This window comes from Arctopsyche grandis, chromosome 12, assembly GCF_051622035.1.
Source record: "Arctopsyche grandis isolate Sample6627 chromosome 12, ASM5162203v2, whole genome shotgun sequence".
Classification (NCBI taxonomy): domain Eukaryota; kingdom Metazoa; phylum Arthropoda; class Insecta; order Trichoptera; family Hydropsychidae; genus Arctopsyche; species Arctopsyche grandis.
In genome coordinates, this window is record NC_135366.1 from 27,000,493 (window position 1) to 27,072,581 (window position 72,089).

Below are 72,089 nucleotides of genomic sequence, written 5' to 3' on the forward strand. Positions count from 1 at the left end.
AACTAAAATATGGGAGGATTCAAGAACTGATATATGTACATACAGATCTGGCACTCCAGTAGAAATAAGTCTGAAGAGAATGATTCTCATCACTAAAGGGCGGCGGTCGAGTTTCCGCCATAAAATAATAATATACCTTTCCATTGTCCGAGAAAGAAGGAGAGCAAAAAAAAATGGTTAACAATAGAAATTGACAATAGTGAACCATTTTTTTAGCAGTCTCTATTCATCATCCGAAATCGGCGGCCAGGATTCTTTTCAGCACAAAAAAATGGTTCACTATTTTCGATTACTATTGTCAACCTGTTTTTTTTTGCCATCTTGATTTGTAGGACAATAGTAATTGACAATAGTGAACCATTTTTTGTGCTGAAAAGAATCTGACGTTGATCTTTGCTCATCAGTCAGCGTGTGAGAGTGAAGCGTGCTTTTTCCAGGAATCAGGGCGTTATGGGTCTATTTACAAAGCTAGAGTGCAAAAAAAAGGTCCTTCATAAAATTGAACAAAGCACAGCGAACAATTAACAATGAACGGCACGCTTCCGGTCCTACCTCTACTCATCACAGTGACGGGAAGTAAAAGATTGAAATGAGCTGAGAATGACATTTATTATTAATCTAGAACTCTAGTAGAAGACGGTTCTAATAACAACCAAAAATTGGCAAAGACGTGTCAAGAAGATGGTTCTCTATACACTAATGGAAAATCGGAGGATTCAAAAGAAGCTGATTGAAGCAGATGAGCTCGGTTTAGGACTCTGGAACTATATAGGGTGTCTTCTGAAGATTCCCCACCTCCAGCGCAGCGAAACAAAATACTCTGGAAGTAGAAGTAGATTGCAATAAGAACCAAAGACAGATTCTATTAAAAAAAAAAAAGATTTCTCCACAGCATCAGTGAACACAGAAAGGACAGATAGATACGCTCAAGAAGTTGGCTTTAGTAGCAACTGAAGATATTCATAGGATCTACTAGAAAAATCTAATACAAACACTGTCACAAAATCTAAGGAAAGTCAAAGAAAAAGACACTTTTCAAAATTTGACTCCAAAACTGCTCTAGCTGATAATTATCAGTACGTACTGTATCACGATTGTTGTCAAAAAGCTAACTAGTTGTGGATATAATAGCTACATACGTATACATGATAGATAGGCACATAGATAGTTACCCAAGTGAAGAGTCCATAAAATGATGTATGGCGAAGCGTGGAGGAGAGGCAGAGGCGTCCACATTCGGCCGTAACTCAAACAATCCCCGTGGGGGCCATCAAGAGAATGTTAATTCCTGACTGGAAGTGTACCCCTGAGGAACGTGAGGATACTTTAATTAATCCCATTACTCCCCGATACCGCTCTAATAATTACGACACACGCTGATCGCATGATTAAAACTAAAAGGTCAGTCATGAATTTTAATTAAACCCTTCCAACCCCCCCCCCCACCCCCCCACCCCTACCCATCCTCATTCACTCTCGGAACAAATGTCTCATTCAAAATGGTCAGAATACATCTAGTGCTTTGTTGTGAGATTTGTTCAGTTTGAGTGTATTTCAAAATTTCGATTGTTATTTTGAATCAATGCGACTGGGTTGTGAAGTGTTAACAGAGCGGCTGGACAGTAATCGGCACCTAAATCTCCAATACATTTTTATTTTATCTATAATACATATATAGGAGGTAGAAGAAGAAATAAAGAGACGTATGAAATTAGGGTGGGGTGCATTTGGACGAATAAATGTTGTTTTTAAATCAAAAATGAGACTCTGCTTGAAGAAAAACATATTTGAGCAATACGTTTTGCCAGTGATGACTAGTCTTTGGCGGTGGAGCGTGCTTTTTTCAGGAAATATGGTGTTTTGGGGCTATTTTCCAGGAAACGGGATAAACTACAATGCTAGAAAGCAAAAAAAAAGGTTCACCATAAAAATGAACAATGGTGCGCAGGGTCGCGCCGGCCTATGGTGATGACGTATTGGTGTAAAACTTGGACATTGAACGCCAAGATGCTACACAAAGTCCAATGCGCTCAAAGTATGGAATGATGTATGTTTGGCATAACGAGGAATGGTAGGAAGCGGAATACGTGGGTGAGAAGTACGACAAGGGTAGTGGATATGGTGGATAGAGTAAAGATATTGAAATGGCAATGGGTGGGCCATGTGACTAAAAGAATGGACGAAAGGTGGACAAAATAAGTTCTAGAGTGGTAACTGAGAGAATGCAAAAGGGTAAAAGGAAGAACGCAGGGAAGATGGGTAGATGAAATTAAGAAAATGTGTGGGGTGAGATGGATGAGAGTTGTGCACAACAGAGGCGAGTGGAAGCGTGTTGGAGAGGCCTTCGTCATTCAGGATGGTGAGTGGCTGTAGATGATGATGATGATGATATACGAGGTATCAATAGATGACGTTTTGTTGTCGATAGTGAGATTTTAATTGATTTTTACTCAATATCAATCATTGATCGTTTTTATAATTGTTTGTATGTATGTTTGTATATACATATATATGTACATGCATACATAGGTCTCCTATTTTTATAAGTAAAGAGCGGACCCAGAGCGCGCTGTTCATTGTTCACATGTTGTAAATGCATTTTTAAAGGTTTGCCGAACCTTTTTTTACAAAGCATTTACAATAATGGAACAATAGACGGCGCGCTTCCGGTCCTACCTCTATTTATAAGTCATAGATTCAGCTTTTCTCGTAAACCACTCAAAGGAATGGGCTAAAATATTTTTAAAAGTTATAGGCTAGATAAATTACATTTTTTTTATTTTTACCTCAACCGAAAGTAGTACTTTTACTTTAGAGAATAATTTTTTGTAATGTTTTTCTCCGAAACCTATCGTCATATTGAATTGAAATTCGATATATATTAATTTTAGTTTAATGTTTTTAAGTAATATTATACATTTGATGAAGACCAAAGACTTGCTCACATTTTCTTCAAGTATTTTTTAAAGCCTTATAATGTGCGCTTTCAACAAAAAAATTCCAATACAAACATTGTACCAATGTTATGTAATTTAAAAACAAATCGAGAAATATGGTAAACCGGAAGTGGGATATTTTCCTCTTAGAAAAGTGAAAAATATTGCGCCCGCACAATTTTTTTCATATTACTGAAAGCATCGAGCTGAAAATTTAAATTCGTATTTTTTATGTACGATCTCAGAGTTGATGAGGATCATTTTTTTAAAACAATATTTCATTTTGACCTTTTAAATTATCTGCATCTTCTTGATACGTTGTGATTATAATATTAATAATGATATTCAGTAATGAAAGAATTATGAACAAAATCCAACAACCGGAAGTAGGACTTTAGTCTAATTAAAAATCCAAAATGTGTGAGCTCCCCTACATTAGCTTTCAAATGTGTATTGAGAAAGTTCTCATAGTGTATGTTTGCGTCATTATCGAACTTTGTTTTTGGTACTTCTTATATTCCTCAAATACTTAGACATAATCATAGGTGAACTTTTTTTAATTACAGTACAGTACTGCCAAAATTTTCAACCCATCATTACTTATTTATTGAGTACATATAGGAATAATATACGTACAAATGTATGCACTTATCCATTAATTAACCTCAAAACGCACATTCACACAGACAAAGGGTTAAAAAGCTTCTCACGATACGGTTTTAAACGGGGGCCAGAAACCATTTCGAGCAAATATTTGTACGAACGGGTGTCCCTGTTATCTGTTATGGCGGTTAAAAGGTATACACGAGCGACAATAATAAACCGGCGATTTTAATAACCGCATGTTTGGTATGTGTATGTGTGTGTGTATGTTTTCACCTCTCGCATTATCTAAATTAAATATATGATGATATTAAATCCCATTATTGCCATTATCGCCGCACACGGTAGCCGCCGACAGTTTATCTATCGTTTAAAAGTGTCTCCCTTATCCGTCCATCCGAAAGCTTTATCTCTAAATGGTGGCACTCAAAGGGTTACGCGATGCTAAACGGTAGTGGAAATTGTATAGCAGTCTGGAGAATTGATGGCGTTAAGTGTCGCCGTATGTTGAAATGTCTTCTTATCCTTAATTCTCGAATTACTTTTGATCGTTTTGACATGAAGTCTGAAGATGTTTAAGGTCACAGTACCAATCATCGTCCGAGGCCCAATCCCCGGCAGCTTATTCATTTGTAAATACAACTTAATAGGTTGTTTTAGATTTCTATTTAAAGTAGGTACATACCTACTTCAAATATGTAGGCCCCAACTTCTTCATTTCCAAATTAGCCATACAACCATACTAACACACTTGTGAAGAGTCTGGGTGATTACAACAAAATGTCTATACCCTTCAGGTATAACACACAGATTACCTAAACACAATCTGCTTTCGGTCATCGACTTTAGAGAGTCTTTAATTAATATTATGTATTAGATGTATTATGAGCATTTATAAGAATTGTAAATAGGTTTTTGAGCTCTTTTTCCTATTATGCTGTACATTTTTTTTTTTTTTTTTTTTTTTTTTTTTTTTTTTTTTTTTTTTTTTTTGGTGCCATCTTATCGATTTCCGATAAATCATCACCAGCGATATCGTTGCTCTTCAGATCATGTACGGGCACTACGGAATCATCACTCCGTCCCCAAAATTGTGAATTGGGCTTCTGAATCTCTCACATTCAGAACACCAATTCGTGAGGCTTTTTTCGCTTTAAACGCCTCTGCTGGTGAGTTGTGTCTAATAGCTGCAACGCTTCTATGTTAGGGTGACGGTGCAGTCTCAACTCGTGCCTCCCGGCGCATTCTCGGATGACTTCTTTTACTTTTTTGATTTTAAGGTCCTTGTGGATCTCTTCATTTGTGACGAAGCGATATGCATCGGTGATAATCCTCAAAAACTGGTTTTGACATCTTTGCATTTTTTCGATATTGGATGGCTTACTGCATCCCCACAGTTGTATGCCATATGTCCATATTGGCTTCACGATTGCCTGGTATATCAGTTTTTTGCATTGTAGGTCTAATTTGGAGTGTCTTCCTATTAGCCAATGCATTTCTCTTTGTTTAATTCGAATCTGTTCTATTTTTTTTTTAATGTGATGCCTCCACGTAAGCCTTGAGTCAAGATGCAGTCCTAAATATTTAGCTGACAAAGCTTGTGGAACTTGGATTCCGTTTATGAAAGTCTGAGTGCTGACACTATTTCGTCGCAGTGCAAATGTGACCTGCATTGATTTTAGCTCGTTGAGTTTCATTTTCCAGTCCTTGGTCCATTTGCTGATCTTGTCCAGTGCACGCTGCAGGCGTTCGAATGCTTCCTCCTGTGACTCGCTCGATGACATAATGACTGTGTCATCTGCAAATGTTCCAATGAATGTCTCTTCGCTTGTCGGGATGTCAGCAGTGTATATCAGGTACAGTATAGGCCCTATTACGCTTCCCTGTGGTACTCCTGCAGAGGCTGTGAAAAAGTTAGAGAATGCCTCCTCATGAGCAACTCTGAATTTGCGTCCGGATAAGTATGATTCCAGTAATTTGACATAATTTCCAGGTAATGACTTGCTGATTTTGTGGATAAGTCCTTCGTGCCATACCCTGTCGAAGGCCTGTGAGACATCAAGAAATACAGCCGGACAATACTTTTTTTCCTCTAGCGATTGCTCTATTTTTGAAATAACACGGTGCACTTGATCGATGGTAGAATGTTTCGACCTAAATCCAAATTGGAAGTCGGGAACATCGATTAAGGGCTTGAGTCTTTTTAATAATAGTTTTTCGAATAGCTTAGAGATTGCAGGCAACAAGGATATTGGTCTGTATGATGTTACTTGTTCGGGTGACTTTTCTGGTTTCTTCAACATTATGATTTGAGCAGTTTTGAAGCACTCTGGCACATGCTTGAGCCGGAAACATGCATTGTATAAGTATGTTAGCATGATAATAGCCTTTTTCGAAAGTTCCTTGAATAGTCCCGGTGAGATTTCGTCAATTCCAGGTGCCTTTTTAGGATTTATGTTGTCATCTATTTCTTTAGCTACTTCCATAGGGGTGACAGTTTTGATTAGTTGCTGTGGTTGATACATTGGTGTATAATCAGCATCAGATTGAATATTGTGTGGTTGGAATACTGTCTCTAAGTGTTGTGCAAATAGCTCAGCTTTTTCTTTGTTGCTTCTTATCCACTCTCCTTGCGCATTTTTCAGAGGTGGTATTTGTAGAATTGGTCGTTTGAATTTTCTAGTTGCTTTCCATAGTGAATGATTTTTATCAGCTGCAGGGCCCAAACCTTCCAAATATTTTTCAAAACAATTTTGTTTGTGCTCTTTAATAAGTCGGTTAACTTTGTTACTTATGTGGTTAAATTCTCTTTTGTCTGCAATATTTCTGGTTCTATGCCATATTCGTCTTGTTCTACGTCTTTCTTTAATCAATTGTCTAATTTCCATGGGGTAATTAATGATTTGGTCTGGTTTTTCTTTTGGTACAGGTGTAGCTTCTTTCGCAGCCTCTCGTACAGAGTCAATAAAATTTTGAGTGTGTAGTTCGAGATCTTCTATAGTTTTAAGTTTCACTATTAAATTTATTGATTGGTCTAGTTTTTTTCTGAACATATCCCAGTTAGTGCGTTTATTTGTCAGGTTCTGTCTCCTTATTCTTTTAATTACCAGTGTGCTCAGTGTCATCAGCACTGGTGTGTGATCAGAAGTAAGGTCCTCTATTCCTTCGACCTCAATGTGGTTTGGGGCTATTCCTTTGGATATAAAAAAGTCAATTAAATCTGGTACCTTTTTACTGTCGGTCGGCCAGAAGGTTGGTTTTTGTGAGGAATGATACTCGCACGAAGAGCTCTGAATCGCGTATAGAAGGTTGTTTCCTTTACCAGGAGTTATAAGTCGTGATCCCCAAGCTGTATGTTTAACGTTGTAGTCTCCTCCAATAATAAATCTTGGCCCAAGGGAATTAAAGATGTTTATAAATTGGTATTTTGTGATAGTATGCTTTGGAGGACAATATGCTGCAGCAATATTTAAGTCAGCATTGCCATATTTAATTGTGATGATAGTAGCTTGCATGAATGGTTCTCTGATATCTTTTTGTTCGAAGTGCTGGATATTTTTTTTGATTAAAATAGCAGTACCACCGCGAGCTCGTTCACTAGGATGTGTTGTCCAATAAGCTGAGTATCCATTTATCTTTATGTAACTTCTTTGTGAAAAGTGTGTTTCTGATATTAGTGCTAGATCGATGTTGTTTGTCTTTAAAAACACTTCAAGTTCATGGACTCTCTGATTGAGTCCGTTTGCATTCCATGTTAATATGCGTAGGGAATTATCTGTCATTTTTATTATGTTTACTTGGTGATTTCCAATGATTTTCAATTTTTTCCACTCTGGTTATGAGCCAGTTGAATTGTTGTTTTATTTCAGTTTGAAAGTCACATAGCAACTGCATCATGCCACCGATGGTAGGTTCAGTTGATTTATTTTTCTGCCCGATATCTTGTTTGCTTTTGTCTGCTTGGGACTTAGCTGCTTCACTATATGTTTTGTCCGCAGTTGTTTGTTTATCAACAACTTCAATTTTATTTTGTTGTACGCGTTGCGTTACTGTTACCTTTTTGGGTTGTGATGATTTTATCTTTTTTTTATAGACCTCACACCCCCTGTAGCTAGCTGGATGTCCTTGCTGGCCACACAGGGCACAAGTTGGGGGAACATTTTTCTGCTTGTTGCATTTTGTTGTGTGATGGTCTGCGGCACATTTGACGCATTTAGGTTGTCGATTGCAAAAATTTTTTGTATGCCCAAGTTGTTGACAGTTTGTACACTGAGGGATGTCTTTTACTTTCATTGGTGGTTCAATTGTTACTCTGCAATGTAGAAGTTCTTTAATACCATATACTTCTTTGCAGTTTTCTTTTGGCACCAGGTCTACAAAAAATAGTGGGAAATGTTTTATTTTTCTTTCACCATCGGTTGTAAATTTCTTCATAATATTTGCCACATTGGCCACTTCATATCCTTTATCTTTGAAAGAATCTTTTATTTCATTAACGTCTGTTGATGGCGGTAAACCTCTAACAACCACTCTATAGCACCTTTCATTCTTGAGTTGATAGGTGTGGTACTCTAGATTGTGAAGGGGGTTTTCGTTGTCTTTACATTCACGTTGTTTTAAATCATTTAGTGTTTTTTTAATTTTGCGATAATCTTCTTCGGTTTGTGTAGTGATTTTGATACTATTATTTGAAATTAATTTAAATTGACATTGAATGGGTGGTGTTTCTGTTGTTGATAATAGATGAGCTCTAAACTTATTGAAGTCAATAACATTGCTCACATAAATAGGCGGTGGAAGCGGTTGTTTGTTAGGTTTATTGGTTTGCTGTTTTTGTGTTTCTTTCAGGTTATTTTGCGGGGAAGATAATACTTTATCTATTTTTCTTTTTTTACTTCTTTTCTCTGCATTTTGGCTAAGTTCATTTTCAAGTTCTTCTTCATCCGTGTGGTAGTCTTTATTCATATTGTCAAGACTTTTGCTCCTATTTAGAATAGATGTAGAAGGCCTGGATTTTTTTTCCATTATTTCAATTCTTTTCTTTAAATCGGTTATAGTTATCTCATATTGTTTGCATCTGATTTCATATTGTTGGCATAGATGTGTAAGTTGATCATACGGATCGTACTGCTGCGCCAGTGGCACTGGATTATCTGTGTTCATTTTTCAGAACGGGTGCAAAACTGTGCCGCGCCGGTAACAGCGCGGCAACAGTTTGATTTTGTTGTTGTATATTCACTTCAATCTCAACCTCAATTCTCTAAAGTAAAAGTTGTACTTCCGGTTGAAGTAAAATATATAAAAACGTATAAACTTTATAATTTCTATTAAATTTACGTTAGGTTTTTGAGCTATTTTTCCTATTATGCTGTACATTAACATTAGAATGTTATAATACTATGATTACTAACAAAATTAAAATTAAATTGTAAAATAGAAAATGATCAGTAGATCAGTAGCTATTAAAATAGATATAAGATGTATTGTGAAGATAATTTAGTAATAATAAAAAGCATTTAAAAATCAAAATCAAAAAAATTAGCCATAATACAATAAAAATACAATTGGAATTTCTAGTTCCAAAAATAGCGCTCTCTAAAATGGTTTTTAAAAAAATAGCGTTTAGAAAAAAATATTACACCTTAAAGCTAGAATCTGTGTACATATTGCCGGTATTTTGGCAGAACGCTTCAAGTCAAAAAGCCTTGTTATGAATCGAGTTTTTCGAAAATCATGAAGTTTGAAGCTCTCTATTTATTTTTTGAATTAAGAAATACAAATTCAAAACATCCAATTTTTGAATTAACCTTGTTATAAATCATTAAAATCATTATCCAAATGCAAATCATTTACAATTCAGAACTAAAACCTGCATTATAAATACATACATACATACATACCCATTCAATCACTTCCCAGAAATCGTTCTAGCATCGCCAATGTATAATAATTATAAGTGCTGTCGATAAAACGCAAATGTGCGTTAATGGATGTTTGGCTACCGCTCATATTGTCAATGTGTGTACTGATGCCGGCCGCACAAGTGTTAATCAATATGCCCATTTAACTCATCGAATGCTAAAGATGCGACGGTGCAAATCGTACTACATTGGGTGGGGGCTTAGTTCACTGTTTCGCGGGCAGGAGGACGAGGCACTCGAGAGGCTAATGAAAACCGATAATGAATTGCAAATAGAGCCGGCTCTTCGCGTCCATTAAGTCAGGAGTGGACAACCTTTTAATGAACCCTCATCCGCTCGTTCGTTGTTGCGTGTTGCGAAAGCAAACACCCCAGATAAGAAAGGACAATCGCGTTATCCCTTTTCGGGCAAACAGGAGTTAACAACTCGAAATAAAATCACGCGTTTCAAACATGCGCACGTCGAGTTGGTTGACAGAGTGATGTTTAGTCATTGTGAACTGTTGTAAGTAATTGTGTGCTTACTTACATACATACCTTCTTCCTTTCGTTCGGTTTTACTACCATCAATATGACTATCTAAATTACTGATTATATATCCATAGCGTTTTACATACCAAAAGGAACTAATCCACACGAATGCTTTTTGAAGTTACGGTTTAGTAAGTGTGCTTGAATATACACATTTTCGATAGTTGAATATGATATCTCAATATGAAATATTGAGGCAAGTTAAAATACACCGAAGCAAGTCTCGGTATAAAATATTGCATTAATAACACTGTTCGATACGGAAAATGGTTCAGAGACGAGATATGAATTTTTGAACTAAACGATTTGAACTTTTGATTTGAACTGGACGACTACTATTATCCCTATTAATTCAATTCAGATTCGTGTAAATATAAGTAAATAATAGTCCGAGATTTTAGCTCGCAATTTTACCGATATAAAATTCAGCACACTTCCATTTAACCCTATTAAACGAAAACAAAAAATAGTGTGGCCAGAACATTATCTCAATAAACATGTTTCAATAAAAAATACTCAATATAAAATAGTATTAACAGTGGGAATAATCCTAAGTGAAAATACATACTTTTGACTTTTGATTTGAACTGGACGACTACTAAGAGAGATTAAAAAGCTGAAAACAGGAAATTGACAGATTTTGAGACATCGACCAAAAAACACCAAGATATAGAAAAATCTCGCGATTTAAAAAAACACATATCTCCGAATCTCGAGCCAATCAACATTTTTTATTACCAGATTCGTGTTCACTGGGCATAGATCTATAAGAAAAGTCATATCTTGTCTCTGAACCAAAAAAAAGTCGTCATTTGTCGAACAGTGTAATAGTTCATGGCTTATTGACATGTCATATATTTAGGGTATATTTGCACAGTTGTATTATATTAAATTATCACACCAGTATGAACGTAGCTTAAAGGTAGCATTTCGATGGTTGCGACCGCGACACGGAATGTCAACCGCGCGGCTAGGGACTAATTGACTGCTTAATGATTTATAATTTAATGACTGTTCCCGGAGCTATCATTAAAATTGATCGCATTAAATTGACTGTTTTTTCATTATAAATTACACATATTTTCACTATATATGTAAATTAGCCACAGCAAAGTGCACTGGTAGAGCTATTGCATACCAGTAGAGAGGTCGTGGGTTCAAATCCCAGCCCAACACACTGCTGGCGAAATCTTTTGGTTAATAAGACACAGACCGACCGTCTCCTGTTAGAATTTTCCAATTTTTCTAGCTTAATTAAATCAGTATCAGTATCCTTCCCCTCAATTTTTCGCAAATTCAATTTATTAGCGTTTAGAATTTGTTTTGTTGTCTTATAAAACGCTACGTACATAATGAATTTCTAGCAAATTTGCTATGTATCGCAAATATTGTTAATTGTCTATAGATGTCTCTAATCTAATATATTGTTGCGTAGGGGTGGGTGGAGGATCCAAGTAAAAGGCCAAAGTCGTTTCACAGCATTTATTGGTGATTAAGGAGATACACACACTGGAAGTGCTCCATCCAGAATGTCTTGATATCATAGAAGTACTTCCTTATGAAGGACAGGTCGCTCCGGGAATCTTCGACGTCCGGTTTGCTTACCTATTGTTATAGTCACGTACTAGATATGTATTCCCACGACAGTCAGTCCCACGCTACCGCTGTCAATTCTGAGAAGGGACTGGGTGCCGTTACTAAGCCAATTCGGTGGTCATTGTATAGCTTACTTGCACTTAGTCTGGAGATAATCCTCGACAACCAATTATAACGGCGGCTCCTTTTAGCATACGCTACAATATGTATAATTTCGGAAGAGACTTTGTATGTATGTAAGTATCTTTGGTTGGGAATTTCGTAAATAAAACAAAGTTTCTATGACGACAATTCGATTGGTTGAAAATTATATTTTTTTCGATTCAAATAAATTTAATAAAAAAAAAAAAAGAATATTTACTATTAGATTCGCCATGTTTACCCTGTTTATATTACAAATACTGAGCGAAGCCGGGTAAAACAACTAGTTTACTATATGTACTGATGTTTGAAAATGTATGCTTGAAAAATTGTTAGTACAAAAATAAACTAACCGTATGTTTCACCTTGAGGTAATTCCTGTCATGGCACATATGTATGATGTATATATGTTTGTAATAAAAAATAAAAATAATAATATTCAAACATATTGTGTTTCCATGAAAAATAAACTTAATTATTTTTAAAATTCAAAATATTTATTGCAAGACAGTTACGAAAAGTGCGTAATGTTGATTTCTGACACGTGTGTCTCAAATATACCCCTCGAGTATTATTTTCTTCAAAATAATTTAATCCACACCTGATTTTTTTGTGTGACACTTCAACGTTACATATTTTGTTCGCAACCATCGAAAAAGAACATTAAGATGGATCCATGGCAACAGAAAATATTCTAATATACACTATTCTTCATTGTAACTGAAATCAAACCAATGTATCATATTGTACATATTTTCAATATCATACGAAAGATTTTCTCCAGAATTAGGACTTTCTCTAGGAATTTGTCCCCTCTTCCTCCCTGCCTATCTCTCATCTGTCTTGTATGTACATATATCGCGCCCTTAGAGTACAATACTAATATGTCCACAAGATCCGATTAATCATGTCAGGGTTTTAATGATTGCAATAAATCAAGGGGACGGAATATAGTAAAGTAAAAATGACAATTCTTCATAAATGTACTGCAATTAAGTAACGGTCTTTCAATGGTAAGTTCCTTTGGTTTTTATTTCATACTAGAGTTTTGTCCGTTGATATTTCAACAGCCGATTTTGAAGAGGTATTTTTTAATTTTTATTTACCATGGTGCCATTACGGGCTTTGCACCAAGGCGACACCTATGGCCATATTTGTACATATGTACTTTTTATATATAAATGTATAACATTATTGTGGGATTTATTTTTTTGTCTAGAAGAATGCATGTATGGATGATTAGGTTGGCATGCATGATTAGAATGAATGATGAGGTTGGTAGCATGTAATATGACAGACAGATCGTTTTGGCGCTCCACCCAGTAAACATTTTACTCTACCGCCTATGTCTTCTGACAACCAGATCCAACATTATTATTATAAATTTGAAATTATATTCAAATAACAGTGACAAATAAGAATAGGCTGTCATTTTTTTTTTGGAACCGTTTCAACGATGAAATCAGATAAGTCACCAAACGCTGGCAGGAAGCAATTTATCTGGAGTCACATATTCAAGGTCTGGCCAGCAATACCGGACCAGAGATTGAACCCATGACTACTCAGTTGGTAGCATTAATTACTGAGCTATATATAATAATTGTATGCGTGGTAGACATCATTTGATGGTTATACCTCCTGCTCGCACAGTTCTTTATCGAATGGATCCTATTCCAATAGCTATCCGACTTATCAATGAAATCGTTGCTGATGAGCCTTAATGTGATATTTTCCACCTATGTAAGTGAGCGTAGGTTTACAGAGAGTATTTTAACCTATTTTTCTGGTAGCCTGCGCTCTACATTGTTTTCCTAATTGAATGTGATGTATGAGTGGAATTTTACTCTTCTATATTCCATTTAGGCCTCGCAGGGATGTTTTGAATTTGCGACTGGTTCTTATATATTGGTGCTGGCTATAGGTACAAGACATTCCTTACCTTGTATTTTATTATTTGATATTTTTACTTTTATTATGTATAAGGGTACCATTTATCGGCTTGGAAAATAAAGAGAATGCCCCTCTCTAAAATAGCTCGCACGACAGATTAGGTTTTCACCCGGCAAATCAAACATCAAATGGGTTGTCAGTAACAAAAATAAATACCAACCCTTAACAACCTAATCTTAAATGAATAAGGCCAACCCTAACTTAACCTAACCTAGCCTAACCCTTAAATAAATAAGTGTTGGCTGCTATGATATTACGATTACTCAGTGAAAATGTAACTGGTTATTATTTCACTGAAACGTCAAATTTTATTTTTGTTACTAGCAACCCGTTTGACGTTTGATTTGCCGGACGAACGCCGATTCTGTCGTGCGACCTATTTTAGATTTGTTGATTTGAAATTAAGTGTCGTTTTGACATTTGTCGTGTAATTTATTTTACAGCCGTGCCAAAAATATTATCCCTTATGCTATCGTTTTTTATGATGTATATATTTTTGTATATATGTATATATTTTTATTTTTCTCTTCTCTCTGTATTTTTTCGACAATTGTGGCGAATTAATAGGGCTGGATACCAGAAACCTTAATTTTGTTGCCGTTCCTTTCTTCGATATATATATTGAGTGAATGCGACAGTTGCGCTACGACCAAATAATACCTATTTTAAATCGACAAAATCGAGGTTTCGTATTCTCCAGTTTTCTCCTCCGAAACTGAAACAATTTAAAAACAAAAATCATCATCGGTATGAGAAAGATATTTTCTATGTTTGTGTTTTCGTATTTTTTTAAAAATCAACCGTTAAATTAGCACGCTGGACTCTTTTCGTGGGTGTAAAAACGAGGCGATTTTATAGATGTTTGGTGGCTCCTATAAAAAATAATTAATCAAAAAAATTAAAAGATATAAACATGCCTATGGTGGATATCCATAGTATATTAAAAAATAATTTCTTTAGTGCCATAATTAAGGAAGGGAGAAGTGTAATACGTTTGTATGTACAAGGCGCTGGTGTCCAGCCCTCTTAAGAGGGCTGTACACCTGAAATCTTAATTTTGTTGCCGTTCCTTTCTTCGATATATATATTGAATGAATGTATATATTGAGTGAATGCGACAATATATATCAATATATATATTGAGTGAATGCGACAGTTGCGCTTCCACCAGATAATAAGTATTTTAAATCGACAAAATCGAGGCTTCGTTCTCCTATTTTCTCCTCCAAAACTGGAACAATTTTTAAAAAAATTTCATCATCGATATGAGAAAGATATTTTCTGTGCAACTATCGGCGTATTTTTTTTAAATCGACCGTTAAATAAGCACGCTGGACTGTTTTCGTGGGTGTAAAAAAGAGGCGATTTTATAGATGTTTGGCGGCTCCTAGCTCCTATAAAAAATAATTAATCAAAAAAATAAAACGATAGATGTACCCCAATGGTGGATATCCATAGCATATTAAAAAATAATTTCTCTGGTGCCATAATTGAGGAAGGGAGAAGTATGGTACGTTTGTATGGACAAGGCGCTGGTTTCCAGCCCTCTTAAGGACTCACGTAATGACACAATGGTCCAAACTTAAACTTAAAATAAAATAAAAATATTTTGAAATTAAAGTAAAATTTTGAAATTAAAAAAAAAATTCCATTATATTCTGATACAATATACAGGTAGGAACAAAACTGTATCAAAAACTCAATTTAACCAAATCGTGGACTGCTATGCTTTGTGTTCTAAGGACGCAATGTATCCAATTAAACACTCGCTTCGAGAGTTTATTGCGAAAAAATCATTTATATTCGGAAAAATTTCTACCATTTCGCTTCTGTAGTCCTCTCGGTGATATCCACTTATATACAGGGGGGTCAGAAGTGGTGGCGGGCGGGCTATTTGGGAGTGAGTACGGCCTGGGTAATGGGATGAGAAGTCCCGCACCCAATTAGCGCTCAGATTAAAGTTGTATCCAGGGAGCTATTATGCTCCTAAATGATCTTTACCCACTTGCTCTTTCTCTCTCCATCCCACACTCTCTCACTCACACACATACACACATCCACACCGTGGACCGACAAATATTCATTAAATATAAATAATAAATATTCATAGCAGCACCGTCAGAAAAAAACACTCAACGTCGACGTACCGATTTTGAACCACCATTTCGACCAGAGAAAATAATAATAAAAATATATAAAAAATACAAAACGCCGCTCAGAAGTCGTGTCGGTCTATATTCGGAATGATTTGCGATGATTATTGTCGTAGATTGATTTTAAAAATTGTTTCCGACGGGTACACGTGCGCGCGTTGTTGTACGCGTAAAGTATTCCAAAAATATGGTACTCGCGTTTCGCACGGCTATAAAGGCATCTATACACGTTTTAATTAACACGATGGAATTGGTCTGGAATGTTCCAGTAACGGCGGTGGTAAAAGCTTATACTATATTTACATTTTCAACCGGTAATTTATTACTTTCAAACTGTCTCCCTCGCTCTCTCGCGCGCGCCACAAATTCGCATACAAGTAGGTGTATATATGTACATACATATAATATATATGTATTTGTATGTATGTATGTATGGGAGTAATATAATGCTTGAGTACATAAGCAATAAAATAATTATCGTTTCGTATGTTTGCTTCGATAAGGGAATCAATTTCTGATCTAATTGGAATTAATGTGGGGCATGAAATAAATGAGTGCTTAGTTTGCTTTCACGATATGATACAATTCTGTATATGTGTTTGTTTGTAATCAGCAAAAAAATGTACGTAATTCAAAATTGTTGAACACTAGTGTTGTGCCCGTTGATATTTTAACGGGTAGTTTTGGAGAAGAAGTGATAAATGAACCCCACCCGAGGCTACTGTCGCTAGCAGTTTCAGCATGCACAACACTTGCGGTCAATTCGCATATTGTATCTGCATTCGATAATAATCTGCTCATTATTTAGTTTATAATAATTTTATCCCCGCACAAATGACCATGTGTCTTTATAAGTGGTCACAGTGCGGTCTTATGCAATCTTATTTATTTATTTATTTACATATTAACCACAGTGACATTATAGAATACCCTAACGCGTCATTGTGACCAGACATACATATAATCATAATACAAATACTATATATAAGAAAATTAGCGAGACATCTATATATAGATAATACATTTTTGAAATCATGTTTAAATAGTGGTGACATAGTGGGTAAGATGGTTTTTGCCAATTTGATGGAGGAACCGCTTCAACAATTAAATCAGATTAATTGAGAAAACTCTCATAGGAAACGATCGACTTGGAGTCACAAATATCCGAGTCTGATCAGCAGCATTAAAGATTATACTCAGAATAAATTCTTTTCAATCGCGGTCAGCTCTCGGAATCGAATCCGGTGACCTCTCGGTGCTTAGTATCAAAGCAACCACCGAGCCATGCTGCTGGTTATGTACAATTGAGCTTATTTATGCATGTGTTTTCGTATATGTATGATCTCCTGCATTCTTATTAACTTCTGAAGATTGTATTTCTTTTTTGAATCTCCATGCTTGCCCATGCAAAAAAAACTTAAATCCTTTCCGTCTTCAAATAAAATATATATATTTTGATATTTGAATGAGTTTTATACATATGTAGGTATTTATTTTAATAAAATATTGTAACGTAGAGATTGGGTGATTGGTGCTCGTCGACCACTGGTTTACTAGCACTAATCACCTGATCTGGCGTTCGCGCCAAAAAGGCCTCGCCGTATGTATACAATGACCAATAAGGTATCGCAGCCCATCTACCAATGATCTCTCTGTGCTGAGAGTAAACGCTGTGTATAAATATTCGGCAGATCTGTTCCGTGCTTCATTCGGAGCTGGTTCGTCGACGAAACAATAATAGATTATCTCTACCACAATTCGCTGCGTCTTTCATCCCGATTTCGGAAACTCCTGTGTATATGATATTACATATGTTCAAATTAACAAGTTGTTCCAATAATATTTGACAGGAAGCATATAACTGTCATCAATATTCGACGGATGGTCATTAGGGCAATGGAAAATGACAATAAACGTTGCAACAGATCTGAAATCAAAAAAGCAAGAAAAATGATTTTCGAAGAAGTCAACAATAGCAAAACAGTTTGCCTGAATTAGCTCCCGTCCTATAGTCATCAATTACTTAAACTTTAATAATTAGTATAGTATTATTGCATCGCTTCGCGTCATGTTAATATGCACGTATGTAGCTAAAAAACTACCATTGATTAATTAGTACAAAATTTTTAAGGCACAAACACACTGAATCGTAAGCTGTGCACTTGCCCGTGGTTTCCAGCTGGGAAGGGCGTTTCTTCAGGCCATTGTTAATTCTTACGATCATATTATTTCTCCTATATTATCACTGAAAACACTACAGAGGGCGAATTTTGGCCTGGGTACCATAGCATAGATGAGACGTGCTAGCATTAATCTAAAAAAAAAACACATGTCACGTACCTTTCCGTGTGTTTGCCCTTTTTATTAAAACGCTATTGTGTTTTTAAAATTATAAAATAACTAGTGGTGTCACCTGGCTTCGCTCGGTAAATAGAAATACTGTCTCGTAGTGAGAATACCGTCGAACCATGAAAAAAGTCTTAATTTTTTTTTTAATAAATTTATTTGAATTCAAAATTAATTATTTAATTAATATTATTTAACGACCAGCCAATCACAAACGTCTTCGACGAATCCAGCCTATCAGAAATGAATAACAGACGCCGTTTCGGTTTTATATAAGATTTAATATATATATATATATATATATATATATATATATATATATATATATATATATATATACATATATATATATATATATATATATATATATATATATATATATATATATATATATATATATATATATATATATATACATATATTAAATTAGTAAAAATTTTAAAAGGTTACCTTGATAAAAATTGTCTAAAATAGTTTTATTTGAACTTTAATTCCTTTCTGAATGTTGAGATCATTTTTAAAAATATAACAATATTTTTATTGCAAATCGAAAAATCATTACTAGACCCACAGCGCGCCGTCCAATTGTTCAATTGTTGTAAATGCTTTGTTAAAGGTTCACCGAACCTTTTTTTTGCACTCTAGCTTTGTAAATAGAGCCAAACCGCCCCGATTCATGGAAAAGCACGGTCTGTATCCGTAGTCTAATCATTACATTGCATAGAGACGAAAAATCAATCAATCGGTCATCTTTGAAAGCACTACATTTCTTCCTATCCCATTACCTCATCCATGGGTACTAATACGAACAATCTCAAACTTAACCAATCGAAATTTGAAACCGAACCTTTACAAACCTATCAAATTTGATCCCGCACACAGCTGGAATTTCCCACCATTCAAAATGTCATTAAAAAAAATCATACAAATTTGTTTTTGAAAAGTCCCCATAGCATAAACAACAATCGCAATAAAAACACCCCCTCAACATGCACACAAAACCCGAGTATACATATACGGTAATTTTCAAAACGTCTAATGGCCGGCAATTATGAAGTTTTGCACCGTTTAAATTAATCAAGAAAATATATCCAAATAATAATAATAATAATAATAAAATTTTACGCGGTCCAATACGTCCCGTTTGTTGCCGGGGCAATTAATTAAAAACACCGTCACAACTGGCAACGGGCAATTCCACCAGTTGTAACAGCCGCGTCCCTCTCGAGCGTATCTCCTTATATAATTGACTCATAAAAACTTATAACGACCCTTTTTAATATCGCCGTCTCGCTCGCACTCGCGCCCACGCACCAAAGCGAGACAGAGACGCAGACAATACAACGAAACCGCGCGTCTCTTTCCACCCCTCATCACACGGTGTGAGTGCGAGCGAGACGCGAATAGTATGGGGGGGGGGTTTGGAGTGCCCGCGCTCCTGTACGAGTGTTGGTGTGAGTGTGTGCGAGTCGGACAGAGTTTTAATCTGGGACTAATTTGGACCATTCCAGTCTTTATTGCAGCCCATTAGGGACACAGGGGCAGATAATGGTGAAAAGTATTTTTCACAGTATATATGTGTATGTTGGTGTGTTAGGTAATAGGTGAGTTGGTATCAGTGCGATAGTAATAATTCATATATTTGCATAATATGCAGTAATTCGGAATACGCAGAAACAATATACAGTGCGATAAACGGTAGTAATGAAATCGATGCGCTTTATTTTCGAAGGTACGGCAGATGGAATTGTAATTGTTTTTTTTTTTGCATGATTGGTATGATTGCGAAGCGTGGATTATCCACCCCCTTGCGAATCGTTTTAGATTAAATACAGGTTGCAGATTTGTTCGGGCTGATGAAAATTGGAAAAATAAATAAAAATGGCAAAATTTTTAATGAAGGGCTTGATTTTTCCAAAAACTGTCTGTGGTCTAGAAATTGATGCATCATCTACATCATCTACAGCCATTCACCATCCACTACTGGATGAAAGCTTCTTCACCACGCTTCCATTCGTATCTGTTTTGCGCAACTCTAATCCATTTACATACATACATACATTTTCCTAATTTTGTCTACCCATCTTCCCTGTGGTCTTCCTTTTACCCTTTTGAATTCTCTCGGGTACCATTCTAGCACTTCTTTTGTCCACCTTTCATTCATTATTATAGCCACGTGGCCTGCTCATTGCCATTTCAATCTCTTCACTCTATCCACTATATCCTCTTCTCAAATATAAATATAGGTAGTAAAATGTGGAAGGTACGATAAAAGATAAAAATGTTTTAATTTTTGTTTTAATTTTTCCCATACATTTTCCAAATTTCGTCTACCCATCTTGCCTGTGATCTTCCTTTTACCCTTTTGCATTCTCTCTTGTACTTCTATTATTCACCTTTCGTACATTATTCTGGCCACGTGGCCCACCCATTTACCATTTTAATCTCTTCACTCTATCCACTATATCCACTGCCCTTGTCATACTTCTCACCCACGTATTCCATTTCCAATCTTAAAAAATATAAATTAATTAACCAAATTTATGGATTCAATTTTTTTTTGACTAAGATGACTTATCCATATGAATTATTTTGTATGTATGGATAAGTCATATTAGTCCTTTTTTTTAAAACAAATTAAAAATTAGTAAATATAGGCAACCCAGTAAAAATAATACAGATTTTCATTGTTTTATGAATAATCATCATGAAATTGTTCTATTGATTCTATTATGCAAAATATGTACCTGTAGAACCTGAATCAAAAGATCTCCAATCAATGTGTCTTGCTAGTGATGACATAAGTATGGATTATTGAACGATGTATGCTCGGCATAACGAGGAGAGATAGAAAATGGAATACGTGCATGAGAAGTTGACACGTGTCATCGTATTTGTGGATGGATTTCTGGATGTGTTAAGCCCTTTGTGTGGGAAACCAAAATGTGCTGACGTATTTGTGTGCAATTATCCAAGTGTGCTGTCCTTTTGGTGTAATTATATTGTGTGAGTTTCTCTTGAGCGCATTTAAACGTGTGGATTTTTCCGGTCATAAGTTGATATTATGGAGAGAGTTAAGAGATTGAAATGGCAAAAAGATTGAACAGCCGATAAATGGACAAAAGAAGTGCTTGAATGGTACCCGAGAGAGTGTAAGCAAGGGTGCAAGCAAGGCTAAAAGGGAAATGTGTGGATGAAATGAGTAAGATATATGGAGTAATATGGATAAGAGTTGCACAAAACAGAGACGAATAGTGTGTTGAAGAGAATGGCTGTAAATGATGATGTACTATCTACATATGTTAGTAAATTTTTTACGATAAAATTTAGAATATAGGCAATTTAAAAAATACAAAATATTCATGTAATAAATATTCCTTTTTTAAAATAAATTTTAACTATTCATAAATGTTTTTTGGCAAAATTTGTAAATATATATTGAAAAATTAAAATAATCATTATTTAATATCAAAATTACATCAACACATTTTAAACAATTGATATGAAAAATAAATTGAACTTATTTTTTTCTTACAATTCTTTTCCATGATTGGTAAAATTTACTATTTTTAATCAGTGCATCGCATTGATATATATTTTTAAATAAATTTTATATAGAGGATTCTTGATGAAATTTTCTTATAAAGAAAATTTCCATTTAATTTTCCTATCCGTTGAAAAATTCTAACTAGAATCGGAAAAATTTGCAACCGCCACCTAAAATTCTACTTCGGGGTGTGAAATTAAATTCAAAAATGAACGAATCGCCCCATGTACGCCAATGGAGTAATTTCCGAGTCTACAACGATTCGCCAATCTACTATAATTCGCAAAAACATCACGCGACATTCGCGCATCTACCTACCCCACTTTGGCATCTTGTTCTGACTTGTCGCGCTGCACCACCTCTCTCTTTCGCTCGCAGTAATTTAATTAATGCTTAATTTGACAAATGACAGGTCGTTAAGAAACAACTAAACGTTAATTTGAACATTTTTCTCCTTTCGTCGCTATATATAGTATGAAATATGTACATACATATGCATATAATATAATGTACACTCTCGTGGGCTTGACCTTTTTCGTTTTGTTTACACGTCGTTTGTTCAGTACTACAAGGCATGCTGTATTGAATTTGTTGGTTTTTATTTTTCCGTATTTTGTTTTTTGAATATGCGTGATGATATATTTTTAATCTTACACTTGTCAATATTTATTTTGAAAAAACACAGAAACGTGACTTTCGTGTTGTTGTAAGCATGCTCGCTTTTGGATAAATATGCTACACGAATCCATATTTTTTTCTGTTGTTGGTAGGCAGTCCTTTCTACTTATTATGATGCATTTAACTATATATTGAAAGGTCTTTCAGAATAGAGGTGGAGGACTCATGTGAGGGCTCAAATTTTGTGGCTCAAAATTTGAGCCACAAAATTTTCTAGAGAGGGGACATTTAGGAAAATTAAATAAGTAAACAAATACAATACAACTTTATATAGGTACTTACAAAATGGACCAAATATCATATTAGATGTTGAGAATTCAATTTATATACATATGTATTTATTTATACAGGTATAATCCCATTTTTATTTTACAAGACATCTATGGTCGAAAATCGTACATAAGCATTATTCCATTGCCAAATACAAACTTCGATTTTGCAATTAGACATCTATGGACGAATTTTTCATCATTTTTAAATATCAACAAATTTTGAGATGCTGTAAATTCAAATTCTGCGAGAAATAGGATAATATTAGATACATTTATTAAACAATATTTGATAAATTTGAAACACTTCGAAAGGAAACAATTGACCGTGGAAATACATATCCAAGGTCTAGCCAGCAACAAAGCCTGGGATAGAACCCGTGACCACACAATTAAAAGCATTAAACGCTAACCATTACATTACATTGACCTATGCTGCTGACTTTCAATAACTTTTTTATTGAAAAGTAATTTCAATGATATTATTATATACAATAAATAATATCAAATGTATGCAGATTTGTATCACTAGATATAAAGGTGACAATTTTTCAATAAGGTCCATTCCTAAAGAGAGATTTTTTCGATTGCATTTTTCATAATAACAGTTAATTTTTAAACCCCCTAAGTTTAAATTTCTGCATATTTTTTTAATTGCTCAATTATAGATATACATATGTATATATACCTGCTTTTTTTTAAATGTCCTCAAAGGAACAAATCGGAAACTGAAAAATTGAAAAAACGTGCAGGTTAATCTGGGGGCCCTCTTCATTTCATGCCGAAATTCATTTTCCGAACATATAAATGTACACTTACATAGTTACATATTTAACTTAAATATTTCTTACTATGGAGGGATCAGTACTTCGTACTAAATCATTTTTATTATAAAATGATTATAAGAAAGCTTCATATATTCATTAAATAATGTATGGAAATACTTGAGGACTTACACACGTCATTGTTGATTTTTGTAAAGGTCAGACAACCCTCGACGAAGCGAAGGGATTAAAAGCTCCCGATTGTCGGACAAGTCGAGGGGTACCTATCGGTCGTGGACACGTACATAGGTATTTGGTTTTCTTGGGAACGTGCTCAAGTGATCGTCGTGCTTTATTACTACAACGCCTTTTCCCCGAAAAGAAACCTTTGAGAAGGGACATTATACGTGGACCGATAAACATTTGAACGCGGCACATCGAACTCGTCAGGTCGTCAGTTATAATAACGAATCGTTTGTGTGGGGATACAAATTTCGTCGTGATGTTTATTTTCATATATGTATTGTATATAAATGCGTTACGTTCGTTAGACAAAGACGGAAAACTTCAAGACGTATGGGGCTTTCCTTTTCTCTCCGGCTACGAATCTACGCTCGGACGCGTGGGCGTGGTTTAAACTTTTTTTGACCAATCAGCGACGAGAGCTTCCAATTACCAACCAATAAGTCATCGCTCTACGAAAGTTTGGAAATTTAAAACCGATCTTTTGTTTTTGTTTTTCTAACGCTGTCTGCTTTTCATTTGTTGGATTTTTCATCACTTTACGATTTACGATTCGAACAAAATAAATAGACGTTGATCTGCAAAATGGATCCAATTTACACGTGTAATGTATTGAAAATTAATATTGATATAAATTCCTAATAGGCATATCTGCAATATATATGCATGTCTATGTAGATAAAAGGGATAGTGGGAAAATTAATTACGCATACTCGGTGGCGTAACGTGAATTTTAGGGGGTCTACGTGACGAGACAGAATGTTAAATGACAGAAAACGCAAATATCGGAAGGCAAAGATCGAAAATCAAAAGATCTTAAGTCGAAAGATCAAAAAAAAAATGGTGCATGGTAAACGGTAGATACTCACTTAATTTGCTTAATTAAAGTGCGCGCGCAGAATACGGGAGGAAAAGCCTGTTCCTCTTGTTCCTGTTGTATCCTGCTCGTGCAAATTAAGTGAGTATGTACCGTTTGTCATGCACCATTTTGATCTTTCGACTTAAGATCTTTCGATTTTCGATCTTTGCCTTCCGATATTTGCGTTTTCTGTCATTTAACATTCTGTCTCGTCACGGAGACCGATCTGCAATAAATGTACATGTCTATGTAGATAAAAGGGATAGTGGGAAAATGAATTACGCATACTCGGTGGCGTAATGTAAATTTTAGGCGCCCCCCCCCCCTTTCTTTACAGCAAAATAATGATAACCTTTTAACGTAGAAAAATCTGTTCTTTTACATTTTGTATTTTCGCGTTCAAATAAGTCACAGAACCTGCCATATGCTTGGCTATCAATGCTTCCAAACATAAGTTGCCAGAAGGCTAATAATTAGAGACACGTATTTTGGGCATTTTGCTATTAATTCTTAATTGATGCTAAAATTCGGAATAGATGCTAATAGATGCTAAATTTGTAAAATATGCGAATACAGATGCTAAAATAACAAACAAAAGTGAAATTTGCATAAAATTTATAAAATTAATAGACAATTTAGAAGGATCTTCCTATCCCTTTGCCCATTTATTATGTGAAGAAATTGAGGGGATAAAACAGAGCTTGCAGTTTACCACAAACGGTGTTTTTCTTGTCGAAACCAAGCAACTGCTTTTGTCTACTACTGTAAACAGTTGGAGCTGTGTATCCAAAAGGCTGCTCAAAAAAGCGTCTTAAAACTAGAATTACAAGACTAAATGAGACAAATCTATTCTTCCAAACATTGAGTAAACTATTCAATCCATCTGTGGTAGGTACAAAATCTAATATTATTGTTAAAGAAACAGTTTTGTTTTTTAGGAACTTGCCATTGTTTTAATGTTTTAATTAATAGAGGCTCAATGTTTGGAAGGATATCAGCACTTTTTTTTACAAACCTCTTTTACGTTTCACTTATTAGACAATTAATAGAGAATATAAAAATTGAATCCACGCCGGATATATTGCTATTATTGATGACTACAAAAATTAAATATGAAGAGTTTGGTTGTGCAGCTCTAAAATCTATTTGATGTCCCGTCAATTGTGTGGATGCTATTAGGTATTTTAGTAAATACAATATAATTGTTATCGATCATCGCACGAATCTCAAAAAAGAATCTGTAGAAATATGCTCCATGTTGAGTTTTAATAAATTTTAATTGGTATTATATTTTTATATTCATGTTTTTTTCATTGTTATTTTAATTCCAAAACATTTTTTTATTAATTTTTTAATTGTTGTGTTTTCTTAAAATTGTATATATGTACACATTTTATAAAAAATTCATCGAAATTTTTTATTATTTAAAATTAAACTCTTCATAAAAATAGATGCTAAAATTGAACATTTTTAATGCCTTAAAACGCTAAATTGCAAAATGAAAATGCTAAAATTGACAAAAATAGATGCCCAAAATACGTCTCTATTTATATAACTTTCTTGATGTTCTCGAAATGCCAAATTACATTTAGCAGAAGAATGACTTGAAGCCAATATACGACTTATGACGAGATATATTCTTCAATTGTCTCTGAATTTTTCCACAAATCGTACTTAAAACAGGATTTAGTGTGTACTTGTGATTTTTCATGAATTAATTTTTTTTGAAAATTTTATCCCTTCAACCCAAGAATAGTTATAATATTGGTTTTTTTGTCAGCAAAAAGCCAACACAGTACACTCTATTTAGTTTTACTTAATAACCTAGCCACGTTTCTATCTCAATCCCTGACTGGTTGGTCCACTTAAAACTTTTTTGGAAAAGTATCTTTTTCCAACGAGGTATCGAGGATACGATACAAGATCGGGTTGACAAGTGTCGTAATTCAATATGAATTTCCTCAGATTGCTGTTATTTTTTGTCTACTCATTTGTAATGTCCTCGGTCAGTTGGATATTTTTCTTGAAGAAGGAGCCTCATAAATGAATCGACCACCTCACCAGAAATGACTGAGGAAGAAGGGTTAGGATCAGTCGATTGAATTTCCGCAACAGCTTGCATTATGTAAGTTCGTTTTATTATCCGTAACTGCAGGTTCGATTACATCAGCAAGAAGAGCTAGGTTATTTTTCTGATAAAACTGCTGAAGGACTCAATTCCATTATGTCACTAGAGGCTTTGAAAAATTTGTCAATTTTAGTCAATTTCGATGAATTTGCGATTTGATTATTTTTTCGGGACTCTGAACTTCTTAAAACTACTTCTTAGTAGTACTTTTAAGTAATACTTTTACTCTAGAAGTAGTAGTACTTTTACTCTAGAAGTAGTACTTTTCCTCTAGCGAGGTTTTTTTATTTTTATTATATAAGTCGCTGAATTACCAGACACTGAAAACTCGAAGTTAGCGAGACATCTATGAATTTTAGCTTGTACATAAATTTTATTGTACTTTAATCATACTCAAATAGTAGTGACATAGTAGGTAGGAAGGAGTTTAGGTAATTTAATCGAGGAACCGTTTCAACAATGAAATCAGAGAAAATTGGCAAACTCTGATAGGAGACGATCGACCTGGAGTCACAAATATCCAAGTCTGACCAGCAGCATTACAGATATACTTGGAATAAATTCTTTTCAATCGAAATCAACTCACGAGATCGAACCCGGCGTCTTTCGGTGCTAGGCAAATGCCCAACCACCGAGCCATGCAGCTGGCATTTATACATTAAATTATAATTAAAGATGTTATGGAGTGCATTTGAGCGAATAAGCGCCAGTTTTAAATAAAAAAAATGCCACTTTGCGTAAATATACATATGTGTTTTGCCAGTGATGACTAGTCACCGGACCCAGAAGGTGCCGCGTATTGTTCAAAGGTTGTAAATGCATTGTTAAAGGTTTGCCGAACCTTTTTTACAAAGGATTTACAACAATGGAACAATGTATAGCACTGTGACTATCCTACCTTTAGTGATGACTTATGGATGAGAAACTTTAAACGCCAAAATGTTACACAATTTCCAATGCACTAAAAAAAAAAGACGTCTAGCACTGAAACACTGTATACTTAGCATAACGATGAGAGATAGGAAACGGAATTTGTAGATGAGAAGTATGATAAGGGTAGTTGATATATTGGAGAGAGTGAAGAGATGGCTATGGTTGGGTCACGTAGCTAGAAAAAAACGATAGGTGAACGAACGAAGGGCTCAAATGGTACGAAAGAGAACGTAAAAGGGTGCAAGGAAGGCCACAATGAAAATATACAAATGTAATATAATTATTTTATATACAAAAATAATATATATCGGATGAGCATACCTCCTCGTGATTGCATTCGATCAGAACGATTATCGCTCCATTGATAAATGCATACTGAAGATATTTTATTTGAACAAAAAACATACATTCATATGTACATTCATAAAACGTACGTACATTCATAAAAATCAAACATTATATCTGTAAAAAATCGATATGAGATCGTGGGCGTGTTTTCTTACCGCAATGATAATTAAAAATAGCTTTCAAAACACACCGTATTTATTTTAAATTACCGAAGAATGCTTTCTATTTGATATTTATACTCCATTCCATATCGGCTCTCACGGCCATGCCACAAAAACCGAAGCAAACACAAAATCATCTCGAGTGTTTGAATAATAAAAAATAATGATAATAGTGATACCAAAAAAAACCACACACTGAAATCGACGCCATATTTGCTCAACACTGTAAAAATGATGTTCGAAACATCCGTTCCAGTTGCTCATAATCGCACTCCGAATCAATTGTTCCAAAACAAATACATGAATTTTTGAATGGAAATATAATTCGAAGACGTCCCAAATTCGAGATCAAGATGCTTACTTATCTCGTTATAAATATGCGAGCTATTATTCTTTTCGGGTGTAATTTAATCTGCGATCGTTAGTTATGTCGAAAGCGACGTGGAATTATTCGATTATCGCCGTTTAATTTATTTTTTGCCAAACTTAAATAGTAAATGGAGTCGATTACGAGACGATAAGGCGAATCTATACAATCGGCAGAATCGATTTCATCACCGTTTCGTAGATTATAAACGTAGATCCGTACTTTATCTAACGTGTCTGTCACATATTACAATTAATTATGCCATAACCGTAAGCCAAATGACGCACTTTGATTACAAACAATAAATACGATAAATGCACGAGTGTGGGAACGATGATTGCCTTTTATTATATTTGCACATATACACACTGATATAATATAATATCATGTTTATAATTAAATTTTAATTTTTGTGCTTTATGCACGTAGGCACTTTTGCAATTTGGAATAATATTAGCATTATTTTTTTTTTATATAATCAAATTTGCTTTTCTCATGCTAGACAAACTTTTTTCCTGTTCTGTATGGTTAACCTTTTCCACTCTGATTTATTAATGTGATGTATGGTCTAAATAAACCCTTTAATGATCCTTATGTACTTAAATTACTTTATTTTTCCTTTGTAAGGTCTCACCTTGAATTTGCCTCAATTATCTGGTCACCTTTTTATTTATCCCATATTAATTGTATTGAAAAAGTCCAACTTAAATTTATGAAATCCTTACACTACCTTTTTCCTACCTATGTATATCTACCCATTCTACTGTTCCCGATATTTTAAAAATCCTGTCTTTTAACAATATTTCTGTCAGGCGACGACTTACTGATGCTCCATTCTTCTTGAAACTCATAAATGGTTTCCTTGATTGTTCTGATTTACTGAATAAGGTTGATTTCAGGATCCCAGGTATTCTAGACACGTTGCACTCTTTTCACTTAATCCTTTCAATACCAATTCCCAAAAATATTCTTATCTGCAGCGTGTTTATCGTATGTTTAACGGGGAACTGAATGAGGTTGATCTGTTCGGTATTTTCCCACATCAATTCAAGACTAACATCAAGAGAATCTTGACTGATTGATCCATTTCTTCTTCTATTTTATTTTATAACCTTTTTCCAATATTTTAACACTTTAATTTAATTATGCAATGTGCTATTTAGTCATGTTATAGCTTTTATTCTTTTCCTTTTCATTTGTTTATCTTGTATTTATCTTTTCATTTTTTTATCTTTGTAAAAATCTGTAATTGAACTCGGATGTTATACATATGTATATATTCAGTCTCCGTGACGAGCCGGAATATGAAATTACCGAAAACGCAAATAGCGGAAGGCAAAGATCGAAAATCGAAAAATCTTAAGTCGAAAGATAAAAAAGGGTGCATGGTAAACGGTACATACTCACTTAATTTGCGCGAGCGGATACAACAGGAACAAGAGGAACAGCCTTTTCCTCCCGTATTTATGTGCGCGCGCAGAATACGGGAAGAAAAGCCTGTTCCTCTTGTTCCTGTTGTATCCTGCTCGCGCAAATTAAGTGAGTATATACCGTTTACCATGTACCCTTTTTTTTGATCTTTCGATTTTCGATCTTTGCCTTTCGATATTTGCGTTTTCGGTAATTTCACATTCCGGCCCGTGAGGTAGACCCGTATATATAATATATTTACTTTGTTTTTATGCATTTCTACATCTTGTTGTCTGTTGATTTTTCAAGAAATAAAATAAAATAAAATAAAAATAAAATGATTAGTTTAACTGCAGAAAAAATATTGAGACTTTTTTGTCTCTACATTTCATTCAATTATCCTTCCTCCAATTTCTCGCTTCAGTTATCTTTTTTTTTATTATGTAGTCAAAGATACTCTACGATAGTTTTATATTATTTTTTGAAAAGAAAATAAAGAAATGATATACATATTTATAGAAAAAAATAATTATATATTTTATTTAACAAATTATTGTACTCGATAAGCTAGTAAACAAAAAACAAAAAAAGTTTGATTAATTTGTGTACATTTTAATGTCTATGCATTGCTATTTTTTTAATGATTTAATTGTCGTATCAATATCGATTTGCCTTAAATATATTTTCAAAAATTTTAATACAATCGATAAAAAATTACACACTCAAGCATTATTCGTAATGACATTTTGAGCGATTTGTGACAACTGACAAGTGTTATCCCTCATACGCAATTACAAATAATTGATGGGATAATCATCGTATCTAAATACCGGAAGTTGAACTTAAATTAAAAAATATATCTATATAAACATTTTATCTATAAATATTTTTAGATATAAATGTTAAACACCATAAAACCGCACATTTTTTACAGTTGCATTATATAAAATGCAAATTTTTGTTATAAATTTCTTCAGCCGGAAGTGAATGCATTCAGTAAATCTAAAGCCAACGACACACTTCATACGAATATGCAAAATAATCTAAAAAAACACATCAAAAAGTATTAATTAAAATCATTCCAAATGACATATCACTAAATGTTATCAAACATTAAGCAGAAAAGCAATTATATATAATCGGCCACGATACGGTCGAAAGATTTCGATCAGATTTATATTATTATTAAATTAATCATTGTTGACAATGTGTTATCTGTATTTAACTAGGTGTAAATCGCTTTTCCAGTTTATTCGAGATTTACACTTCCTCAGAAGAGGAAACTGTCTGAGAGTGCACCTGAAAGAGTACCTGAAAAAAAATGCCCGCACTGTATTACGACCATCACAAGGACTTCCGCTGTCGTAGACCGGAAGTCGGGAAGCTCCAGCACAAGTTCCATCCGATGTCGGTATGTATTTGTCGAATTCGGCGTTAATTTCCCATTGCTCTCTTACAATACTCGAATGTACGAGCGCGCGATAATTGCGCGATTAAACGATCGTGTGATCAATTTCGAGGTGTACACCATGGTTCTATGGGTGTGTATGGTGTGCGTATGTGTGTATGGGGGGTTGACTGACAGATCAACCTACCCCCCCGGTACAAAGTTGTGTATTCGAGGGCTCAGTCGTTGTATGGACGGCGCACGGTGAACACCACGCGAACATTCAAATACACATTCATACTAAATCATATAGATACATATATTTTTCATTCAATCAAATGTCATATGAGTCGTGAACGTGATTAAAAATATTATAAAAAAAAAATTAAATCAAAAGACAAATAATCGCTGTAAATTTTACAACCATGACACAATGAAGGATAGACGTGTTGCAAGTGTGTAATTTTTTTTAATCATTTTTTTATACGGAATTGATTATTATTCATATTTTTTGTTATTGAAATAATACACGTATTGTTTATCTTAAAATTTACACGGATTGTATCAAAAGTGTGTCGATTGATTGGCGTATAAACATTATTGATACTATTTTTTTATATTTACACTTCATAGAATTTTGTATCATTGTTTAAAAATATAAAAAGCTATGACTAAACTATTGAAAAAGTAAATCTATTTATAATTCATACTCCTAATTTCAGTTTAATTAAAAAAATTTGCAAATATAAACAGTTTTTGTATTATAAATCTTATCTGATGTTATATGCGTTATGATACAAAATAATATTGTTATCTTTCGCATGCTTTTATTTAAATAAATCAGTGAAAAAATTCTATAAAATATTTTATATATTATGTATTGTAGTGTTATAAAAACAAAATTAAATTAAATTATAAAAATTTTAATTGTACTAAAAAAGTAAACAAATTTTATAATAACACAAAATTTTCATACAATTTATATATCCACATGTAGTCTTATAATAATAATGTCGTTAGGATTTTAAAACTTTTGTTAAATTATATTGATAAAAAATCTTATCGAATATTTTTGCATATTATCTATTGTGATGAAATTATTAAATGAAATAACAAAAATAGTATCAAAAAATTTAATTGCAGCCATTTTGAAAACGAATTAATATGACACAAACTTTTCATACAATTACGTATATATGTTTATATTTAAAAAATTATATTGTATACTTACGTATACATTATATAGTTTATAATTCGTTATTTAAATAAATATATTTTCAACCATCGGAAAAATATGCCAATATATTTTTTTCTCTGATTAACCGATTATTATATTCCAATAGTTGTAACTAATCAAGTCGATGACGGGATTAGCTCGTAATGATATAAATTCGTTATTATCTATTAATTTGACTTATCGAGTGAATATCTGTATTGATAAATATTAATTACATCGGAAAGCCGTCGGAAAACGGCTTTCCGCTAGCGACATATTAAAATAAAAATCACGATTTGAATAATTCAAAGTTACAAAACCGTTCGCAGAGTCTCTTCGGTGAAGACGTCGCAATGGCCACCGACAATCAGCAACAACACGAACAAGAATCAATAATGAGGGATCATCACACGTCCGAGAACACCATCATCAACCGCCTTCAAAGTCCACTGACCAACAACAATAAAAAATCATTCTGCATCGAAGCCTTGCTGGCGAAAAACCACAACAGTAGCGAAGATGCTGCGCAACAGTCCCAACAGCAAACGCTTCAAGAGAAGATGTCCCACCAGAAATACCTGGCGATAATCCAGCATCATCAGCAGCTGAGCGGGGTGTCTCATTTTCAAAACCACCCCCCGCCCGATTTCATTCAGATGAAATCCAACCTAGAGATTCAGAGCAATCCGTTGTTGGAGAGTCTGAAGTCGTCGTCGCCGTTTAAGACCAGTTGCGATGTTGATATCGAAAGGAATGAGTACGAACATGAGAATTACGAGAGGCAAATAGCTTCGAATACTATTGAAAGATACGAGAGGGATCCCAGCCCTAATTCTGGACCCAGAAGTCCGAGTTCCAATCGGAGTCCGAGTCCTGAAGAGGCTTCCGAAGACCACAGATCGAACGGAAGTTACAGCCCGCCTATTTCACCCGGTATGGAGATTGAAAGGCAAGAGTACGCAGATCATCGAACAGGTTGTTATTTTATTGTTAAATTTGTAATTGAATGTTTGAGAGTGATTTAAGAAAGCTTTTTGAAATTGTCTCGAATCGTTTGGTATTATAAAAAGTAGCATTTAAATTATTGAATCTTCATTGATAAAACTTTTGTGGGAAAAGTGTTATACGATCGAATTATTTTTATCTAAAATATAACTCAACTATCCGACGGTTATATAAATATATTATAATAAGTTTTTATTGAATTTTTATTGTTTTTATAGTTTAAAAATGTATTAAAAAACCCATACAATATCGGAAGGTCGAATTTAAAATTCAATTAAAATTCAAATAAAATTCATTATGAAAAAAGCAATTTCATCGTAGAGAAAAATGTACAAAAGTGTATAAAAGCTTTTCCTAATGGAACCAAATCAGTGTTTGAAATAATTTAAGTAAAATATTAAACGATTTTTATTAGGTAATATAATATTGGGCAAAAGCAGCAACATATTGTTTCTCACTATCTTTAATTTGATAATATATACACAAAGTTATGGTTGTCAAAAAATTAACTCCAGGGGGTTGATTCCATTGAGTAAAACTAAATTTAATTAGTGATTGATTCGCATCCTAGTATATACATATTACTTACATTTAATTCAAATTTGGAATTTGTGTCTTCAAAAGCCATTGGGAAATTATTGCAGTAATATACAAATAATTACTTAATACTGTATGCGATTTATTCTATAGAAAAAGTTGACGAGACTCAAGATTGATTTGAATTGACAAATTAAAGAAGTGGTCAACAATTTAGTCACTCGACCTTTGTAACCTTGGATAGTATGAGTATGAGACAATTATAAACATTAACTAATGATTGAGATCATACTAGAGAATATATAAAAAGTCGTTTGACTGAATGAGTCATTCTCTCTTTTATAGTTTATTTAAAAATTTGACTTAATATACTGACTCCTTATTTCCTTTTTTCCTCTCCAAAAGGCAACGGAAAACAACTGCAGTATCATCCCACGTATCTTCACTATGACAGTCAGTAATTTTCTTTAGTCAAAAGTGAAGAGACAACGTTTTAAATCGACTATTATATTTTCCGTTATGATTTTTACTAAAGTGTCGTGATTTTCAGGCTTGATTCCTCGACCCGGTTTGCTGGGGAGGGGCCCCCTTTTGGGGCCAGCGCTCATGCCTTACCCCCCGCTTGGGGGCCAACCCTATCCCCCGCAGCCTCCGCCCCCGCCCCCGCAGCATGCAGCTCTTCATCACGCCCAACTGGAGTGGCTGGCCAGAGCAGGAATGTTCTATCCGAGACTGCCAGAACTAGCAGGTCAGAATGTTTCCCTTTATTATTATTTTAATTCGAATTTAAACGTAGAGATTTATCTACAGATAAGTCTGTCGTATGGTATCTGAAATGTTAATGTTCAAAAGCATAATAGGAACAGTTAAAAAACCTACATTGTTATTTTAAATTGCCGTATCGATATGGTGTGTTTAAACCAGTCGGTGTTTACGCCACTGTAAATAGCCAATTGTGCTTTCAATTAGATTATTACAGTGCATTCCCCCCCACCTCCCCATCTGTTTATCCCTTCGTTTCGTCCCTTTTGTTAAGTTGAAAATGTCGTATGTGTAATTAACATAATAGATTGAGCCCAAACAGGCCGGTTGTTGATATAAACTATTACAGATCGACCGACAGGAACACCCCAGAAATAAAATTGCCAATTTGTTCGGAAGTCGGAGGGGTTGGCAGTGGCGTTGCGTGGTGATTATTGAATTATATCCAGTTAATCACGTCAAATTTTTATTATTTTTACATACAGGCGTAATTCTCTTCGTGACTTTTATGTATGTTAATAGTTTGTTGACCAAATTAATACTTACATTAACATAAAAATAAATAGGTAATATATAGTTAGTGAAATGGTTCGTATTAACGTTATAAAATGTAAATAAAAAAATTGGATACAAACAACTAATGACATATTTTTATTATAAATTTAAATAGAGATTCTCGTAATAATTTTGAGTAATAATGATCGAACTCACAAATATTCAAACCACACAAAGATCACAGTAAAGGAATAACCTTTTAGTTTTTGCCGTTTTACCTATTCTAGTTTATCAAATATAAATATGTGCATAGATAGATATGTATTATATTATTCATCCTATTTGATAAAATATCCAACAAATTACTCCAGGTTTTATTTATAATGAACCGTTAATTTTGAAGAATTGGTATTTTATACTTACATAATATATTTGTTTAGTAAGTTTTAAAATAACATCACTTAGAATTGATTTTTAAATTCTTTACTTTTCATAAATTATGTTCACATTACATATTAGGTCTTTTCTAATAACTACTGATCCATTGATATTTTTCTATATAACACATTATTTTTATTGTTATTATATGTAGTAATGTGTAGTAAAATTAGTTAATCCATTCTATAGCTGTCCGATCCGATTCCATTTCATCATGTATCTTTGTCTAATATGTATTTAAGCAAATACATATAATAAAATTGAATGTAAAATACATTTACGCGTAATAAATATTTTACAAGCATATAACGCACAGCTACTGATGCAAGGTGCTTATAGCCCCATGAGTAGTTTCACTAATTTTATATGTGGGGTGTGAAGTGACAATAGTGGTAGATAGATAGATTTTTGAAACGGTAATATGCGCCACCAATATTCCTACAAATTTGACATATTAAAAGTCAGCGTTAATTGGCAGATAAATGTATATTTCCAATAAATTTAAAACCTATTTTTATTATCTATGTATATGTACATTAGGAACTGACTAAGTTTTCAACTTTACAAGGATTACGTTTGAAGCTTAGATTATATTAGAGTTCATCGACCTCTAGCTAACGCGATTGACGTCAACTCTACCCCGTAACAAATTGCTGATAATTGAATTGGAGTTTTATAAGTACGAATTGCATCGACGCAGTGGTAAAAGAATTAAATTGGGGTGGTGACGTTTAATCCACCTTGCAACCAAAGGTCGTCTGGTTCGATTCCCTATCCCTAAGCCTCCCCTCATACCCCCTATCCTACCGCCGATTCAACAACCCCGACGATTTAGCGAGTGCACCTAATTTGCACCAATTTCGTGACATATGTGTCATATCTCAGCTTTTAGCGACCAAAACGACCGGACCGTATGAACAAGCGAAGGGTCACATTAGCAATAAAATGTTGTTAAAAAAAAAACGCATTACCGATATTGGAATGGCGATATAAATTATGTATTTATGTCTTTTTATGAACATTTCAATAAATAAATGCACGAGCGCAAGTGTAATATATGTTGCAATATGGCATTGAAATTGTGCGCACGAATCGTTAGTAATTTTCATCGATACATTTTCGAAGAAAGTTTTGGTATTATTTTGCGCGTGATTTGGATATTATATTTATATAAATATTATTTAAAATGACTCTTTTTATATTTAAAGTAAAAAAAATGTTAATAAAAATCGGTAAAATTGATCGTAATAATTAACGGAAAATTACACAACACTTTTCATTTTTTTTAAGTTTTTTGAGTTTTTGTTAAGTTTTTACTGTTGTTTTTTTATGACCGCATCCCCTTTTACAGATTGAATGGACCATTATAAATAATTTGAGCACATCATCATAATGCCACCAATAAAATCCTTTTATGCCCGTCGTAACAAAACAGAGGGTTAAAAACGCTTTTTTGGTTGCACATTTGAGTTCGCATGTTGTACGTTTTTCATGTTTGCGAAATAGTTTATTTTTGTTTTAAAAATTATTATATATACATTTTTCAATAAATAGGATGAATTTTAAACGTTTGCGTGAATTTAATTCGATTTTTAATTTGAAAATATTGACAAATTTAATTTATTTCGGTGCGGCTCAATATGAGCTCTCGCCCTTTGGCAGTTGGGTACAAATATTTGCGACCGACGCGAATTCTCCCCCTATCTGATCGCGTTAAGTGAGGGGGTTGGCGACAACTGACGATAAATTTATTCATAATATTATCTAATTATCCAATATGCCACACACGAGTGTTTTTTTCTAACCCTCCTGGGACGTTTAGCGTTTGTGTTTGCACAGAACAAATGTCGCAATTGCACTCGTAACGAACAGCACACCGAGTGAATGAGTACTACTATAATATAATATTAAACAAATATTAGAAGTATGATTAAAAAAAAAAGTCAAATTAAAACGACGTAACACTCCATAGTTAGCGAATACTTCAATATTGATCCAAATGGCCGGTGGTTTTGAAGTTTGTTTAATTTGAATCCGAGTATGTTATAATCGTTGGAGTACGCACGTATGTATGATCTGGTAGATAATTGATCCGTTAATGTCAAATGTTAATTAACTTATGTTTATTATATATGTATATACATATATCGTACTGCTTAATTTATGTGAGATCGTTCGTAGATACTCGAGTATGTCTCACATCCAATTATTACCATATCGCTAATGATTGTCACTGTATAATATAATATTATCTATTATTATAATATCTACATATATCTAACTGTAGGTGAATATTAGATATAGCTTTCTACTCTTCAAATAAATATAATATGTTATACTTATCAATGTACTTACTAATGTAATTTATTTGATGTCATTTTCTTATTACTCACATTTTGCTTTCCATTTAAGCAGACAAATATATAAATCTAATTGGATAATTAGAAAATTTAGTTCTCTAAATGGAAATTTTCCGGGAAATTGCTTGGAAAGTTTTGTAAAAAAATATATCTATACCTACAGCCGTGAATAAATTGTATTCGAGCAAATGTAATCGAAAATACTTGGGAATTTGAAACAGTCACTACCTGCATCGCATCTTATTAGGAACTTCTCTATTGTTTAACCCTATTTTCTCTTTGCAAATCATAAGAAGGCGTCTGACGGAAGCTGGGTTAAAGAGTTTCAGACTCAGAAAGTAACCATTGCTTTTGTACATATAATACATTCTATGTACATACATACATACATTCATACATGTATTTTTTCTCTACTTGCATAATGATTTGTTTCTAATTTTTTCTATCCTAATTATTCTTAAATCTAATTTATTTTATTTATATCAAAACCACATAATTTCGATTTAACTACAGTAAATGCGTGTTTGGTAAGTCATACAAGCGATATTGGTTATATATAATAATAATAATATATGTAGATACATATCGATGGCTTTGTGCACAAATTTTGTATGTTAATTTTAAATATGTATCGAATTTAAAGTTTTTAGATGTTGGAATAATTCAGTTTTTTCTATTCAAGGTAATTTATGTATACCACACCAAATGCACCAAGTGCACCAAGCGCACAAAGCCATCGATGTGCCAAATTTAAATTAAATTTTACTGAATTTTGAATTGATAAAATCAATTTGAATTGATAAATCCGTGACTTTGAAGCTGATCTTTTATTGTCTATTTTATTTTCCTGCTTTTTTCTCTTAAATTAAAAATATCTATATACATTTAAATAATGCAATATTATACAAAAAAAAGTAAAATCTTAACAGTAGTATCTATTATCGTACCTTCCATATTTAACTACCTATATTTATTTTTGAGAAGTATGGATTTATATTTGAGAAGTAGATATAGTGGATAGAGTGAAGAGATTGAAATAGCAATGGGCGGGCTACATGGCTAGAAGAATAGACAAACTTGGACAAAAGAAGTGCTAGAATGGTACCTGAGAGAATAGAAAGGATAAAAGAAGACCACAGTGAAGATGGGTTAACGAAATTAGGAAAATGTTTGAGGTGAGATGAATGAGAGTTGCGCAAAACAGAGACGAATGGAAGCGTGTTGGAGAGGCTTTCATCCAGAAGAAGGTTGAATGTCTGTAGATTTTTGATATTCTGATTTTTGATAACCAGGCAGTACATGTCGGAGTATTTCATCAGGTAAAAGTCGAGTTAATTCAGGGCACGGCAATACTAGAGTAGTCGCAAAGAGCAACCAATCACAGGAAGGAGCGGGTCGACTGAGCCTCGCTTCCGAGCCTAGAGGGTCCACCCTGTCAGAGAATTCAGACTTTACAATTTTGAAGAAAAGTTTCCGGACACCCATCGAATGACATCACTGTGCATTTGTAGCTTGATTTAATTTAATTTGTATAGTGGGCTTCTCAAACATTTTCGCGGGGTATTTTTACAGCGCAGTGGAGGGAAAAGTTTTAGAAGCTGTGGTGGGCAGGCTCCTCCCACTCATCCCCTCCACTCGGCCCCCCATCCCCGCGCCCCGCCCCGTCCCGCCTCCGAGTGTTATCTGCCGGGATTCATAACTCCCGCTTACAGACATTTTGAATCTCAAACTTACGACGGAGGACTTTTTTACGGTGTGCAATCTCACGATCATTACTCTCGGCTATATATCTCTCTCTCTCCCTCTCTCCCTCTCCATCTCCATACCCTCTTAAGCATCTTTCTCTCTTTATCCGTCTGTACATCTGCGATGGCCGTTGTATGTACGTATTGATGATCACTCGAAATTGTCGTGTAAATGTTTACTCGTCTTAAATCGGCGCTTTGTAAATATCTGTGGGCCTAAACAGGTATACGTATGTATGTACATATGCATGTAGAGGTACACGGACGAACGTCAAATGTGAAATTAATTATAATGCGTGAGTGGTTCCGCTCTTGTGTAATATGCAGTGCATTTTATTTAAACTGGATAATATTTAGTTTGCTCTTCAGGTGAAATTTTATCTCACGCTGAACGATTGGCGTAGTATGACGTATTGTACTTGTGTTCTTACTCACATAAAACTAAGTATATGTGGATTTTTTTTGTGCATTTTATATGCAAAAGTCGTTGGAAGAATTCGAGGATTCAATCGAACGATCGATTGGCAGATTTGTCGTATTATAGACGATCTGATGAGCGTGAGACTTACGAAAACCAGAATTCTGTCGCATTCTTGCAATGTTTTCTAAACATTGGAAGGACGTAAAATAATTTCTTTATTTTTTTAATTATTTCTTATTTAACTATATAATATTACTAGTGGTGTTACCCGGCTTCGTTCGATGTTTGTAATATAAACAGCTTAAACATGGCTAATCTAATACTAAGCATTCGTTTGTTTTTTTATTAAATTTATTTGAATATAAAAAAAATAATATTCAACATTATCGATATCATCTTCATATAAACTTTTATTTTTTTTCGATGCTCCCACCCAAACATACATAATTACATACACAGTCTCTTTCGAAATTATATATTAGATTACAATATAATTCAATGCAATGTCTTTAATAATATTACTGTAAACTTTGCTATCCATAAAATGGCATTGACAATTACTTTTATCGTATTAAAAATATGAATTTCCATTAATATAAAATACATACGTATTCCATAAATAAATTCGTAATATCAACAACTTACGTATTTTATGTATATTAAAGTTTTATTAATGTAAAATTTAGAAAAACGAAACACGAACTGAAAACTAACAACAAATAAAAGTCAAATTCTAGCGACCGCTATACGCACGACCAATGTTGTATTTCTTGACCAAAATGCAATGCGAAACTGAAACGAAATGTAATTGGCCATCGCAGGTCGAGTGGGGGGTGAATGCAATAACAAGTAAATTTTAAGTAAGCCTCATGCTAGATCGGTTCGACTACATGTAGTAAGGGAAAGTGTTTCATGAATTCAAAAATCGTTTGTAAACTGCCACTTTTGTCAATAAACTTTTGTCAATAAAATCTCTCCGAATTTTTGGAATCGTAGCAAAAAAGCAAGCAATGATTCAAATATTGTAGGAGACTATGTATATCTACGATAGACAAATCGTTTCGCCTGTTAGCCTTATTATAAGATATCAAGTTTAAAATCATGACCGATTTTGACGCACGTTTTGATGTGCATATCGTATAAACAGTGTATCATTTATATGCACTTTTCAGAGTATAGAGGCAGGCTAGGCCTCTGAAGTATACCTATTTGAGATAGATATATATATATATATATATATATATATATATATATATATATATATATATATATATATATATATATATATATATATATATATATATATATATATTACGAAGATTAGCATTAGTTATCAGGGTCTACTTTATGTGTGTATTACTCGCTCAAGTTGCGCCCCCCTCCACTGATAAGACAGTATTCTACCGTATTTTCATATCAACTTGACATGCCTCTCTACTTGAATCTTGATTTGATTTGAAAGATATGATGTTTTTATTGAAAGATAGGACTTACTTACATACATAAAATAAACAGCATTCAGTGATTATTTTTACAATTTAAATGCTTAGAAATTTACTTATTTAAAGTTTCACTTTATACTATAAAGATTTCCATGTACGTTTGAATTAGAATCGTATTAGAATTTCAGCAAGAAAATTTTCCGGAAAAATCACTAGGATAACTCTATTCCACATTTTTTTTTCTCTTCTAGGGTTTAATAGTGTGAAAACTTGGGCGAATTGCAATTTTTTTTTTTGGCGCTTTCGATTTTGCATATCATACATTATTTATGAATAGATTGGAATCGAAACTCGCGACTTTTTTTGACAAGATTTTCACCGTACGGTAGAAAAGACCCCGCCCTTATAAATCTCCGTTCCCGGCGGCGAGGGTTGCCCATAAATACATCAGACCACTTGATATATGGGCCGGTAGTAGGGGGTCTGAGTCGGGATGCTGAGGGGTGGTCGCTGTGCTCTCCTTCCTTTCCGCGTTCGCGTCTATACCTACAGATCGACTGGTTTTCAAAGTTTGCAACAACAAGACCACTTGGTACGGTGCAGATTAGACAAGATTAGACTGAAAAATTCTTCTTTGTATGAACTGCAATATGTTGGGAAATTGCAAGTTAAAAGTCGAAGGGCGAAAAGAAAAACCAACCTCTAAATATAATATCTTATTCATTTGCATTTTTGGTAATATTCTCACTTATTTTTTAGATATTTCCTACCATATCAAGCTAGAGTGGTACAAGATGCAATCGAAAGAAAATCTGTATAGAAATTTTCATTTAATGTGATTGCAATATTTCATACTATCTTAGAATTGTAAAACATATAGGTACATATGTAGGTACTGCATTATCTTATTTCACTAAAATTATATGAAAAAATCACTAGTAGTCTATCTTAACTAACTGCTACTCAAAAAATCGTCTCAATGCATTTATAAGTGACATCAAGCGACAAAATGCTACTCAATTTAACTCGATGAAACATAACGAGATAGAACGCGACTCAATACTGAATAGTTTGGAATAGTCTTCCCAATGATATTGTAATTTCTGACTTAATATTTTTAAGAAAAAGCTTGATGTATTTCTTAAACTTAAAGGATTTCTATAATTCTTCTTTCCCAATATCTTATTTCTGTTTCTTGTTTAATTTTTTTTCTCTTATTTATTTTTATTTTTATATTTATTTTAATATTGTCATTTTGAATGTATTTTACTTTTTTCTCATTTAATTTACAAATATATATATAAATTGATATAATAAATTGCGGTCTCCGTGACGAGACAGAATGTTAAATTACAGAAAACGCAAATATCGGAAGGCAAAGATCGAAAATCGAAAGATCTTAAGTCGAAAGATAAAAAAAAAATGGTGCATGGTAAACGGTACATACTCACTTAATTTGCACGAGCAGGATACAACAGGAACAAGAGGAACAGGCTTTTCCTCCCGTATTAATGTGCGCGTGCAGAATACGGGAGGAAAAGCATGTTCCTCTTGTTCCTGTTGTATCCTGCTCGCGCAAATTAAGTGAATATGTACGTGAGTATGTATGTACCGTTTACCATGCACCATTTTTATTATCTTTCGACTTAAGATCTTTCGATTTTCGATCTTTGCCTTCCGATATTTGTGTTTTCTGTAATTTAACATTCTGTCTCGTCACGTAGACCCAATAAATTGATACGATGTATAAATCAAAACCCTTGGGTCTATTGGCTTTGCCACCTCTCCCAAGTATGTTAAATAAATAAATAAATAAATACGACATGACACAAAGCCACGCGTCACAATAAGAATAATTAATCTAACTCTGACTACATTCAAAGTGTGATTTAAATGTTACAATTCCGACGTTGATTTCAGTAGAATCAAGATTTCAAAGCCTTCGGTCAAAGCTCGGTTAAGCATTCGTAAGATGCTTTTGAACGGATTCAAAGTTTGACTTTCTAATGTAAGGACCACACTTACAAAAATGTGTACGTCCTCACTTTCGGCGAGTCCTATCGATATTTCCGGTCGAAAACTCATAATAAAAAGAATATGGATAAACGAGACTCACCCGTAGACCCACCCCCAACCCCCCCTACTCCCTTTTAACCCCTCGGCCCCCCACTTTTCCGCATGTGGGATGAACGTGAGCGCAGACCGTCTCCGATGGCGATATTTATTGTAGAGCCAATTCCACTGAATGCTTACAAATCGCTGCGATTACAGTTGCCATCTACATACCGACATACATATATTCATACATAGACATAGACAGACAGACAGACACATGGCAGCGCATTATACGAAACACAAAAACGATATATAAACTCGAACGAGTGCGTGCCAGAGAAATGTTATGCGTGCAATCAAAAACGTTTGGGTTGAAAGTAGACAGTGTAATTGTTATTGTCGTATTATGTTATTGCCTTTTGGAACTTTGCCTTTTAAATAAATTTAATTCATATTATATAGGTATGATAGACTGTATGTAGGTATGTTTTTATTTCAGATTTTCATAGTATCGTTTTTGGATTAAAATATTTTAGTCAAGTATATTACGTTTTACAACATAATACATTATACATATGTATATGATACTTTTATGTATAATAGTATTTTTACTTTATCTACGTAATAGTACATACATAGTAACAATAGATATATGAAGTTTGTGATAATGCGAAAATTCCAACTGGAGATTTTGACTGAATCGAACTCAGAATCGACCACTGATCACGTTTTCATGATCTAGAAAACGGTGTGTCTGTGTGTCAGTGTATTTTGGGTATTTTTTTTTATACACGCCTAATTTTTATTCCATGAAAGTTATATAATTAAATTAAATATTTATTAATAAAGCATAGTTTTAGGATTAAATAGTAAATAAATAATATTTTTAATATGTATTATTTTCATGTCAAAAAATTATAGTCAAAAGTAAAAATTTTGTACGATAGTTGACTAATTTCTAAATAAATTAATAATTTTCTTATAAAGTTTATTAATTTTTAAATCTAATTATTATTATGTATATAAAATGTAATGCTGCGTAAGCACCAAACCAACGAACGGGCCCCAGGCCAACTTTTTAAACCAGTAGCGTACAAAATATCGAAATAAAAATGAAATATAAAAATTAAAACTATTATTATAATATTAAAATTAAATTCAAATATCAAAATAAAATTATAATCATTATATTAAAATTAAAATTAAATATTGAAAGTTATTATAAGCATATTATTAATCAATATATAATAATTGACTAAAAATAAAAATATATACTATATCACAAATACACCATTCAAGGCGGTGCTTAGTAAAACGATGTTCTACTTTTCTCAGGCCTTCACCGACGATATCATTGGCCGAATCGATAATTTCATAAAGCTTAAAATATATTCAGGGGTGTCACAACGCTCACGTAACATCCTCCACCCCCTCAGTGATAAGGGTGCGTCGTAATGAGGCGGTTTTTCTCCGTCGGCGCTCAACCGCACGGCGTCTGTAATTCCCTCTGTGTTTGATCAGAGAGCTATCGTCACTCGATATGAATATCAATTTGATTTGAACGATCCGCGAACAACCCGCCCACCCCCTCAACCACCCCAAAGCCACCCTGAGCCTCCCTCACTCTCGCATTCACCACCCCGATATTCAACCTCCCTCCCAGTTGGGTACAAATTGACCAATCGCCGACAAATCCGTTAATTCGTTTGTAATCGTTCCGCTTGGATACCGAAAGTCAATAGGCTGAAATCGAAAACAGAAATGAAATAAATCTGTTATGATTTTTATGACGCTGCGGAATGGGTGAGTTTGGAAAAATCGAGATATAAATTCGTTTGCGTGATTTTTTTTATTATTTCGTTCGAATCAATCGAAGTGTCAATTAAGCGTAATGACTGATTTTCTTTTTGTTTATTCAACTATTTTCGTTCTTTCTATATATCTATGTATACTAGTGTTGTGCCCGTTGATATTTACAATACATTTATGTATTTAAAATATCTGAATTCAATACGAAGAATAAAAAGTTATAAACATTCGTACAAATAACTTTGGCGTTTGGAGCAAATTTATAGTCATAAAAACCAGCGGATTGTGAAAAAAAATGTTTTTGAATGTGTCTATAAATGTATATCAACTAATATGTGCAACAATTTCTGATTTGTAATGTAGAAATGTATATAAATATTTTTCTTTCTATCTAATATGATATTTATATAGACACATATAAAAATAAAATTACAAATACAAAAATAGATTACATATCTTTGATTTCTGATAAATTTAATTACAACCATTTTACAAGCTTTTATGAAATTTTCTACATATATCAAATGTTGACTGAAATTTGTTGGTCGAAATTTTCCAAAGAGAGGGTTTATTTTTAGATTTTATTTAAAACACTAAGAAAAATTCATAATTCTATATATGTACATATAACGAGGGCTAAAAATGGTGCTGATGTGTTTAAAATAAATGTTCTCTGAAAATGAACTTATTTTATACTCATATTCATACTCAAAGAGTAATATGTACCTATTTATGAACGACTACAGCTGCTTTCGCTGTAAATCGAGCTTTTCAATTATAATTTTTGCATATTTATTTTTAAAAAACCAGATAGCGAGCTTGTTTTATAGCTTAGCACCATATTCAAGCAAGGTAGCCTGTCTGTAATTAAAATAAATGTACATACGATACAGTTTTTCCTAATTCAAGTTATTAAGGTCAAATAACAATTACACACAAAACTTGATCCATATTACACAAAATAATACTATTATACAAACACTATTGCACCCTTACCCTTTCTGATTACAAGATTATCGCTAATTTGAACAGGATAAGAGGCCATAGAACATGATAAATCAAAAATAGATATCCACAGCACTACCGTAATTACAACAAGTACAGGTGCCGGTACAATTAAACTTTGCTAACAGTCATCGATTAAAAACCAACCCGATCCCACTCCCAACCTTTTAAACGTGTCATTAGCAGATACAAGTGGGAGGGTAAGATTTAACAATTCGCCAAAAACTCTCTTTTAACCGCAGATTTCAAAAGTCACGAGCCCAACCACCCGTTTCCAACCCCCCTTTCTTTCGCCCCACACCTCTTATAAACGAGTTTGCTTTGTTACAAAGCCGACGAATCCACCCACCCACCCCCCGAATCCCACCCCCGCATAACGGTAAGTATACTTTCGCAACCCGAAAAACCGTAAACTCAGCAATATATTATATAACGTTGAGAAAAAAATCAACGTCGCCAAACATAACCCATTATGCGAAAGCTCATTTCTCATCGCGTTTCATTTGTACATATGTATGTATGTATGTATGTATGCGAATAAATCTTGCGGCTTTAGACGTATTCGCCCCCTCTATTTTGTTGCTTTGTATGTGAGGATGTCAGTTTTGGAGATTGTGTGCGATAAATAATTTTTTGCCATTGAACTGTTTTATTATATCGATTTTAAGTCAAAAAATACTTTTGTCATATACATATTTGCATTGCTTTTTCGGATATTTTTCGTATATAATGTGTATGATTAGCATACATGCAATTTATCGGCAATTGTTTGAATTCACTGCATGGATGCATTAATGTGAGTTTATTACCACTGATAACTACATATCTACATATGTATGTATGATATACAAATATTTTACCAATGTGTATACACATTTTGGCAAATATGAGGATTTGGTGGAACCATTCATATTATATGACCTACATATGTACTACATTTAAAATAAAAGGTGTGCTATTAATTGAGTATAAATAATTCTGTAGTAATTTGTCTATCGTAACGGTTTTAACTTGTCTTCCAACAGATGAGACTTTTGTTTACAACACGATATAATTTTTCGTTTGTTATTTACTAGTTAAAATATGATTCATTTTATCATAGTTCAGTGGTTAGCGCATAATGTTATCAACTGAGGGGCCATTAGTTAAATCCCTGGCCTGGTGCTGCTGGCCAGATGTTGGATATATGTATGTATGTAAATCCAGATCGATCATTTCTTAGAAGTTTTTGATTTGCCAGGATTTAACAATTTATCTGACTTCATTGTTGAAATGGTTCCAAAAAAATTGGAAATCTATCTTCATTTATCACTATTATTTGAATATAATTTCAAAATTTATAATCGGTCTTTTTGCCTTGGGGCAAAACTGGTAATAGTTCTATGGTAAATATATACTAGTCGGCGTTACCCAGCATAGCTAGGCGTGACCCGGGTTCTAAGTTAGGGCGAAGACACACTGAGTGGTACGTGGTTTTTTTTAGTTACTTTTAAACTTGCGAAAAAACGCAGCACCCCTCGCCCATCTCTGACCTCCCAAACATGTGCATTCTGCACGTGCACAGCGGGAAGCCAAGGACACGTGACGTCCCATACCACTCAGTGTGTTTTCACCCTTAGAGCACAGTGAAATATGTAGTATAACAAATGTGGCGGTTCTATGTTAAAAACACGCTTGCCCGGCGTTTCTGGAGCGTTTTCGCATGGAAACCTCTCGATTTAGGGCTTTGAACACTTATCTAGGGTCTAAGTTAGGGTATGTGCTATGAAATAGCATACTAAATTAAATAGTCTTTATTTAAAAACTGCATTTTTATAGTAGACAAACATACAGATGCACACGTACAATCGTCTACATAGATGAATTGTCTTGCTAAGTTCATCTGTGCGTCTCGTATTTTAGTCTAGACAAGTCATAATATGCATACATTCATGAGGCTTAGTTTTTTTTATAAAGAAGCCTTTCGTCTCGTCTTTCGTAGGGTCTACAATTAATGTCGTAGCCACAGGCACAACGAGAAACTTATCTACTGAAAAATCTTCAAAAGATTGCCCAACTTAAAGTCACAGTTCCTCTTGCATCTTTGTCAGATCATATCAACACCATTTTAATGTGTATTATTTTGAACATGACGCAATATTTGAATTTTTGCCTAGATCAAACAAACCCTTGCCATAAAGCCCCAAATACAAATTCGATATTTACACATCACCCCAATTAGGTATCCCGCAAGAATGTAAAGTGTACACAATGCAGTTGTACAAATTTACCTAAACTGGACTGAGTTCTTGTACCATTTTACCAACACTTGATATACACGGTGTCGTAGAACGATAACGCGTCTGGGGTACATTAGACCGGAAGCGTGCACATTGTCGTCGTAGCGCCCTGTCAGACCCTCCCCATCATCCCCCCAACGATCCTTCCCGCTCAGCCTCCCGTTCATCCCCCTGGCCATATCTAGCCACCTATACACTTTTGTGTAGTCACTTATAACAGGATTCCCAGATAGAAGGCAATTAACTAATTCGATTTGCGATCTCCCCTCTCGTGTCTCCCTTTCTGGTCCCATTTTATACCCCCTTGCCGCGACGGCGCAACGCTTACGTATCTATGCATGTATGTATGTACATATATACATTTGTAGTTGAGTGAGAATATTTTTATGTATACCACATAAATTACATTGAAAGGAAAAACCAGAATTATTCCATATTAATTTTGCGAACTTAAAATTCAAAAATGAACATACAATATCGGTGCACCAAGGCATCGATATATGTACTCGTATATTATTTCTTTTTATTGAGAAAAATCGGCTTTCATAGTGTAAATTTTGGATGTTTCACTTTTTAATAAACTTAATTTAAAAAAATATTTAATGATTGGTCTATATTTTGTAACAGTTTTTGTTTTTATATACCTGCTAGTGTTTTTTCCCGGCTTCGCTCGGTATTTGTAATATAAACCGCTTAAACGTGGCCAATCTTATAGTACACATTTTATTAAATTTATTTAAATAGATTTATTTTATTTAAATTTATTCGAATAGTTTTATTTTATTTAAATTTATTTGAATATTAATTTTTTCTATGACGTCACGGATTTACGAACCAACAATAGTTACATACATACATACATACATAGTTACAAAGTCTCTTTTGAAATTATATATTAGATTATTATAAAAACTTCGAGAACTTAATACATTAATAAGTTCTTATAATTATATTGTTTAGGTTTTTGGCGCGAGCGAGTGATCAGTAGAGGTAGCCTAGTCACAATAAAAGTAAAAAAGGTTCGGCAAACCTTTAACAATGCATTTACAACCTTTGAACAATACGCGGCACCTTCTGGGTCCGGTGACTAGTGATCAGTGCTAGTAAACCAGTGGTCGACGAGCACTAATTAGCACTCTACGTTGCAGTATCTACTTCACTTCATATTTTACTAAATTTAAAATGAAATCGAGTCTTTTTTTCAGAGATAATTGAACATAGTTGAATTGATGAGTTTAATCGCTTCAACAATGGTCAAAATTTTAAACCTTAACTACTTTTTTTATTGTTTTTTAGTTCACTTTCATAATAAGCAACAAATATTTTGTAGAATTTAATAAAACCTCATATATAAAACCGAAACCGCGTCTGTAATTCATTTCAGATTGGCTCTTATCGAAGTCGTTTCAATTGGTTTGATTGGTCAGTCGTTAAATAATATTTTTTTTTTCGATTCAAATACGATTAAAAAAAAAACAAATAAAAATTTTAAATGGTTTTCGTTTGATTTCCATTTACCGAGCGAAGCCGGGTAGCACCACTAGTATTACATTTATAAAATAAAATTTAACTTAAGTACTACAAACTTGCAATATTCGAATGCAATTTATATGTAAATTTCCATGTAAAGAAAGCTGTCATTTAAATATCAATTCTATGCATAATATTATGTATGTAAATAAATTTATTTAAATATAAAACAGTCTAAATGTAAAAAGACTCATTTAACAAATAATTATTCTGACGAAACTTCTTTCAATTCTTTAACGATCAAACTTTTAAACGATCTCCATAGTAATTTTGAACGTGTCATTAAAATGATAGCACTTTTAATGAGACAAAAGTGCCATTTTCCTCGGCGAAAACTCCTAGGGGAGTGGGTGGGTGGACGAGGTGGACGGGTGGGCCTCGGTGATGGCGGGAAAATTTACAAAATGGCGTCGTTATGATGTAATTAGCGACAGTCTCCCACCCCGCATTCGCACCCCACGGTGCACCAACATTGACAAAAGTCCACAAGTTGACACACGTGTAGGTACACATGCGTGGAAAAATGATCGTTAGCATGTATTTGAACGTTAATTAACCATTGGCAGATGTACAATGCACCTATTGTAGAATGATTAATTAAGTGACGTTTTTTAATTACCATGAAAATGTGATCTATGATCAATACTAAGTATAATATACATACATATTCCTATCAGTCAAAATACTGGAGTTGAAACTTAAGTATTTATCTAATATTAATACTTCAATCATACATACATGTGTATGTATATATGTACATATACATATGTACATGTTCGTATATATGTATTCAAACTTTGGTGGAAGTCAAACCAGCAGCGTGGGCTATCGTGGTTAGCATATTATTCTTTCGATCGGAGTGTAACTTCAGGTCAATCGTTTCCTTTCAGAGTTTGCCAATTTTTCTGATTTTTATCGAAACAGTTCCTGTAAATTGGCATTTTCTTTCCAATCTCTCTTGCAAATTTCAAGTTATTCAGCGTCATGGAGATTCTCAAATTTCTATAATAAAATTTTGCAAAAATTTCTCCATAGATGTCACTGTGGATGATGTTTGTATAAAAATGATTGTATTAACTGTATTTTTGTATTGTATCTGTACACTCGTCGCTTTGGAGCGATCTTTAAACACGAGTGTACACGTTAGATTGAAATAAAAAAATAAATAAAAATAAGGTGAACAAAGGGGTTCAAATAATTGTCTTAAAAGTTTAACAATATATACTTTTTTATGGCGAATTTTAGTTTTCTTCAAAATATATTCCAATCCCTAACAATCCATGGTCAAGACTTTTATTTTTATTTTCAAACACTATTCCATACGTCAAAAAAATAAAAATACATTTTGAAACTTTCATCAAGGACTATTCAACTAAGCTGCCTTCTCATCAAAAATCACATCACAATGAAATTTGAAAATATCTAAATCCGGGAAATGCCTTGCACCTAGGAAAACACCACACGTACAAATCAAACAAACAGCATTACAAATACATAGCGAACGTATCACATAACGCTTATTATCATCTTTGATGGCGTCAAATGCATGTGTGCATACACATTGCAGTGAGCGAGTACTCGACAGTGAATGCACACATTGCACTGCACCAGGGGGGGTGCATATAAAGTTAACGGGCCCATCGCAAACTGTTGATGATGTCCAATTAGTGAGGTGAGTTGATTCACACCGAGCCGAATTAATATGCACACTACATCAATATTTTCACAAGTGACAATTATAGTGCTACATCCCCATACAACCCCCATCCCCCAATAAAATAGCCCCACGGTGCTGTGTATATTTATGTCACCGGTGTGACAAATGTTGTCACCCTTCTAAACTCTATTTCAACAATGATTTTTTGTGTGTGCAGTTGAAGCTTATGTGATAAATAGGGACGTGTAGCCCTTTCGAGCACTTGAGCAATCAATCTACAATAACAGCGGTCACCCGGTCCCGAACGCTTCTTCTTAATCTGACGTATTTTGTCACGTGTCGGATTAACTTCTTGTCCACGTTTTCACGTCAGGTGTTGTCAAATTATGATTTTCTGTATGTTTGTGTATTAAAATTGGGATGATCGTTTTAGTTTTGGTCGTAGATTGCGTTATATGTAGGAATTGCAGAAATTTCGTTACGTATGACAGCGTGGTTTTGAAATCAATTTGATATTATATTAATAATTTTTCATGAAATTTAAAAATACTTTAGTATAGCGACAATCTTGGTTAATATATTTTGTTAATAAATATTCCGTTTAAATTAATAATAAAATCGGAAAAAAATTCGTAATGAAAATATAAATTTTGTAAGGCTTGTAAAGTTTGAAATATTCGAATAAGTATTAAATTATTTTTTTATGATAGCTAACCATAATACAGAATAAATATAGTTTTTATATTGTATCAAGGCAAGAACGTGCCGCTTTAAATCATTCTAATACCAGAACAATTCTAAAATAAAACATGACTTTGGTTTTCACGAAGTCGAAAAAATATCTTGTAAAAAACAGTTAATAATAAAAATATATTCTGCTAAGAGTTTTGTTTTTAATAAAAGTCAGTTAGGTTAACTTAAAATAAAAATTTATAATAACCTAAATATATCTACGTGCTGGTATAACAAACAGTTCGTATAAAAAAATCCAATTTTCACTTGCTTGGTATGTAAATATAATATATGTATGCATGAATTTATGAAAAACAAAATAGAATTAAAAATGTATATCAAAAATGAGAACAATCAAAATGCATTGGTGAAATATTAATTTTAATTAACATGCGTTTCAACTAGTCAAAAAAAATCCAATAATACTTCCACTGCATATGTTCATTGACATTTGTTTTGTAATAAAATTTAAATAAATAAATTGAATAACAGTTTGACAACCACTTCCACAGTCGTAGTGTGAAAACCTCACTTTTCCCTCAATGTCCACTTTCATCCAAAAGGTCCACAGATCGTCACGTACAAAGTATCGGTAGAAGCAGTGAGAGCGTCTACGCCTATTTGATCAACGGATAAAGGCTTGATATTATTCAACCGCTCCTTGTTTACACGTGTACCCGAAAAGAAATATTTATTCCGAGCGTTCGAATTAATTTTATTCATTTTTCTTTTCCTTTGTCACATCAGGAGCATCACACGCACTGCTGGGAAAGACAAGGAGACCCAGAACGGCCTTCACGTCCCAGCAACTGCTGGAGCTGGAGAAGCAATTCAGACTGAACAAATACTTATCGAGGCCGAAGAGATTCGAAGTAGCGACTGGACTCATGTTAACGGAAACCCAGGTAAATATAATATATATTATAATTACACTAAGCAACAAAAAAATCACGTTTTTTACTTAACGGAGCAGAGACTAATAAATCTTTACTAAGTTTGACCCATTGAATTCGAAATATGACAATAATTTTATTGGCTTTCTCTCACTCAAGTGATATGAGTAGAGGTAGGACCGGAAGTGGGCTTTTTCCAGGAAACAGAGCGTTTTGGGTCTATTTTCCAGGAAAAACTGCAAACTACAAAGCTAGAGAGCATAAAAAAAAGGTTCATCATAAAAATGAACAAAGCACAGCGAACAATGAACAATGAACGGCGCAAAGTTCGTCCGCTCTTTAGATATGAGTGTTTAAAAATAAGTTAAATTTTTACAGATATTTGCTTTTGCAGTCTTTAATTCAAAATCTAGTATTGCTGTGCCAAAATATAGGAATAAACAGTCAATAATAATCAATAATAAGAATCAATCTCAATTTTTATTTGTATTTTATCTGAATGTACTAATTCAAGCGAAAGATGATTTTTAATTACAATATGAAATGTTCTAGGCTCATTACTTATCCTTCGTAAGTTAGATTGAACGAGTATGAGCGAGTGAGATGGAGTGATGCGCTCTCCATTCTTCATCTCGCTCTTGCATCATCCATTTATGTGCATTTTAAAACTCAATTGAAAATTATTCGCTCGAATTAGTACGTTTCGATAAAACAAAAAATACAAACACAAAAAACGAATTCTTATAAACGAAATTAGCTCGTAATATTGCGAGGAAAAAATGTGTAAAAGAAGCATATTTTAGACTTTAATAATTGTAAGTGAAACGTAAAGGAGGTATTTAAAAAATTAGCTAGACAATTAATTGTACATACGTGTCTTAAAAAAAATAAAAAATCACAATCTATAGAAAAAACATCTGACTTGAGATTTTAACACTCGTTTTTGGCACAGTAATACTAGATTTTGAATTAAAGACTGCAAAATCTAAAAATCTGTAAAAATTTCCCATGTTTTTTTATGCACTCATATCTCTTATACGAGAGAAAGCCAACAAAAATTAACGTAATATTCCAATTTAGAGGGTTAATTTTAAAAAAGATTGATAAGTTTCACTCCGGCTATTTTTTTGATGTTGCTCAGATACACATATCAATGATCAACTATAAAATAGGAAAAATCTCGATTTAAAAATCTATATTTTAGACTGATGATTCGTTCTCGTTTGTTTCAGGTAAAGATATGGTTCCAAAACCGCCGTATGAAATGGAAAAGATCGAAGAAGGCCCAACAGGAAGCGAAAGTCAAAGACGGCAATCAATCGAATCAAAACACGGATTCGGAAAAATCAGCAAAGCACTCAAAAAACGATCAACAACCACAAAACCCACCCAAGAATCTTAACAGCAGCCCCACGACAAACGGCCCAGTTGTGCCAGCCATCGTTACCGGAATACCGACCCTGTTGGACAACAGAAATTTAGAAATGGATAGAATCGAGCTAGAAAACAGGAGTATAGACAGGGATAGACAAGGATCGATGGGCGTGGAGAGGGACAGACCCGTCAACGGTGGATTCAACACTTCCATAGATGGGAACTCGGCGAGAAGATCGGTGGGGTTGGGTTTCCAAGATGGTGTAAGAGGAAACGGTAGTTCGTCCATGGATATGTTCAGGCCTTATGTTGTTTGAAATGAGTCGAATAGGTGCTTGGTGCACAATGGGACATATTGACTATCCAATCGGAAATTATAACTAATTTAGGTTTTCACAGACGCTTAAGTGAAAGTAAAAAAATATATATAAACCTATAGATTTTTATAAATTTAATAAAAACGATCTATAGAAATCAGTACTAAAAGTTTCAATTTTGAAAAGCTGTAGGATGTTTCATTTTTACAAGGCTCTATTTTATTTTTAGTTTTACTTCGCCTTTTAGTCTGACACAATTTCCTACAATAAAACTTTGCCATTTTGCGCGGTTTGGTCACTGATAGAAATTTAAATTCATTCAGTTAATTCTATGGTGAAAAATAATCGTAGTATATACATACGTTTAAGAATCCAAACGTTTTGAAGACGATGACAGCTCATTATATTTGACTTTTTGACTTCCGTCACCCAATCGTATTGTCAGATTTTAATTGTATAAACGCCTATAACTTTATCTTTTCACACTAGATAATTAATTATAAGAGTTTTAAAGCAATAAAAAGTCACAATTAATAGGAAAAATATTTGAATATTGATTTCAATAATCACTTTTTGCACAGCGATACTAGATTTTGAATTGAAGACTGCAAAAACCAATAATGTGTACAAATTTTATTTATTGCTTTAAAATACTTATAATTAATTACATATATTTTTTTATATAGTCTTAATATTTTTTAATACAAAACTAATTGCATAATAATAATTGCGGATGAAATATGATCGATCAAAAATACGATCGCAAAATTTGGCAGAGGTCCATCAATAAGTGATTTTTTCTAATTGAATACATATGCAAAGACAAATCTAATATATAATTTCGAAAGAGACTTTGTATGTAATTATGTTCATATCTTTGGCTGGGAAATTCGTAAACAAGTAAAAATTTCTATGTTCTATGACGAGTCGATTTTTTTTTCGATTCAAATAAATTTAATAAAAAACAAATTAATATTAACTATTACATTTAAAGCCGGGTAAAAATTTAATTGTGTGAAATTTGATTATATTTTTATGCGAAATTATAAAGAAAATCTGTTAGCTTTCAACGAGTAAAAATATGTAACTAGAGTTGAAATTGTGGCAATTTTTTTGTTGTTGTTTTAAAATAGAAATAAAATGCCTACATATGTATATTATTTTTATAATTATATTTTTTCCGATCAAATAGTACAACAGTCCCATAGTGCGTTGCAGTATTACGATCGAAAGAGAAAACCTAATAATCTCATAGAATATAGTAGAGCGAAATATTCCAATTAGAAATCGTAGCAAGCAAGTCAATTGTATGATTTCAATTCGGATTATATTTTAATTTCAAAATTAAATTGTATTATTGTCGTAAATGTCACGCGTCGCCCAACTAGCAAAATACTGCTCTCGGAATGGTAAAGATTTGAGGGAAAATTGATTTTCAAATGTTTTAAGAAAATTGATAATGTTCTGATATTCAGAAAATTAATATTTTCAAACACAGTGTTTATTTTAGTTGTAATATAAGTCGTCTTTTGTATAAATTGTACATTTCTCGGATTCTATAAAATACATATATAATTATTAAAGAATTGTATTGTATACAAAATGCTATATTATAATTATTTTACAATAGTTGTATGATAATAATTAAGTAAATTATATATAAAATGCTAGATATATTATATTATTTGTTTGAATATAATTTTCGGAAATCGATTCTTTTTCTATACAACTAAAGTACTTACATACGTTTTGCAATAATTTCGTTTATAACACGTGATCTCAATCTAGTCAAATAAAATAAATACACGTATCTAGGTATCAAAATCTGATTATTTCTTTATGTATTATGTATATAAATGTTATATTTATATGTAATGAACCGAATATGTGCAAATAAATAATACGTATAGTTAATAAAATCTGTTTTTATTTCATCATTTTCCTCGTCAATACAAAAAGAGTGATTTTTAATTACATTACAAGTATTTCTACATCATTTAATAATATCCTTTGACAACATATGAATTCAACTTAAACTGCTTATAACATTAACACACCATCTAATATATAATTTCGAAAGAGACTTTGTATGTACGTATTGTTGGTTGGGAATTGGTAGAGAATTTCGTAAACAAGTTAAAATTTCTATGATGACGAGTCAATTTTATTTTTTTCGATTTAAATAAATTTACTAAAAAAAAAACAAATGAATATTTACTATTAGATTCGCCATGTTTACGCTGTTTGTATAACAAACACTGAGCGAAGCCGGGTAAAACAACTAGTTTTTTTTATAAAATAGAAGCACATACCAACATTAATACATTATAGGAAATTATATAAAAATTGTAAAATAAGTCGACAAAACAATTTTTTTCCAAAAACGAATATGAAAACTAATCAACTGCACTTCGATCAATCAATTTAACTATTCTCAATTTTTTTAATTATTCTTAAGTAGCATTTTATTCAATTGGAAAATGTCCAAAGACCTATCATATATAGGGTTCCCGGAAAGATGCACTACATTGCACTGAATAGTAGCGCAGTTTCGAGAAGTCCTAATTTTCAAAAGCGCTCAAAAAGAACTTACGCAATACAATTTCACAAAACAAAGGTTAGCACCCTCGGATAACATACAACTACCCCTTGACGCTTTTTTGTGGAATTCAATTGCATTAGTTCTCCTTGAGCATCTTTGAAAGTTTGGATGTCACGAGAGTGCAACTATCTCGATTGCATTTTTCCGGTCACCCATACATATGTATGTAGATATCTTCATTAAAAATGTAATACATTTTAATCAGCATAAAAAACTATTTTTACAATTACGATATGACTAAATTCAATTCCAATACATTTCAAAAGAAGCTTAACTCCTACAGAAAATATAAAAAAAATAAAAATTCATCAATTAAGCATAATTTTATTTAAAAAAAGGCGACACAATAAGACTAATGTACCCAAACAACAAATAGCACAGTGGGATACATGTGCGCGCGTAATTAAGTGTGTCGGCGGCCATTTTGTCGCGTCTCATGCATATGGCGGGATGATGGGGTGGCTGGGGGGTGGCGAGGGGTGGATTCGAGGGGTGGCTCCATAGACAAAGGTTTTTAGTATTCAGCGCGAGCCGCACAACTAAGGCCGCCAACGATCAGGCTCCGTTTAACGGTATCCGTTAGCTCGTTAGCTAACGCGCCGTTACCGGCACAGAAACTCCAAACCTGATACAGCGTGCTCCCCTTATATGTAAACTTGCAGCTGAAATTCTTATAGTGGCGTGCACACAACTATGAATGAAGTTGGGGTTTGTATCGATTTTTTCTATTTACAGTATATACATATGTATTTTATACTGGGCAGATTCGTTGTTAGTAATGCTACCACCAGGACTTAAAGAATTACAAATTTTGATTCTTTTAAAAGATACTTGTTTTCGAATACTGCAGCTGCAAAAGTATATATTATAAATATATACATATTTAAAAAAACGGTAAACGGACAATTTCGCACACAATCGTTACCATCTTATCCATCTCATACCCATGTTCCCTGCAGTCTTTCTTTTACCCTGTTGAATTTCATCAAGTCATTATAATAATATAAACATAAAAAATAAGTTTAACAGTACTTTTACACGTTTTCCTTAGGCGAAAAATTCGCTAAATGAATATTTTAACTTTGTGTAAGTAGATGCATCGAATTTCAACATAACAATATTTAATTTCATAATAAAATCATGTAAATCCAACAAATCTTATAAAGCTGATAGTGTAATCAACATTATCAAACTCAAATTTTACGAAATTTGATTTCCATTACAATTACAACTTATGTACCTATTTCAATCTTGAATTTTTTACACGAATTTTAGCCCTACATAACCTGGTACTTTCACTAGACTATTCAAAATAAACTGGTAATAGACCGGATGAAGTATATTTATTATTGGAATAAAATTTACTTTCATTTGCAAAATAAACTTTTAAATATTAAAACGACGCAAGAATATGAAAAGAAATAGATATTTATGACGAAAAATTCAGCTAATTGTTCAAAGTCCCCGCCAAATTAAATTACTGTTAGTTAATATATATTATTCTGTTATTTTGTTATAATATATATTATTCTGTTATTATGTTATAATATATATTATTATGTTATTATGTTATAATATATAATATTCATATATAAACTATAGACCCAATGAAATATATTTGGGTGTATCATAAGAAAAATATTTAAATGTTTTTTAACTAAATAAAAAAAAGAAAAATATTTATCTCTGATGTCTTGAACCCTTGAGCCTCCTATTGACATCTCGCAACTCACATAATGTATATTATAGTTAAAGGGCGATTAGTCGTTGGTGCAATGGTCACAAAAAAGGAGGCAATATTGTTAATTTATTTAAAAAACCACGCTTTCTTACTCTCTTGCTTTGAGCATTAATGGAACGGTCTATTGTTATTTGCAACTGTACCAAAATTTAGCATAAATATAATTATAGCGTTGCCACAAAAGAAGAAGATTTTATTTAACTATGTAACTTGCAACTATTAGGAAATTTCATATGAAATTAATCACTGCCATATTTTCTCAATTTTATGTAATCATGTACTACATATGTATATGTAGATATTGAAAGATATTGCCATAACTCCATATACATAATTTACCGTTGTTTTCTATCATTAAATTCTATGACAAAACTGTGATTTAATATGATAAAACTGTGATAACTACACACGTAAGATTTTAAATTTTCGTTTCGCATTAAATTGGGAGCAGCCTGTACCTTACAGGGTGTCCGCGTGAGCAAGCAATTTCTCCCAAGTCGTTCGGGTTACTTTATATACCAGAGCGCACACATTCTCCCACCCTGTACAATCTATCCATGAAAATCCATTCTCTCATCACCACTCCATTTTACGCACTCTTATTCCGCAGATAGCTGATAAAATTCACGTAACCGAAAGAACTTCTTGGATAGTGGAAGATGCTCTCTTTTACTAAATGAAAATATACTAAATAATAAAGTTCCATTGAGAAAAAAATACATATGTACATACATTCATATGTAGATCCAATGACTCATTATTATTGTGAGTTACAGCTATTAACGCTTTGAAACGATGAGTCAAATTCTAGAAATTAATCAGCAATTAAGTTATGAAATATAGGAAAAAAAACTGCATTTCTCAAGTATGTATGTACCTATATATATTCATTGTTATCATTTTCTTCATTGTCAACTGTAACCACATATTGAAAATTATTACTACACATACGTATACATACATATAATGATTCATCATAAAAAAAGTTACAAAATCCAGTAAGTCTCCGTTTCACTTTAAAAATAATCCAATAAGAAAATTTTCTCCTCGGTGGGAAATCAATGAAAATTTTCCGACCTATAATATAACAAAAAATATAATTGAATGAGGAATACACAAAGGCAATTATAATTTTTTTGTGCTTAACACCTTGAGGAATATATGGAGTGTAAGGTGTGGGCAGGGGGGGGTAGGAGGAAAAGTGGGGGGTGGGTTTCGGTAGTGTTGTTGGCGAGGGCATTGTTGGTAGCGTCTGAACTTCCAATTAGCAATCAGGAAAACGCGCCCCAGGCTCAGGAGTCCCGCACCACCCTGAACTGAACCACCCCACGTCTAAGAGGACGGACTGGATGAAGTAAAAAAGTAAAAATGAAATCATAAATAACAATATCAAACATGGAAAAACTTAGTTTTCCATATAAAGAGCTTCCTCATTGGAATTTGCAACCAATTAGACACCGTAATGGAAGAACTAGTATCTTTTTTTTTGTTACAAATTTTATGAGCCCAATTTATCAAATTCAATTTTATGAGCGCTGTATAACTCCTGGCTATGAGACCAAATATCACACAAATGATTATAATGAAACAACTTTCATTTTTCCAATCATTAAACGACAATGGTTTACCAGCCATCAACTTCGAACTCCGAATTCCAATTTCTGACTATCGACAACCGATTCCAAATTCTAAACATACATTTTCAATCATTAACTTCTAACATCTGACTTGAATTTCGAATACCGGCCACCAACCAATAATATCGAATCATTAACTATTGATTCCCAACCTTTGAACACTAATTTCCTACAGAATTTTGACTTCCGATACCCAACTTCCGACTTTCAAATACTGACTACCAACTTTTGACTTCCGGCTCCCAAATTCCAATTCAAGATTTCCGAATTCCGACTACCGACGTACAACTTCCAAAAATCGATTTCCTATCAATGATTTCCAATATCCGACTCCCGTGTTTCAATCAATATCCAATCATTGGCTATAAATTTTCAACTTTCGAATACCAACTCCTAAATTTTAACTTTCAAATTCGGCTTCCAACCACCGATCAACGAACTAGCAACATCCAATTACCACCTTCCAACTATTGATCTCCACAAACCATCGACTAGAAAAAAAAAACACTAAGTGATCAGTGGGTTCAATCCGCCATACTGCCGGTTAGATTTGGGGGTATTTGTGACTCCAAATCGATCGTTTCTAATCAGAGTTTGCCAATGTTATGTGATCATTGTTGAAACAGTTCCTCAAAATTGGCAAAAAAATCATCTTTTCTGCTGTCATAAATCATCTGTATTTATTGTATGTATAATTTTTAAAAATGATGTACAAAATATAAATCCATAGATGTCTCAATGGTTTAATTGTGTGATCAATAATTAATTGTTATTTCGTGTTCTTCGGCTTCTGGAAATACAGTGATTTGTGTAATAATAAAATCCTGCATTGTTTATAATTAATTATTAACGCATTGAGGTCTTCCTGTCAAGCCTTCCTGGTATATATCTATGTAAAAATAAAAAATAAAATATATATGCACACTACATACATCGTAAGATTATACAGCTAAAATAAATCATCAAGTGAAAACACCAACATAAATAATACACAGTTCGACCAAACAAAAACTGTTTTGAATATAAATAAATTTACGGTCTAAATACGGCTCGAATCCAACCCTGTTGTTGCCGGAGTAAAAGACGCCATAAGTTGTTTGCACAACTAACATCAATCATAGATACCTCGCAGAGGCTACTTGCGGACGTGCGAAAGGGACACAGCGAGTGTTATCCCTCACGCAAAACATCCTCTATCCCATTTCTACACTCACGCACGCCCTCTGTTCCTCCTACCCCTGTTCTCAACCCCCACATCCTCATCTCACTGTAGGTGAGTCCGAGTCACACCTAAAACGTACCGACTTGACGATTTTATCGTGAGATAACAATGCGCATCCAACAACAATGATTGATACAAAATTGAGCCATTATTCCTCTTAACATTTATCAAATTTTAATATTCATTTTTATCTATGAAATTAAATATACTACATTATTTCGGCGTTGTGTTGTTTGGTATTATTGTATACCTACTATTGTGTATGTGTTACAATTCGACGTGAGCGTTTTATATAATAATAAAATAAATATATATTGTATGTATGTGTGTATTATTATGTGTCGTTCTCTCTTTGTACGTTTCGTTTACTTCACCAATGTCGCCGTTAAAAAGGTTAAAAGTCGTTAGGGCCTAACGTGACTTGAAGTTTTGGCCGGGCGCCATTTTGTTGTTGCAAATTAGATTTGGGACAAAAGGAGAAGAAACAAAATGGCGTTGATTTCCAGATGATTGCCAACTTGTTCTACTTATACTTGCTCCGGGACACAATTATAGTTTGGCGGCTTAAGAACGGTTCATACATCGCGTCGCGTGGAATATTTATTTTAATATTTATATTATAGTGATGGTCATACACAGCATTGCCTAAATATTTTGAGTAAAATATTAATACGCCACTTTCCCACCTCCGCACAACATTCAAACAAAACATTTCAATTTTTTAAATATGACAAAAATGAAAAACCTTTTTTGATTCATTGTAATGTAATACGAACCTGTGTGGTTCAAAACTGTCGAAAAAACGTATTGATATCAGTTTTGCTGACCTCGAGATAAAGTTCAGGCCTCGAGGTATGAACAAGCTGTATACAACAGCCAATAAGGTCTCTCAGACCCATCGAACAATAAACTCTCTGTACTGAGAGTACAAGCTGTGTATAAATATTCGGCGGTTTTGTTTCGTACCTCATTCGGAGCTGGCTCGTCGACGGAACAACACTTAACTACCTCTACCACAACTCGCTGTGCCTTTCACTCCGATTACGGAAACCCCTCTACAAGTCCACGCTACAATATATTCTGAATACTTACACTTGAATATCAAAATCAAGAAGCCTATTTCATATTACGACTTTAATAAATCAAAACTTCGGATCAATTAAGCTGCTACTCTATAAACTAAGGAACATCATCATCATCATCCTAATCCATAGCCTTTCACCATCCACTACTGAATGATACGCTTCAACTCGTCTCTGTTTTGCGCAACTCTTATCCATCTCACCCCACACATTTTCCTAATTTCGTCTACCCGTCTTCCCTGCGGTCTTGCTTTTACCCCTTTGAATTCTCTTCGGTACCATTCTAACACTCCTTTTGTCCACCTTTCGTCCATTCTTCTAGCCTCGTGGCCCGCCCATTGCCATTTCAATCTATTCTAGTAAACTTTAAGAATTGTCTAAAATAAGATATTTTCATCGCCATATTCTGGTTCAGTTTCTACGACAACTCCAGGAATCTGTTGCAATTGTTCTCCATTGATATCGTGGAGAGAACAAGTATAAGTTGCAAAACCTAAAATGTTCAAACAGACCAGACTCATTTTCATTTTCAGTGAACCTAGAAACAATCGGAGAGAAAAGAAAAAAATGGAACGGATAAAATTCGGATTCAGCAGACAAAAATCATCAACCAATGTTTTATTAATAAAACTGAGTCTAAAGAAGTATATGCCATTATTTGTAGACAAACTGAGCTACAAGAAAGTGAAAAATTTTCCGATGTCTTAGCATAAATGACTGAGATTTTCTTTATTTGAGTATCAATTGCTGATAATTGCTTGATCTACTAAGCAAGAATCCATTTTATTTTTTATCAAAAGTGACATTTTGAAATATTAAACAATATTATACATATGATACGATATGTGCATCGACCTTAAGTCGGAGCTGAGGCTGTATTAGATACAACGGTCCCCGCGGCACCACTCATTAGCACAACTTCCAACTTGCCACCTTCCTCCACACCCACTGCTCCATTCCATTACGCCCCCTCCACGTGGAACAATTGAATTACACCGGGGGGAATCAGGGGAGGGGGGAGGTTGGGGTTGGCGAGGGGGCTAAGAGAGAAAGGGGGGTTGAGAAGGTGGAATCTGGAGTGGGAGGATGGAGGAGCTGCAAGAAGTGAGGACCAAAGTAGGGCGTCTTGGTGACAAATGTGAATATGTTATACACACACATATCTATCTAAATCTACCTAGTTACGTATGTATATAAGATCTTATAGGTGATTAGCTTAAGTGATTATTGAATATGTATAATTGAAACAAAATGTATAAAATATATCTATACAATATCCATTGGGATCAAAATTTACGAATCCGTTTTTGCTCTCTACATTTCTCTTTTATCCTGCTCATCCCATATACGGACATACATACACATATTACATAACAGATTCATCTTACAATACAATGCATATAAAAATATTTTATAGCAAATTCATAAATTTACAATGAAATCTTGAACGTACAACATGATATATGTATGTATGTACATATATTTAGAAATACTATGTCTATATATCTCGATGTTTTATTTTATTTTTTAACAATATAATACAAAAATTTGATTCAATTTTTGTTTTATTATATTTATTTCATTAATTTTATACCGGTATACACCCATTTTTTTTATTTTAAACGACATCTATCATATTATATCAAGGCCAATTACAAACATCGATTAACAATCATAGAGACATCAATGGACAAATTTGCAGCATTTTATAAATCCAAAAATTCGAAATGCTGTAAACTTGAATTTCGCGAGAAATAGGACAGGGTTGCCTATTTGTTGAAACCGCTTCAATTAAATCAAATAAATTCTGCAAACTCTGATAAGAAACGATCGACCATAGAATCATATATCCAAGGTCTGGCCAGCAGCACAGCCAGGGATGGAACCTGTGACCACACGATTGAAAGCATTACACGCTAACCATTGATCTATGCTGCTGGTTAATATGGGGTATAATAAAATGTGTGCAAAATTAATCTAGATTTTTTTTTTATATAATATTATTGATTATTTTTTTCAAAAGCATACAAACAACATTTACATATGTATATGAAACCAAACAACATTTACATACATATGTATGTATATCAAAATAAATAATAATAATTATATTTCCATTAAATGGAAGACTTCATGTTTTTTAAATTAATAATAATTTAATTTTCTATCTAAAAACTATTGTATAAAGTTAGAATAATTATATACATATATATCGCTTATAAATGTTTTAGACAGTTTAATCATTCTTTTCAATGTTAGGACCAAAACATTTTGACGGTGAATGAGTTATGTACATATGTATGTATATATTCAAGTTTTAGTTTTACAAAATAAATACTGTAATTTTGATTCGGAAAATAACCAAATATTAATCTCAAGAGATCTACATAGATAAAATAACTTTTGAATGCAATAATTTTCACGTAGAGGTCTGTTACAAAACATGTATGTATGTATATTGTAGACATGTACCTACTTGACTACATTTGTCGTAGATAGACAAATATGTCAACATTCTGGAAATCTTGGATCTCACTTTTGTTGTAATATGTTGTGAACAAAATGCATTCAAGTTCCTCATGTCTAGGGTGACAATATGTCAAAACGGGATGCTCCGCAAAATAATTGTTCCCCACCTATATTTAAAATCTCGAGTTCGAATTTTCATATGATCACAAAACTTCATCTATTGTTACTACGTACATTGATAAAGTAAAAAAGTGTTGCACGTTCAAAAATTTTATCATTTTCCCCTCAAATAAACATTATTTTTTCGGAACGTAAAATTCTTGTGTACAATGTCAACAGAAACAAGATAAATAAATATTAATACAATATTAGATGCTCGTTCACCGCAAGCAGATTTTTTCTGAAACGTGTAAAATTAACAGAAACAAACTACAAATTTTCATTGTAAAAATTATGTGTGACTGTAAATTTTTATTTCTTCTTTTGTTATTTACTTTTTACCAGGACGTACATTTCTTTTAAAGAGGAAAATAAATCAAGAACAAAACTAAATGAAATATAATATTGTATTTTACAGTTATTTCAAAATAATTTTGATGAAAATAATAGCACAAAGCAATTTTTCTTTTCAAAAAAAAAAAATAATCAGAAAATAAAATATTAAATGCTACTTTAAAATGAATATAGTATTATATATCGATAGCTTGGTGCACAGATATTGTATGTCCGTTTTTGAATTTGTATCAAATTTCAAATTTGTATTGAATTTTAAGTTTGTAGATGCTGGAATAATTTTAGCTTTTCCTTTCAAGGTAATTTATGCATACTACATCGTCTTGAAAGGAAAAACCTAAATTATTGCTAAATATCTACAGACTTAAAATTCGATACAAATTAAAAAAACGGACATACAATGTCTGTGCACCAAGCCATCGATATGTAAATGTATATTTATATAATAATATTTGCTTTTGGGGAAAAAAATGGATTTAGAAAAACCAAAGCACGAAAAAAACGGGACGTTTAGTTACCCTACTTATGTCCGAAAAACCACTACGACAGACAAATCGCTAAAGACTTGTCTGCCGATTTGTCTATAGCCAAACCTCTATATAGGGTTACAGGACTAACCGACACAGCAATCATCCGCTGAATATAGATTAATTTTTAACTGAATCGATCGATCGACACTTTCGGCCTCCATTTACAATGACTAAGGGTTCGAAATGTAACATTATTACCGTTCTAGAGTCTCATGCATAAAGGTCCGTGTCCAGGGGATTTTCTGGGGATATTTGACCGGCATAAACAAGTCTAGTGAACGGGTATAGGTGACCACCGACCGTTCTCCTATGGCCAACCCCGGAGTGCTTGGCCGCCATTCTGACTGCCTGACAAATAGGTTCGTTTATAAAAACGGCAGAATAAACAATCACCACAAAAGCCGGGCGGGACGTTATAGGGCCGAAGGGTGAGGTGAGGGGTGGCTGGGTGGCGGGATAGGGTGTGGGATGCTGGAAATGGTGGCACGGATTCGAGATGGAAAGAGTGGAAATCTAAACGCGGGGCTTCGTAGGTACTTGTTCAGGGGTGAAAAACTATCGACAATTGCATACTTGCCGTTGTTTTGAATTTGAATTGAATCAAAGCGAATTGTAATGAAATGTAGAACAAGAATAATTGTAATGTAAAAGAAGTACATACCCCAGTTGTTAGCCAGTGCATAATATAATTGGCCACTTGCATTTTACTTTTTAGACATGTCGACAGTGTCCCTTTTCACAAACATTAATTTCGCCAAATTCAATTTTGCCACCTTTAGTGTATTATTTTATTTCAAGTGGCAAAGAACTGTAGTATCTCCTCTATGAATGTGTATATAGGTAGATATTAAGGTAGCATATGCTAAAATGAACTGTTATAATTGGTTTTCGAGGATTATCTCCAGGCTTAAGTGCTGTCGGCTAACAATGGAGACCCCCCGAATGGACTTATTGGTCGGTAACGGCATTCAGTCGCTTCCCGCTAGAGTTATTGCACCGAGGAATATGCAGTGAGCGACCTGCCTTTTATAAGCAGATATGAAGGCATTCTGGACGGAGCACTGACAGTGTGTGGATCTCCTTAATCACTCAATAAATGCTGTGAAGCGACTTTGGCCTTTTATTTGGATCTTCCACCCACCCCTACGCAACAATATAAATAGTCATCAACTTGATTTCTATAAATGCAAATGAAAGCATACATATCTTCTTGGAATTGAACCGTCATGCAAAATAAATTCAAAAAAAATTCAAATTTTAACGAATTCCAGCAAAATATAAATTGGAAAAATCTAACAATAGCAGGTCGATCCAGATTTTAATTACCATCCAGATCTTAGCAGGAGCAAAAGACGTAATTAAAATCATCGAGAAAATCAACATTTTTCGATTCCGGTTGGAATTTGAATCCACAACCTCTCTACTGCTAATATATCTGGTTGACACGATGCAAGTAGCTTGGAGTTGCAACTCGGACGTCCAAAACGTTCGATAATAATTGGATCACCGGTTGCCGTGCTGCGAGTATCGTTCAAGTTACTCGTCCAAGCTACTTGCAAATGCTTTAACTCTTTGCGGCATGAGATTTGAAACAAAAAAATGTCACGTGTTGCACAGAAAAAAAATTTTTTTTTAGTTAGTGGGACATAATATAAACCTTTGTGCTTCAAATAGTTTAAATTTTTCGAAGTGGTATAAATTTCATCCCACCATGCAGCAAAAGATAAAAAAGATGGGTTATTTTCGATACCTATATGCTTCAAAGAGTTAAAGAACACTTCCGCTGTACATAGATTATCTGCCTATACCAAATTTTCTCAATGCTTTGGAAAGGTATATTAACTAGGTCCTAATCCATAGTTCCATTAGAAACTAATATATGTAACTCGCCAGTTTCTATTGCGTGAAAAGTAAGTAAATAAGATCTAAGTATATAAAACAGAAATACATATTTTGAAGGAAAAACAACAGCGAACAAACACCGCGTAAAAAATACGGTCTGAATAAAATTCCTAGTGATGTTATATTCAGTTGACATGAAAAAACGGTAATATGGTCACAATGGGCAAAATATAACAGAAAAGAAACAAAATAATAACCATACAGAAATTAATACATATTATATAGGTATGAACATATGTACAATTCATACAAAACAAAAGTTCAAGCAATAGAATTAGTCACATAACATATATGTACATAATAATCTAATAAATAATTTCGAAAGAGACTTTTCATAGCAAAAAAAAAGGTTGACCGTAGAAATATTCCCAAATGTTAATATGTATATATATTTTAAAGATGATGTGCATTTCCGTACGCTGCCCAACCGTCCAAAATTATATACGAACTAGACAGTATATGTTGAGGTATTTCATCAGGTAAAAGTCGAGTTAATTCAGGGCACAGCAATACCAAAGTACTCGCAGAGAGCAACCAATGACAGGTAGGAGCGAGTCGACCGAGCCTCGCTTCCGAGATTAGAGGGTCCGCCCTGTCGAGAATTCCGACTTTTACCCTGCTGGCTGTATGTGTCTAACATACTTTTTTAATCTACTAACATTCAAAATACCAATTTTTTTTAAGTTTTCCTAAATCTTGGCCATTAAACATGTTGAGCACAGTTGCACAGTAATATTGGTCGTAAACCTCGTATAAATCTCCCTCGGCAACGGTTTAAAAGTGGGTCGGCTTCCAAAGATTGGCGATCCGCGTCAAGCACGGACGGGCGAGGCGCGCAGTCGGATGGGATAGCTAATGTGATGTATAATTCAGCCGTTTGGTGGAAGTACGCAGCCATCATGGCCCGGCTTTACAGCATACACGATTTGTTATTGCCGATTACCAACCGGCATGTGGAGAACGCCATTACCCGTTTACCCCCAAAATGGCCGGGACGTACCCGCACTTATACACCCACCCACGCCGATGCGATGTGACTCTAACCCCCAGACTCTCTTGAGGACCTTCAATCTCTGCACAATGGCCGATCGTAAATTCAACGTCGGCCATCGCTGTGTTTTCTTTCGTCGTATGTTGTACGAGTGCATACATTCATATGTACATAGCCCATAGGTATGCCAGTACCTCGGCGATTATACTAAACTATCAGTGGGTGCTTACGTCAGATGTCCTTGTGCTTTGATTTGATGGTTCTTCTAATCTCCTAATGTTCTAATCGAAGGTTTGCGACCGAGATGTCATGGTCCAATTCCTCTATGCAAATCTTGAAAGATGAGTTTCTGTGTGTCACGACCCAACGTCGTTTCTTGAGCATTTTTGGCTCTGCTGCTACTTTTTCATTGTAGACATTAAGGGTTAATATGATATGGTATATTCATATGAATCTCATATTTCATTATGTATATGTTACAGTCGAAATGTATTTTCAGTTGTAATATATTCCAACTGGGGTTTTAGGTCAAAATTCAAATAGTAAATTATATCTCTATAAGCACAAATACACTTTCAACAATGCGCGTCAGTTGTAATATAACAGCTGAGTTTTGACAGCTCTGGTGTTTTTACGAATGCTTTAGAATTCAATAATGCGTTAATATTTGCTATGTATTACGAATAAAGGTAATGAGTACTGTACATATTACGATAACTTAAATAATTTGTTCAAAACAAGAATGTGACTTTCCAACGCAATTTATTAGTCGAGTGACATTTTTAGCCTCTCCTGGTACCAATTTATAGTTAAACTGTATTTTCAGTTGCAATATAATTATGACGATAGTTGGTACCAGGTTAGATGGAATATGTTCCAACAAGTCGAAATATATAACAACTGGAAGATAAACTTCAACTGTAACATACATATATAATGAATAATAAAATTAGGCTTGTGAAAATAATTTCAATTGAGATATGACGAAGTTGCGTAGATATTTGCATAAACATAGAGAGAGGATTCTGGAGAAAATCGTAGTAAAAATAGGTAAAAAAATAATAATAATTAAAAACCGACCGCAAATAACGAATCTACACTTACTTTCGGTGAAACTTTTTATTCTACATATTTGTATGTAAATGTATATGTAAACCTATATATGTATACCAAGAAGGCCTAGCAGGTGAACCCCAATGCGCCTTTCTGGCCAACTATAAACATCGATAAGCAATTTGTATAGTATTATTTACAGAGCACTAATATAGAGTACTTGTGTTGTGTCCGTTGAAATTTCAACGGGTGGTTTCGGAAACAAATTGATACATGATTTAAAATTAAGTTACAATACTTATAGTAATAATTAATCGGAACCGGAACTAAAACAGAAATCGGGAATCGGAACTTAAACAGGAATCGGTATTCGGAACTGAAAATGGAGTCCGAAACAAAAAGGAATCGAGAATCCGACGATAGTGTTGATTTTGACTCTTAAATAATATGTATATAAAGGTATTATTCATTTAATGTATCGGTAGTGGATCAACCTTAGGCGCTCTTTTAGGGGCCCCGATCCGCAGATGAGCCCCAAAAGTTCTCGAAAATTATAATAAATTGTCAAAATTTTAACTGTTTTATTTTATTTGTCTGAAAAAATGGCATTATTTATTTGGGGGGGGGGGGTGGAGGGGCCCCTTAAATCAAATTTCGCCTAGGGTTGATCCATCACTGTGTGTTACCATCAGTCAGAACTAAACAATAACATCGAAGGCACAAAAGCTCTTCAGTAATTTTTTTAAAAGTGAAGTTTTTTTAACTCAAAACCATGCCAAAAAGTGACTATTTCGAACAAATATCCGCTCTAGTATATTCGCATGTACATACATACATACACATACATATGTGTGTTTCGATAAAATTACGGCATCCAATTACAATTGAGATGAGGGCAAATAAATCGCTACATTTGTGTCGCATGGCGAAACTAAACCGTTGGGTTTCACGACGACAGAAATAATAATAAAACAATATACAGACGGACAAAACTAATTTTGTACA